Source organism: Talpa occidentalis, unplaced genomic scaffold (genome assembly GCF_014898055.3).
Source record: "Talpa occidentalis isolate TD23 unplaced genomic scaffold, MPIMG_talOcc4v2.1 talOcc4.15, whole genome shotgun sequence".
Classification (NCBI taxonomy): Eukaryota; Metazoa; Chordata; class Mammalia; order Eulipotyphla; family Talpidae; genus Talpa; species Talpa occidentalis.
In genome coordinates this window covers 9,170,288-9,242,376 of record NW_023601543.1, presented here as the reverse complement: position 1 = coordinate 9,242,376, position 72,089 = coordinate 9,170,288, and the positions used below count along the sequence as shown (strand labels likewise).

The 72,089-nt window shown below is 41.7% G+C and overlaps 3 protein-coding genes across 4 annotated transcripts in view; 1 reads left to right on the top strand and 2 right to left on the bottom strand.

The window, feature by feature from the left end:
* Positions 1 to 2,078, bottom strand: part of LOC129145853 (uncharacterized) — a 3,666-nt gene extending 1,588 nt beyond the window's left edge. The window contains exon 1 of the mRNA XM_054695539.1: positions 192 to 2,078. Coding sequence (XP_054551514.1) covers positions 412 to 1,278 — 867 coding nt within the window. The 5' untranslated portion in view covers positions 1,279 to 2,078 and the 3' untranslated portion in view covers positions 192 to 411. The remainder of the gene's footprint in view (positions 1 to 191) is intronic.
* Positions 2,079 to 43,193: 41,115 nt separating this feature from the next.
* On the bottom strand, positions 43,194 to 53,494 carry LOC119245860 (FK506-binding protein 5-like). The gene is made up of 5 exons (XM_054695954.1): positions 53,435 to 53,494; positions 48,421 to 48,526; positions 43,946 to 45,190; positions 43,596 to 43,831; positions 43,194 to 43,373 (listed from the first exon to the last, which is right to left on the bottom strand). The coding sequence occupies exons 3-5, from the start codon at positions 45,084 to 45,086 to the stop codon at positions 43,194 to 43,196; spliced, it is 1,557 nt and encodes a 518-aa protein (XP_054551929.1). The 5' UTR covers positions 45,087 to 45,190; positions 48,421 to 48,526; positions 53,435 to 53,494.
* A 179-nt stretch (positions 53,495 to 53,673) lies between these two features.
* On the top strand, positions 53,674 to 58,514 carry LOC119246439 (putative MAGE domain-containing protein MAGEA13P). Of its 2 annotated transcripts, none has more exons than XM_037512799.2 (2): positions 53,674 to 53,747; positions 56,903 to 58,514. In XM_037512799.2, exon 2 carries the CDS (start codon positions 56,964 to 56,966, stop codon positions 58,020 to 58,022), a length of 1,059 nt encoding a protein of 352 aa, XP_037368696.1. In that variant the 5' UTR covers positions 53,674 to 53,747; positions 56,903 to 56,963; the 3' UTR covers positions 58,023 to 58,514. The 2 variants fall into 2 exon arrangements, with proteins under 2 accessions (XP_037368696.1, XP_054551895.1); XM_054695920.1 differs by lacking the exon at positions 53,674 to 53,747 and adding an exon at positions 53,890 to 53,969.
* The last annotated feature ends 13,575 nt before the right edge of the window (positions 58,515 to 72,089 follow it).

Genomic DNA, 72,089 nt, shown 5'->3' with positions numbered 1-72,089 from the left:
TGACTCAGCAAAGGAAGTGCAGGTACACTGCCCTCCATGTGAGGGGCCACCTATAGCTGTCCGGAGGCATTTATAGCGGGACTTACGGCTGGAGCCTGCAACAGTGATCAAATATGTGATGTGGCCAGGGCAAGTAATGTAAGAGACATACCCATTAGGAGCGGTAGAGAAATAGCCCCACCTGTACTCACAAGGTTTACCATGAAGATGTTGAGTCAAAGGCACAATCTTGCCTGGATCCTTGAAGCCGGCAAAGGCCGAAGAGAAAAGTAACATCTCAGCATATTGGATGAGTCAGGAAGCGGTCACCATGCTGTAACAAATCTGTAACAAATCTGACAAGCCCTTCAGGCAACCATCGGGCCGCATCATGAGTCTGTGAAGAGAAACATACTGATCCCCTTCCCCAGATCAGAACTGGGTTAGGGCCGTACAGAGATCCTGAAATTTAGTCCTCCAAAGTAAATGATCTCCGCTGTCAAGGGCAGCCTTTACTAAAGTTTGCCAATCTAGGGGAGTGAGCCACCCTTCTGCAATAGAATCAAGAATTGTGAGAGTGAAAGGGGCACTAGCACCATATTGGGTAACAGCGGTTTTTAATTCCTTTAAATGTTGAAAATTATGTGGTTGGTGATAGCGGCGGAGGTGGCCTTGAACATCTGGAGCTTCAATAACAGGAAAGACAGAAGCCGCGGAAAAGGGTTTTTTGGGAGGCGGGAAAGCGGACAAAGCCGCGGGAGCCGGGGGAGGAGTTAAAGTGGTGTCTGCGTCAACTCCGCCCCGTAAAGGCGGCTTTAAGGTGGTCTCGGCGTCACCCCTCCCCCATAATGGCGGAGCGGGATCTGAGTTGGATGAGGAAGTTAATTGGATCTGTTGAAGTTGAAGGGAAAGTTTATGATAACGAGCCTGTAGGCGCATGCGCTCCTCAAGGTGGGCGATTTTGGTTTTAAGGTCGAGATTAGGGTCAGCGAGTTGTGAGGGCGCAGAGGCAACAGCGGCCGTGTAATAAGGAGGAGAGTGGGGATTGTAACTTGCAGCCTCCTCTTCCAGGTTGCTCCAATCTACTTCGCCTGCCTCAGGATCCTCCCCTTTTGCGATAGTGGGGGGAGGTTGCGAAGCAACTTTGATTTCGCTTTTGGAGTTAAGCAGTGGAAAAACTCCGCCCTCTTCTTCAGATGAGCAAGGAGGGTTTGTAGCTACAAAAGTAAACTTGCTCAAAGAGGGATAAATTCTGTTTTTCTTTTCTATTTTGGGCCGGGTCGGGAGAGGCCCTTTCATTTTTCTCTAAAGGTTCTTTTTGTTCTTCTTTGGATGGATCATCCTCCGCATCACTGTGAAACGGAATTAAGTCCAGCGATCATTGGGGGATGGGGCCCCTGCAGTGCTGGGAGAAGCACTTCTAAGCAGTTGTTTGGTTCCCCCCACCCTTTTCCATCTTTTTTGATTTATTGTGCCCTCTTGAGGGAACCAAGGACACAGGTCTTGAACAAAATCAAAAAAGTGGAGTAGATCCTTTTTTGTGACCCTGACTCCTCGCGTCCTAAGTGCCACTTTTAATTGCTTCACATATATCTCATGCTGGCTTATTTCCTGTCCCATGATTCAGACGCTGTACCTGAGCTTACCTTATCCATGACGCGGCAGGGTCCCACGTCCATAAGGCTTCCTCCTGAGCTAGCTAGCTTCCTTTTCGGGCGTCTTCTCCCTCTGTAAGTTCTTCCTCATACCCGGGCCCCACGCTGGGCGCCAAATGTCCGGGCCAGCCGGGCAGATCAACGGGGTACCCGGGGGAGGAAGCAGGGGCTTGGTATGGGACAGGGGTACGCAAGGAGTGGAGACAAAGCCAGGATCATCGCCAGTCTCATTTATTCAGGAATGTGTACAATGTTATATAGGGTTCAGAGGAGGAGGTCTCTCGTTATCTCTAGCAAGGAGAGACCACCAATGCAAACAAGCCACAGTAGCAAGCAGGGGGAAAGGATCAGTCGTCACAATAGGAAACTTGAAACCTTCACTGGAGCTAACATTCAGTACCTGCTTCAGGCAAGAACCCGGATGTTCAGGTCTGGGCCTCAGGTCTGGGCCCTGACAAATCCCTAACCTTTTTTTTTGTTTGTTTGTTTCCTTGCATTCATTCCCAATAATCTTTTCAATTAAATATATTCATTACATATTCACCGAGACAGTCCTACTCTCACTGTCCCCTAGCTCCTCATGGTCTAGTGCTAGCTCTTAGTCATGAAATCAGTCACAAGAATATTTCCATTGGCTGTATTTAGTGGTTAAGAATATAAGCCTTTAGTCCCTGGAGAACTATGGAGTTGTTGGTGTTTAAGCACCAATAGCAAGACTCATCACATATTTCACAAACATGGGGCGTAGATGGATGGTATAACTATAGATGAAGGCATAGATATCAGCTGGCTCTGCTTGTTTAAAGTTTTCTGCTTCAAATGATTGCTAGTCCACTCATAAGTTCAAGCTCTACTCCTAAATTACTGTGACAGTGTCATCTAGAAACTGGTTTTGATGTTCAGATATAGAGCCTTTCTCTATTTTGTTGAAAGAAAGAGAAGTAAGAAAACCAACAATGGATTCTTGTGCAAAGAATGTCTGCTAATGCAGAGAGCTGTTATTTTAAGTACTGACAGGGCCATGGACTCCCAACATAAATTAGCTTCTTGCTGACCACACACCTCCCCCCACCATTTAAAATGGGGACCCTTTGAGAATGGGTTGCTGTGTCATAGGTAAGCACCCACAGCTCAGGCAAAGAGTCTCTACAAAAATCAGAGAGCTATTAGGGACAATTATCTGTATATCAGAATAAAGCCTTTATATGTAGATGCCCACCAAGTAGCTCAAATGAGTGTGACCATTTGAAGAGTGAGATTCTGAAGAATTGTCTTTCTGAAGTCCTACCTCAGAATACTACAATTCTACACAGAGATAGTAGAAGCAAATCTGTCAACAACCAAAATGTTTGTTTGGTGTTAGAAAACTGCATCAGTTCTTTTTGATAGATTTGCTGATCTGCTCTGTGAAACAAACTCTCAGTTGATCCAAATAACTTATGTATCTTGCTGTTACTGTCCACTACATTGACACATTTGACCAAACTATTAGTTGCTGGGGTCTTCTGTAGCAGAGCGTAAGTTCTGACAATCTCTAGGAGAAGAAATAAAGCAGTGTAGTCAGATTTGTGATGAGCACAAGAGACAAAGTGTATAGTATGGAAGGGGAAGATGATTCCTGAGCCATCATTACAACCCAAATCCTTCAAAAGAGTACAATGCAAACATTTTGGTGATACCGTCTAAAACTGGATTTGAACTAGGGCAGCTTCCACACACAGAAATAGAGAGAATGTGTTGCCAGGGTGTTCCTAGTGTCTGCGGGTTTTGAAAATACATCCTGGTTTTACTGTCTATTTGGAATATCTCATTATCATCAAAAGGAATATTTGGTTCTGATATCTTACATATTTACTGTCTTTAAAATATAACCTGGGGATTGCAGTCCTTGACGTTTACATTTATCTAATTTATTGTCCACAGGCTTGGAATTGCTTATTTAATTTAAATTAATGGGCCATGTTCAAATCAAAGAGAGCTAAACTAATTAAGGCAGAATAGTCTAATCTGGCACTTTAAACTCCAAGATTTATTGCAGACATACAAGATTTGAATTTGATTGCATTTTTTGAACCAAGCCAGGAAATTATTGGACTCTAATCTCTGGGCTAGGTTTATCTATAATGAAGTCCAACCTAATATTAGAGGTGGGGGTTCAATTCAGCTCAATACTTGACCTCTGTGAGCCATATAGGAGTTGAGTACTGAGGAAAGAGAGATGACTAGCCTCATTCCCTACCTTCAAGGAGCCCACAGTCTCTTCAGAGGAATTGGAGGAAAGCAATACTATCACAAAGAATGAATCTTCCTATGGGTGGTGGTTCCTGTGGCACCCGTCGACTATGAAAAGCTGTGTGGAGGTTCCTCAGAAAACTAAAAATGAATCTACCATATGATCTAGTGATTCCACTCCTAGGAATCTACCCAAAGGACACAAAAACACTAATTGGAAAAGAAATCTGCACTTCTATGTTTATTGCAGCAGTATTTTCAATAGCCAAGATAGGGAAACAACCCAAATGCCCCAAAATAGATAAATGTATAAAAAAGTTGTGGTATGTTTATACAATGGAATATTACTCAGCGATCAAGAAAGATAAACTCATGCCATTTGCAGCAAAACAGATGGAGTTGGAATGGATTATGCTAGCTGAAATTAGAAGGAAAAAGAGAAATACTGGATGGTCTCACTTCTACGTGGAATATAGAGAAAACAAACAAAAGGTCAAGAAAAATTCTCAAACCTGGCAAGCTGACCATAGAACTGAGGCATACAGCAAAGTGGGGGGCAAGACAGGGTAGGGAAGAGCACAAAGGAATATGGTGATGGTTCATGGGTGATAAGGTGGCTGGAGAACTATGGGGACTACAACAATGCAGGAAAAAATTAATTCAAAAAAAGAATGAATTGTCCTATCTTTTCTCAGTCTAAAACACTTCTGAAGAGGATATAACTTCCAAAGATACATTTTGGTCAAAAAGTATTTACTAAAAAAAAAAAAAAAAAAAAAAAAAGCTATTACCTGCTATGCTATGTGTTGGAAACTGGTACTTTGTTTCTGTCACTGAAATGCACCTGTAGAAGACAGAGAAAAGAAACTAATGTTTACAATAGAATAGGCCTAGGAAGATATATGAGCGCTATGAAGAGAAGCACAAGTGGTTTCGGAAGTATTAGGAATTATGAGCTGCTGCCAACTAATAACGAATGCATTCAATAAGCATTTAATAAGTGCCCACTGTGTTCCAGGCCACAGGGTAAAAATAAGTGAGACATGATCACTTTCCTGATGGAGCTCATGATTCCGGGGAACTGTGCATTGCAAAGTGCTAAAAATTTTTACATTGGACAAGTTTATTACAACAAAAATAAAACACTAACCATTCAAACATTTGAAAGACTGACTTAAGGTGAAAAAACAAACAAGATTCTGAGGGCAGAATAATGAATAATGTAAATGTAAAGACTCAGAACTGTTAGATGAAGATTAATAAACAATTTATTTTCTAAGTGTATTGTGATTTAAAAATTATTTTAAAACTTGAGTTCAAAAATGACTCAGTGTAGTCATGACTTATATGAATTAAATTATCTTGCCTCAAATATTCTCCTTGGGTTAGATTCCAATTTATGCCATTAGGTTGTATACATAATAACATTAAATCACTGGTTGAGAAGTGTCAGATTTAGTCAACTAGTTTTTATCTAGTTTTTGTTAAATGGTTTAAATAAAACATTGTCTAGAAATATAACAATGTTTAAACAGTGATTCACAAAATTTTTGCCTTAGTACATTCCCATACAATAGTTGAATGGTTAGGCACAGGACCTCTTACAGTTACACAAAGCAGTGTGTTTGCATTTACAGAGGACATGTTCTTTTCCAGTTCCAAAGTTCACAGATATTGATATTGCAAATAATTTATTCCCTAGAACTCTTGTTTTATAGTTAAAATTGTGAAATTTTGGGGTCTCTAAAAATCATAAATTTTTATATGCATCACCAGAGTTGACCTTCATGTGGGGGCTATTTTTCCCAGCATAAGTTTTTATCACTTAGAATTATGTGAGCTTGACCAGAGAACAATCAAACCAGCTTGCAGAAGAAGTGGTTGCCGGCCCACTGGCTTAACTGCTATCTAAGGCAATCCTGATAGATGTGGGAGCGGTATAGAAGAGAGACAGCTAATTGCATCATCAACCTTATGGGTTGCTTGAAACTATTTTACTCTTCTAATATGAAATCTAAGAATACCATACTGTAATATTTAAAAAAACTTTCCATATGTTATACATACCCTAGTATCTCTCTCTCCAAGCAATATGGGATCTTGGAAATAACTCCAATCACCACTCCCAACTTCATGTTATTGTCATCTTTTATTATTTATCCCATCTTTTTTATCACATCATCCCCAAATTAGTCTTTAGGATGACTGCACCAAAACTAGTCATTGATATGACTATAGCAAGATTAGTCATTAATATGATTAGTCATTAAAATAAAGTTAGTAAACAACTTCTGTAAAGATGTTATGGCAAATATTTTTGGCTTTAGTTCCCAATACAACTACTTCATTGTGCTGATGTCATGTGAAAGTGGACTCAGTGGGAAGTGAATAACAGGGGCTCTGTTCTACCAAAACTATCTCCACAAACAGGCAGTAGACTGCATTTGGCCTGCAGGCCAGTTTGCCAAATCCTGGTTCATACAGTCAGAGTTTTATTTTCCCTGTCTTTACTTTTAAGCTGTTTGTGGTAGTTTGTTTGCAATGATAGATAATTGATAGAGAAAATTACATTAGGATAGCCCTCACCAAAGGCATAAGGGGTAAGGTTAAGGTGATTCTAGTTATAATATATTCAGTTTTTTCAAACAGCCTTTCATGGTCCTTTAATAGACTTTCATAGTCTCCCCCTTCCACTGAACTGTTTTTTAAACTTTTCATCTAAGCCTTTGTACAGTCAGTTTCCTTCTTTCTGAAATGCATCCTCTTGTAGGTCTTTCTCTGAGGGTCTCTAAAGTGTAACCACTCTTGCATGGAATTTCTAAAGCCCTCCAGTCTCATGCTCCTAATCTCATTTGATTGTAAGGATTTTAAGTTTATGTTAAAAAAAATTCCAAGTTCTGGAATTATTTTCTCTAAAATGTCTCTGATACAAAGTTGCATCTAGAATGTGTTTAGATACAGTGCATTTAAGACTATTTAATCATAATATAAATATGGACACCGAATGAAAAGGATTATCAGTAAAAATAGTTAATTTGTTAGAATGATAGGTTCATAGGTGATTTTTTTTCTAGTTTGTTGAATAAGTAAAAATTTGTTCTTGTTTCAACTGCTTCAACTTTCTTTTCCTTAGGAAAAAATATATTTCTAGATAAAAAGTAAAATTGGTATAATACCAATATCTAAATAGCGTGAAATTGGTTCCACTTTGTAAGTTCCCAGTTTCCCAGAGAATATCTAAGGGGCGAGCTATTTACAACCCATGGTTATGCTGTCTGGATGACACAAATGCTTTGAACACTGATTCCCAGGAGGGGACACTGGTTCCTCCCAAAAGGCCTGTGTGTCCACCTCACACACTAAGCAATGGGTGGCCTCTTGGCATTGGAGTTGCACTGCATCCGTGTTGCTGATTTAATCTCACATACGTGTTGATCTTAATGCCCTTGGCAGTGACTGTTTGAAAAGAGTGAATACATTACAACTAAAATCACCTCAATTACTTAACCCTTCTGCCTTTGGTGAGGAATATGATAGTGTAATTTTCTTTATCAGTTATCTATCATTGCATAACAAACTACCCCAAACAACTTGAGTGATCATACCTAGTATTGTAAGCCAATGTTACTTCAAAAAATTAAAAAAATATACCTGCTAAACCAGTCACCTATTTCTGATCTCTTTAGACTCTCAGAGTCTCTTAGGATAGTATTCTGATTTCTGTTGGCTTCACTGATGAGTCTGTGATTGGTTAGTTGGTTGGCGGGTGCTGGGTGATCTTGGCTAGCCTCACTTACAGACCTGGCACTTGGTAGCCTCCTGAATATGACACCTGGGTTCTCTGTAGTGACAATTGTGGCATGCAGCCTGGATCTCCTCTCCAGAACCAAGGCATTTTTTACACCATGTCTGCAAGAGTTTCCTGCTGATAACTTCCTGCTGAATATCTCCAGTCTCGTGCTCCTAATCTCATTTGATTGGTAAGGATTTGAAGTTTACAGTCATTGCTAGCTGCCTAGCCCACGATCATACCTCTTCCTTCAGGGCAGTCCTCAACCAATGCAGACATTAAGATGCCATGTTGCTTTCCGTCAACTTGAAATAACTTCAAAGGACCATTCTCAGCTCTAGAGGTCTCCAAGGAATCAGCTGAGACCTCTGTCTCTACTGTGTCACTGCCTACCATTACCTCCTGTGACCAATTGCACGTTCAGTGTTGCCTCAGAGTTATTGGAGCAGCATTCCTCAATAAACTTCCTGCTGCAAAATCTCCACCCCAGAATCTGTATTTTGGAGACCATGACCTAACACTTCCTCCATGTGGCTTCTTAGCCTGCAGCAGACTTTCTTGGGCTTGCTCATGTATAAGTAGTTTCAGGGATTCCAAGAACATAAAAAAAAAAACCCACAAAAACACAAAGTCTTTTGAAACTTCAGCTCAGAACTTGCACAGTTTCTCTTCTGTGACATTAAAGTGGTCAAACATATCCATTATTACAATAAATTTGAATAGGTTAAGTAATCTTAATAGTGGTAATGAAGATGCCTTTTCATTGCTTAATTTGTGCCAGGTACAGTTCTAAGCTCTTTATTCTTCTGGCTTCCAAATTGTTGCCTAGATTACTGTTTATTTTTAGAAATCCCTGTTAGTATTCTATTGTATGACTGTAATACAGTTTGCTTATCCATTCCCTCTGCTGGGTACTTTATGTTGTTTCTGATTTTAGACTCGTGTGCTCTATATGTATAATAACTTATTTAATACCATACATTTTTGAGGTAGATACTATTGTTATCCTTTTTGAAAGCCGTAGAATCAGACTTTGATCAAATATGTCCACAAATAAGCTAAATATGATGGTTATGAATTGCCTGATCCTAAAGTGCAGGTGGATGGCATAGCTTGGTGATGTTTACACCAGTCATCCTGATTGCACTTTGGAGATCTCCATCACTGAACAGTGCTGACACTATTGAGAAGTTACATTAATTTGAAAATTTCACCAAATGATTGAGATTTGGGTGAAGCAGTGACTAAGGGAGTCCTCGCTGATACTGGACTTCATTTGGACTCTACAAACGTGACCCTCAGCACACTTGTCCTCATGGGTCTTTACCATACTTGACTCATGAAGGGATTCCTATGCCAAAGAATGTCCACTGAAGGATTAGTCTGGTGCAGTCAAACTCTCTGGCAGACATCAAAGCAGACATTTTAAGCATCATGCCAGATCATATTTGTTTTTTTTTTTTCTTGTTAGCATTTTTTTTTATTTTTTTATTTTTTTTATAAATTTTATTGTTATATTCCCCATACAATTGCAGCCCCCCCCATTCTGACCCCAATCCCTCCCCTCCCGCCCCCGCCCCCCTAAAAGTGTCTCTGGTTCATAGTTTTTTGTTGATTTTGATTTTCACTTTCTTATAGTTATTCATTTTCCTGGTCCCTTATTTAAGTTTTCTAGATTCCTGCTATGAGTGAGACCATCCGGTATTTTTCTTTTTCTTTTGGCTTATTTCGCTGAGCATGATCCCTTCCAGCGCCATCCATGTTGCTGCAAATTGCATGTGTTTATCTTTTTTGAATGCTGAGTAATATTCCATGGTGTATATGTACCACATCTTCTTGATCCAGTCATCTATTTTTGGGCATTTGGGTTGTTTCCAAAGCTTAGCTATTGTAAACAGTGCTGCTATAAACATAGGGGTGCAGGTGTTCTTTGGAATGGATGTTTCTGTGTCCTTTGGGTAAATACCTAGGAGTGGAATTGCTGGATCCTATGGAAGCTCTATGTTTAGTTGGTCCAGAAATCTCCACACAGCTTTCCACAGTGGTTGGACCAGTTTGCACTCCCACCAACAGTGCAGAAGAGTTCCTTTTTCTCCACACCCTCGCCAACATTTGTTGTTGCTAGTTTTTTTAATATGTGTCATTCTCACTGGTGTAAGATGGTATCTCATGGTAGTTTTGATTTGCATTTCCCTGATGACAAGTGCTGTTGAACATTTTTTCATATGTCTGTTGGCCATTTGCATTTCCTCTTCAGAGAAGTTTCTTTTTAGCTCTTCTGCCCATTTTTTGACTATGCCAGATCATATTTGAATGGAAGTGGCTTTAGTTACTGACCCCATGTATTTATGCTGTCTGCCTTTTATTTTAATGATTGCTTCTCTCCAAACTCCCTTGATGATCAGAAACTTTTTATTGATGGCTACCCAAATAGCAGAGGCACCATTTATTTAGTATGAACTTTATACAGCTAAGAACTAACTGAGCATCCTCTCATTCCTCTAAAGCATCCATTTCCAAGGGAATGTGTGAGCAATGCTGCTGCACCATTATCACCCCCTGACTGCAGAACGGAAGGTTGGTCTGTCTGTCTGGTGCATATTCTCTTTTGTCCTCACTACCAATCCCACATTTGACAAACTGGCTGAGTCGGTCATGGGAAAGCAAGTTGCTATCCTTTCACACTATGATTTCCAAACAAGTTCTAGCATACTATATATATATATATATATATATATATATATAATTACAGCGTGTATTTTTTTCACCATTAGGATATTCTAAGTGGCCCAGAGCTGCAAATTCTCAACCTGTATTCTAGTTAAAATATTGTAGGTATGATTTGTGATATAAATACATGTACCTCTATTGTCAATAAAATAAAATTAAAAGTCTTCCAAAGTGGAACACTGTTCCACTATATTCTTTAAAAATTGGTCTACAATGTAGTTATCAGAAAATTATGGCTGAGAAGGGAAGATATGATCTAACTACTTCCTTTGAAATGTAGTCATTGACTTAAAGCAATCACAACCTTGCCCCTGGGACAGTTAGTAAAATCATTAATGAAAGGTGACTGAACACCAATAAAATTTGAAAGGTTCCCCAATGAACAGCAGCTAGCCAAATCAGAATATTAATTTTGATTTTACTGTATTTATCACTTGTTGAGCACATTAATTTAACAGAACTTACTATTAGGCTGCTTGACCTCTGTGTTATTATTGATATTACTCATGGAGTAAGATTTTCATCCTAGGAAATTATTTTGATTCATTTCTCAATGGACTAAGGAAAGATTGTATCTCATTTCTGACTCATAAAGTTTGTATTTCATTCATTTCAGTTGGCAATAGAAAAGACAACTCTGAAATTGCCAGGACACTCAGGCCCTCTTTCGTATGTATTTGATCTCTCTACTTCCATCAGTAGGATAGGATTGGAACCTCAGGGACGGACTTTCTGGGGTCCCAGACGCCTCCTCTCCATAAGCATTATGTGACCTGACTCAGGGAAAGTCCCACCTCTATAACAGAGCCAAACTTCTCAAACTGAGAGCATTTTCATTCATAGAGCAATTGCTAAAAATGCTGTCTGCAAATAATTTGTCACAAATTAAGCCCAAAATGTATCGAAATTCCTGTTTTATCAGCTGGATCTCTAGCTGTCTTACCTTATTTGACTGAGATGTCAAATAAAAGATGGGATGTCAAATAAAATAGAAATGTATTTTTAATTGCCCCAAATGAGACCAAATAGAGACTTGAATACAGTTTGTTTTCTCTTTCCAATTCCATAGATGATATCTTGTTCCAAGAGAATTTATTCTCACTATATACACAGATATTTTCTTCAGTATTCAAAACCCTTTGAAATTGTCTTCCTTTTAGTACTTACTTTTTAAGCCTGTCTTTGGCACAAGCCCGAAATCATTAATTTGCCACAGAGCTTCTGCCTTGATCGCATTTTTCCTGGGTGTTTCCCTTGATGTAGCTAACTTTCTGCTATGATTTGCCTGAGATTTTGAAAACTAAAATGCAAATGTAATTTATAACATCAAGCGGGCCAAAATTCTTTTCCTCTTCAGATTTCCTTGGAGGATCTTAGTTAATATAAGTTTAAGTTATATGGTTATTTCCAGCCATGTGGCATGTGAATTAGTACTCTGATATCTGTTTGCACTTATTTAATCTTCATGCTCAACTGAAAGTATTTGACAAAATTATTAAAATAAACTCAATTTTCATCCCTTTGTTTGTCTAGATATTCTATAAAGACATATTTTAGGATCAATATTTCAAGCTACTTTCCCTAGCTTTCCACTTTTCTTTGCCACTGTAAACTGAGTGCCAGTAGTCCCTAGTTATAGCCATATGCACTCACACACAAAAGGATTTGCAGATTCCAACGCTGTTATTTGTAACCTGTTTCCCCAAGTTCATGTGCAAAATTTTATTTGTTTTACATGCTGGATAGCTAGTGGAATTTCCTTCCAAATATCTGTAGACAAAGAGCTACCACTTGATTCAAGCTGTGAGCTCTTTAAGGATGGTGACCTCATTAACCTTGATTATGGACCTTCAAGAGCCAGCCTAGAGCTGTGGGCTCTGAGTACATTCTTGGTGAATTACAGGCTGATTACCTGAAAATCACAGACTGTGAAGAGACTGTTAATTAGGAATTAAATTATAGAATTGATTAAATAATATTTAATACATTCTATGAAATTAAATTTAATCTAAAATATATACCAGAGTCCTTTAAAATGATCAACACTAGAGAAGCCATAACTGGAGGTAAACATGAATGCAAACCAGAAGAAGGCAGCATCAGGTTGTAACCACTAAAAGACTTGGACCCCCTGCATGTAACATGTGCCCCTATTTCTTTTCCCTTTCTCATTATCTGGAGAAGAGTCAAGTTAAAGGAGGGAAATGAAACAGGATGTGATTCGTGCTTATATTTCCTGTCCCTTAATGTGCTTATTATTATTCTTGTTTATTTCCGGTTTACCTTATTGCTGAGAAGTACCTGTATTTTATATAAATGGGAAGAAAATAATAGTAACAACATTACAGACTCACTTTCTGTCTACTATGATGACCACCCCCCTACCCGCCAAAGTGGGTGATTCTGAATATCCAAATTATGACGTTAACTTGAATTACTTCATTTCTTTAGGAACCCACATGAAGCAAGAAATAGAGTCCAACAGCAATGCAGTGTTTGGGTTCCCTGTCTCCCTAAAGGTCGCCTCCAGATTAGGATGGGCAAAAACTGCCTTTGGTGGCTTCCCACAGTCTAGTGCTCCTTTATACCACTTTGCTAGAATGCTGGTGAAATATTTCATTGATTTTGTAGGCATATCATAAAATATTAGCACTAGACTGCTCCATTCTACAAAGGAGGAACCCAAATCTCAGGACAGTAAAATGATTTGTCTGATATTATTCAGCTACCTGGTTATGCTCAATGAAATTCAATTGTGCCATATGACCTAGGACTTGGAAAAACTTGTACATTAATTTTAAATGCAGCTGTATTCCTCTATGAGAACAATTTATGATTTAGAATGGATGAAATGGGGGTTTTATTAAGATGGAGGAAAGAGGTAAACCCTATGTGGAATTGATAACTTCTCTTGTATGCGTGCATGGGCTGGGGTGGAATGACATAGTAAGTATCAGGAGCATAAACAGTGCTTAGGTTATCATTTCATACCCGGAGACAGTAACAATAGTTACACCATTAATAATAACAATTTATTTCATTTATTTTTTGTCCTTTTTTTGTTATTGTAGAAGATACATCCTGTGATATGTATATATTTTATGTATACTATTGGATTAATTTTGACAATCCCATAGACCTGTTAATCAAGATTATAGAATATTCCCATCACCTCAGAAATTCCAACCCACCCCTAAGGCAACCATGGTTGGATTTCTATTACTACAGATTTATTTTGTCTGTTTTTGTACTTCATATTAAAGAAGTCTTAAAGTATTTACTGCTTTTATTTTTCTGGCTTCCTTAACATATTGTGAGAGCCATCCCAATTGTTGCTTAGATCCCTGTTCATTTTTTGAAATCTCTGACTGGTATTCCAGTGTATGACTGTAATACAGTTTGCTTATCTATTCTTTCTGATGGACACTTAGGTTGTTTCTGATTTTAGACTCTTGTGAATGAAGCTCTTTCTTACAAACATCCACGTATGAGTATTAGTATGAACATATATTCTCATTTGTCTTGTATACTTAAGAATAGAATCTAGGTGATAAGGAGGTGTATGTTGAATTTTAGAAGAAACTACCAGAATATATTCCAAAAACAGTTGTGGTATTTTCACATCTACATACAAAATACAAGCGTTCCAGTTGCTTCTCATCCTGACATTTGATGTCAGATACTTTAATTTTCGCCATTGGAGAGGGTTTGTAGTAACATCGCATTGTTGTTTGAATTTGCATTGTGTTGCTGCCTAACAATGCCAAACAAATACCCACGTGCTTACTGATTATGTGTAGATCGTTGTTGGTGAAATTTCTGCTCAAGTATTTCGTACATTTTTATTAGGTTTTTTTTCAGTGTTGATGTGAAAAGTCACTTGTATATTCTCAAGTCTTCTGTCAAGCTGTAGCTTGCCCTTCCTCCCTCTCACCTTTTCCTTCCCTCCCCTCCCCTATTTTTCCTTCCATCCAGCCTGCCTACTTTCTTCCTTCTCCTATGTTTATTGAGTTATTCTGCCAATGCAATGATAGAAACAGTTATTTTCCCATTCCATTCCTGATTGTGTTTCCCAAAGATTTCTTGTATATGTTTAAGTAATTGATATATTCTCATTGTTCACCATTGATCTATATGTCTATCGATACTATAATGTCTTTATTATCACACCTTTATAGTAAGTATTAAAATCAAATATAATGAGTTTTCCAACTTTGGTTGAAACAGATATTTTGAATTTTCATGATAATGTTATAATAATCTTATTAACTCTACACAAGAGCTTCTTGAAATGACATTTTGATTGGGATGAATCTGGAGAGAGTATCTTAACAATATTGGGTCTTCCAATGTATTAAGTTTGGCCTTTAATTTCTCTCAGCAATATTTTGTCAATTCCAATAAAAAGTTTTTTTTTTAATTTAGTCCTACGTATTTTGACACTGTTTTAAGTGGTATTATTTAAAATTTTTGTTTTTCAAATGTTTTCTGCTAGTATATAGGAGTACAGTTGATATTTATAGATTGAAACTTGTATTCGTTTTTTGGTGTAACAGATGGTATTTTATATTTTTTTATCATTTTGTAACTTTTGTTTTTTGAGGTGACATTGCTTTACAACACTATATACGATTTAGGGGAATAGGTTCTCATCTCTCCAGATGTGTATTACCATACCATACCCACCACCTGCCACCAAAGCACCCACAATCCTCCACCATAGACCACTGGGCCTCCTCACCTTTTTGTTCCCTCCCTCTTGCCCTCCCCCTCTAGAAGCCTCAGTTCTGCAGTCAGATTTCTGAGGTTGGTTCTGGTTTAGCTTTGTCTATTCCTTTGTTTTGTTTCTCTCTTTTCCACATATGAGTGAAATAATCCTGTATCTACTTTTCTAAATCTGACTTATTTCACTTAGCATAATCCACTCCAGTTCCAACCATGTTGTCATAGATGGCAAGATTTCATCTCTTTTTAGTTGAGTAGTATTCCACTGTGTATATATACCACATCTTAATCTACTCATTTTGAAGTCTCAGGATGCCATATGTGTTGTATATTTTGGCCTTAACATGTTGTTGCTTTAGGTTTCCTTAGTTTTTTAAGTATCTGTAGCTGTAACTTAGATTCTTGAGCTATTTCTACTTTTCTAGCATTTGTGACACTGGTTTTATTTGATTTGAAGATTTTGGCCCTTGCCAGCTTCTGTTGATACTGAAATCTGTTTTGCATTGCTGAGTCAGTAGGTGAGGGAAGGGCCTCCAGGGGTCCAGCTGCTGGTGCAGATGCACTAGGGAGTGGGGGAGGGAAAAACTGGCTTGTATGTGTGGCGCTGCCAATACTCCTCCTTTCTGGGGTCCCTGTCTGTGACTGCACCTGCTCGTTGGCCGGGTGCTTCATGACGTCAGTATTAGTCCCAAGGGATGGCAGAGGGGGACGCAATCCAGAGGACATCTCTGACCTTTCTAGGCATCTGGCCTGTGCGGAGCCCCCCAGACCCTGTGCCAGTGTTTCTCCTTGGTCAAGGGTGTGTGCCACTACATCATGTGTTGCCCCCAGGGTCCCTGACTGAGCTGGTCACTGCTGATATAGCCTCAGGCCCAGACCATTGTCACCAGGCGCTTCTTGCCACTTGCTGTTTAACAAAGTGTGACTCGTTTCTCTTCTGTCATGGTCTGTGTTGAACTCCAATGTCCTAGGGTACTCCAGTTTCACTCCAAATCATGGAACTGTCTGGGTATAGTGCCCTCTGGTGACCTTTTAGATGATCCTCTCACGAGCAAAACAAGGCACCTCCTCTGTTGTCATCTTGGTCCCATGTCCCAAATATCTTCAAATTTGTAATCCTGATATGCATCTCCCTGAGATGCTAGGGATGTCTGACTTGTTTTGGTTGATGTTGGACTTTTATCAGAGCAGCAAGTTTCCCATGGAGTCTCACAGCAAGTCCTGCCTAGTCAAGAGCACAGGTCCCTCTTCAGAGTTAATGTTCTACCTTGTTCTTGATCTTACGAGGAGAGAATTCTATATTTTACTATTAAGTGTGAAGTTATCTATGACTGTTTAATTAACACAATGCATAGTGACTAAAACCCTTACTGATTTATTATTTCTCACAAATCTGTGGATTAGCTAGTGGCTTCCTCTGCTCATCTCTCCTGGGCTAACTCACATAGATATGTTCTTTATGCTGTACATCTGGGGTCTCAAACTAACTGGGATGCTAGAGCAGCTAGGGCTCCACAAAATCTCAGGGCCTTTTGGTCTGTGTGGTCTCTCATCTTTCAGTTGTTTGTGAGGTCTCCTTACATGGCTGCAAGAGATTTTCAAGCAAACAAAAGTAGACGCTGTAGGTGTTAAAGCCTTGGTCCAGAAGTCACAGAAAGACACGTCTACAACATTCTATTTATTGGTGAACAGAAACCACTGTGCCTGCCTAAATTCAAGAAGAGAGAAAATAGATTCTACCACTCTTTGTCATGTATTTCAATGAATGAGGAGTTGTCGATGACCATATATGCAGAAAATGTACCACATCAACTATACAGTTTTTAGTAGATATCATTTATGTGATGGAAAATTCCCTTGGAGTGCTAATTTACTGCAAATTTTTTTTTGTCATAAGAGAGTGTTGAAATCAAATGATTTTACAGCATAACTGAAATGACCATTGTGAATGGCCTGAATTTTAGTGATTGATATTCAAATACTAAAGTACCCTTGGCAACTGCCATTTATTAAAGACCTACTATGTGCCAAGCACTCTATATGTATCATTAACTCTTATTTTTCCTGAAAAGTAGATATTAGTTTCCCCATCTTATAAATTAAAAAAAAAAGTCAATTTCGGCATTGAAGTTACTTGCCCAGGGTCGCTGAGCTAGTAGGTGGTAAATTCAGTACTCAAGTAAAGGCTAGCAGACTCTAAAATCAATATTTTTCTTCTACATCCTGGCAATAGAGTACTTAAAAAGGAGAAGAAAAACCTCTGGAGCTCAATTTCTCTAGTTTCATAATGTTCACTCCTCTTTATATATAATTTTAACCTTCAAACTCTGAAAATTCTTCATAGATTTGGCAGCTGCCCACTTTAGTATCTAACAGCTTATATTTTTTCATAAAAATTTTAAACTTAAAGTATTAAGAAAAATTGGAAATGGGGCCTCCCTGGTGGTGAAAGAGGTTAAGATGCAACCTATGAAGCTGTTCGCAGACACTGCAGCACAAGTTCGACCTCTCCTGTCTCGCCCGCTGCTCCCCTCAGCAGTGTATTTCAGTCAGTCTGCCTGTTCTGCTCCCCACTCTGTCTCTGGTGAATCCTCTCACCCCCCCCACACACACACCTCTGGCCTGTACCCCAGCACTTATATGCATAAATAAATAAATCTTTAGAAAAAATTGGAAATGACTGATTCTGAATGATTTTTGTTCCCCCCTCAGACTCAGTCACATCACGGTTACTTATAGAAATGTGTAAACAAAAATTACATTACAGAACATTCAACCCCAAATTCTATTGTTACTGTCTTCCAAATGTGATTAGATAGGTTAGGAACACTCAAAATAATATATTACATATTTCCACCAAACACAACAAATGTTCTTCGCTATGAGAAAAATGTCAAATTACAATAAACCCATGACTCAAAAATTGCAGTTCTTCCCGCACCCAGTTCTCCACTTAAAAATATATTCATGAAAATTGTCCTCTGCGATGGAGCACTAGAATATGCTCAGCTTTTAATCATATTGAGTGTATTTAGTCATATAGCGATGTTATCTGTATTCAATCAGAATTTCCCAAAGATACAGTTTAGTAAATCACAATACAGTAATATTTTCTGGTGTCATTATTATAAACCTGCATCATCGTGTTAACTTGTGTCTATAAACAATAGACCCATGAATCATACTTAAATACATTTCTCAGATACCTAAATCTAACCTTCGTGTTCAGTGGGTTTTCACTGTACCAAGCTATCTCTCAGTTAAAATATTTCCACATATTGGATCTGATAATGTTCTGAATTTTTATTTCCAAAGAAAGACACTGGACTGATACTTAAATGCAGCCTTATATAACACAGACATCACAGGTGGTATGTGAGGAAACCTAGGAATAGTCTTCTCCCCAGAATCATTCTGCTACACACCCATCACTTCTTATAATTCACCCATTTTGATTGACAATCTCTTTTAAAATGTAAGCAATCTCAGTGTCAATAAATTAACGCAATCAATGATCTCTAAGATAGGCATTTTGTTCTATATCTTGTAAAGTGTAATTGTGCTCCGGAGATTATAGTTGGGAACTGTTTTCACCTCTTTTAACTTATTTGACCTTCATCAGAACCACATGACTTAGGAGGCGGTGGCAGCAGCAGCAGCACTAGTAGTGACAGTAATGATAAAACCCTTAAATAGCAACATAATACATGCCAGACATTATTTTAAGCACTTTCTATACCTTAACTCCTTTGATCATCACATCAACATTCTATGGTTCCATCTACATTACCAATTTTAAAGATGATAAACTCAAGTCATAGAAAAGTAAAGCACCTTGTCCAAGGGTACAGTGGTGATAGCCGGTGAGTCAGGATTCAAATCCTGGCATTCTGACTCTAGAGCTCTCATTCCTATCCATTTGCCCATGATCATTTATTTGTTCATCTACCCAGGAAGCATTTGCTGAGGGCATGCTGTGTGTCAGACACTCTTCAAGGCCTTGGAGATACAACAGTGAAGAGATATAGTTTTTCTTCACAAGGAACTTTCATTCTAGAAAGGGGAGACACAGTAAACAAAAAAGTTTCACTTAGTAATGTTATATAAGAAAAATGAAGAAGGTTGTGTGAATACAGTGATGGGGTGGAGCTGCCTTTGAGTGGGATCTAGGAAGTACATTCTTAGGAGACTTTGGAGCTGATATATGCAGAGGAGGAAAGAAGCAGCCACGTAGAATATTTTAAGATAGAGTTCATCATGAAATAAGAAAAGCAGTATCTTGCATGAGTTTATCTTTTTGATTGCTGAGTAATATTCCATTGTGTATGTATACCACATCTTCTTGATCCAATCATCTATTTTTTGGCATTTGGGTTGCAGCAACATAGATGGAGCTGGAAGGGATCATGCTTAGCAAAATAAGCCAGAAAGAAAAAGAAAATTACCAGATGGTCTCACTCATAGCAGGAATTTAGAAAACCTAAATAAGGGACCAGGAAAAAGACTAATTATAATAAAGTAAAAATCAAAATCAACAAGCAACTATAAACCAGAAACACACTATGGCAGGGTGGGGGGGGGAGGGAGTAGGATCAAAACAAGGGGGGGTGGGAATTGTACAATGTATGAAAATGCATACATTGTGCAAAAATGAAAAATGATGTAAAAATATATAAAATTGAAAAAAAGAAAAGCAGTATCTCTGAGATGGCATGACTTTGAAAAGGGAGGAAATGAGTGTTGCTAGAATGCAGAGAGGGGGAGGGGGGATAGCGAACATGAGATTGGAGATGTCAATGGGACTTGATTATGTAGAAGGAGTTTGAATTTTGCTCTGAGTGAAATGGGAATTCAGGGAAGACTTTTAAACAGAGAGTGTCATGATCTGATTTAAATTTAAAATGGCTATTTTGACTGCTTTGTGGAGAAAGCGCTTCACAGGGTTAAAAGTGGAAGCAGAAAGAGCAGATAGGAGAATATTGCAGTGTTATGCTCACAGCACTGTTATAACAGCTCATGTATCTGTGTTGATGCTCGTAAACATGACTTCCCCTCTGTCCTCCCAACCAACACACCCCTGAAATTGACAGGCATTGTGGAGTTCAGTCAGCTGAACTTAAATTTTGTTTTCTTAATAGAGAGTGAGCTAGCAGACTTCTGCCATTTTCCTTTCCAAAGGTGCTGTGTATACGCACACCATGCATCTCCCATGCATCCTGGCCAGTCTGGTGCGCCCTGAATGTCTCAGTGTTCAATCACTCAAGGGACCTAAGACATCTTCCTGGATGTCTTTAGGTTTTCCTCCAGGTGTAAAGACTACAATATTCTGGGAAACAGGAACAGTAACGGTTTGGTCAATTAGTATAAGTATTCACTGTGACTAGGTCCAAATGACAAAATTATAGTTTTAAGCATTTTGGATGTAAGGCACAATATATCTAAAACCTCTTCTGTAGATTAAATCAAGTTATAGCCAATATTTCATCAAACTCCATTTAACAGAGCTTGCCAAGACTTAGAGGGGCTTGTGTGGTCTGTCTGTCTGTCTGTCTCTCTCGCTCTCTTTTTCTTTCTCTCTCTCTCTCTCTCCCCCCTCCTCTCTGTGTCTCCCTCCCTACCCCCTTTCTCTTTCACTCCTTTGTAAAAACCTCTCTGAAGGAACATTTCAAAGTCTTCAAGGAAGTATAAAATATGTAAATAAGGCTTCAGGTATTTGCTTACCTGGGGACATTCTCATTTTAACAAGAAATTGTGAATAAAACCCCAGTTACTAATTCGGCTATCAATAAAATCGGCCCAGCAAATAATTGAATGCCCCACTGTCAGTCAGTGTTCTCCAGAGAAACTGAACCAATAAGATACATGTATGTGTGTGTGTGTGTATGTGTATGCATGTGTACACACACACACACACACGCACACAGAGAGAGAGAGAAAGTTTTAAGAAATTGGAAGCTGAAAATTCTAAATCTATAGTCTGGGCCAGCTGGCCAGAAACCCAGGAGCGCTAATGGTGTGGTTTCAGTCCAAAGGCACTTTGCTAGAGAACTCCCTCTTGCTCAGGGAAGCCTGTCATTTTGTTTAGTCCAGACCTTTAAATGACTGGATAAGTCCACCCACATTGCGGAAGGCATCTGCTTTATCCAAAGTTCAGCAATTTATATGTTAATCTCATCCAAAAACATCCTCCAAGTTGACACATAAAATTAACCATCACACTGACCTAAGAAATGTTAAAAATAAGGTTTTGTTTGTTCACTTTTTATGTTTTGTGGCCTCCATTATATTTGATCCTTGATTGTTTGCAGTTCTGTTCAAAGTAAAGATAGTCACAGACTTATCCTCATATTTGAAGTATTTTTTATCTTCTGTCTGTATGCCGATTTGACTAAGAACTTACCAAGAATGATTGATCATGTCCAATTGGACAAATGTATCTGTTGAGCTCTTTTTATATGGTAAGTATTGCAGAAGAAAACAAGTCATACATGGCATATACTGTCAAATGTACAGCAGAATATTACTAGTCTAATAAAAGAAGTATAAGCACAACAAAGGGGGATTTAAGGAAGGGAGCTATCACATCCAATTGAGGGAATATATGCTTTCCTTCTTTCTTCAACAAATACTAGAATATAAAGTACAACCACAGGTCAATCGCTATTTTAGATTCTGGAGATACAGCAGTAAGAAAAATCCCTGGCCTGATGGAATTTATTTTCTAGTGGGGAGACAGATGCCAAACATGAAAACAAGTAAGGAGGTTAGTTTCAAGTCCTGATAATATTTAAGATAGTGATGAGTTGAATTTAAAAAATTCAGTGAGGTAATGGGAGAGATGATGACTCGGTTTGCTATTTACATTAAGGTAATCAGGCCTTAATATAGAGTATCATTTGAGTCGACACCTGAATGAATGGAGGAACTTATCCATGCTTAGATCTAAGGGAAGAGCATTCCAGTTAGAGGGAATAGCATATGTAAAGCCTCCGAGGAAGAAATGAGTTTGGGGTACTCAGGAAAATGTTCATAAGAGGTGGCCTTTGTGAAGAAATTTAAAGAGGTGAAATTTTTACAAGTAATGTTTGGGAAAAGATAAAGAAGTGCTGATTTAGAAGTACAAAACATGCTATGGAGAATTTTAGCTATATGTTAATATGACCTTACAATATTTAAGTAAGACAAGTCCAAATATAATGTATTATTTATGTCCAAAGTGCTTTTCTTTCCATTTTGTACAAGTAATGGGCAATTAAACACATTATGAATATCTGTCTGAGGATTAGCATCATTTTTCTGAAACCCTGAAGAAGGGTGAGTTGGTCAGAGGGACTAACCAGAGTATGTACAAAATAATGGGAAGTTCTCTTTCCTCAAAGACCTTTGCTCTCTAATTTCACAATGGAATTAATGTAAATGAAGTAAATAGATCTTTTTATACACTATAATAAAAGGTTAAGTCTGTCATTCACACCAAAGTAGAATAATTTTGATCAGGTAATTGAATACTGCCTGTATATACCAATATGATCTCAGGTCATTGGAAGGAGACTTAAAAGTTTTCTCATCTAAGCACCTCCTGATATTTTTGTCCCCACCAAGTGATTGTCTACCTTATAATTGAGCAAAACTAATGATCTTCTGGAAGCATCCTAGTCTCATTGGTCAGCACTGATGAAATCATTCCCTTGTAGAACCTCTCCAGTGGTCTGAGAAGTACACCTCTCCAGTCAGAATTCTTACAGATAATAGATCCACTCAAGCTAACTTAAGCAGAAAGACATAATTTTACAGGTTGCTAGATAACTGACAGGATGCCTGGGATGTTACACAGCCAGGAACAGGGTAGCCATGTGGAACTCCCACCTACCTCACAGGGCTGCTCTAGCAGGACGGCCATTAACACCATGTCCTATCAATCAGTACCAATGATTTTAGACAATAAAGAGTAGAACTTCTACCACAGCTTCCCTAAAAGATTCAGTCTCTCTTATTCATAATCATCACCTCCTTCTCAAATTTAATAAGGCAAGTGCATCTGCCTGGTGAAGCCTTGATCATGTGCCTCAGCTTAGAAGCAAAGGAATCCGGGAAGTGTAATTTTATGATGGCAAGGTTCTAAGTAGAGTTATGCAGGAGGATTGGAAGGGATATTGAGTAGTCAATTTACAGTATTTTTCATATGTTGTCTCTAAGCTTTCTCAAGTTTAAACATCTCTAGTTCCTTTAACTTTGAGGCTGGATTAGGGTGGTGAAAGTAGAAAATGGAGACATAAGATTTCCTGAGCACTATAATGAAGAACAATCAATTCATCCCAGTATTAGTCCTTCAAAATACCAAACCAAGAATAGGGTAAAATGTTCAAATGTTTTTGGACCTGTGCAAAATGAAGCAAGCCCATCACCACTTCTAGACACTGAACGTCTATTAATATAGCTTCAAAACATTGTTGACTAAGGGAACTTGCTGAGAAAGACAGCAAATCATTTTTATGTCTCTTATTTTTTTAAGGCAAGTCATTATATAGCTCTACTAGTGTAGTTACAAAGCTTGTTTTATACACAAAATGGGACATTCAAATGGGTCATTATTAAATTTCATCTTGTTAAAATGAGAACCCAAGCCTGCTATTGCGAAGCTAAAGAGATTGGGGGTGGGAGAGCTATTTTCTAATATAAGTCAATATCCCTACTGATTTTGTACTGACTAATAGTTGGATAAGACTATCAACTATATTCTCATAAAACTCATTGATATAAATGACTAACAAGTGTAAGATAGAGACCCATTGGAGATGGGTTAATGTTGATTTATTGAGTAGGAAAAAGATAATATTGTATGTATAAGATGAATGCATTAGGACCAGACAATTGTGTATCTAAATCCAGCTATACCATTTGTTTTACAGAATAACCTTTATTGGTATGATGAAATTCAATATATCCATCTCATCGCCTCATTCCCATAACTGATCTGTCTCTTGATTTCCCTAATTTCTGACAGACACTTTCTCCTTCAGGTCACCCAGGATTGAAAGTCAATCATCTCTGATACCTTCAAGGCCATCTCCCCATAATCAGTTCATCACTAAGTCAGTTGTTCTTCATTATAATGTTCTGGAACTCTTATGTCTCCTCTTCTACTTTCACAATCCTAATCCAGGCCCTTATCACTTCAGACATGGACCATTGCAAAAGATTAACTGATTTACCTCATCCTTTTATGTGGTGACAGGGTGAAGAATAATTCCCTCTGTTGCTGTTACAGCCATCTAAATTCACTCGCCCATTTCCTGTGTACATGTTTATTGGACATTTTTGTGAAGGGAGCTGTTTCTTCTCTCTTCTAAGTTTCTTGTGAGCAACTAGAAGGCAAAGATGATAGTATAACCCCCAATCATTGTTCATACAAATATTTGTTACACAAATATTGTTTAATTGCGGTCCAGTAACACAAATACAGCAAATAGCTAGTAGCTAGAGATAGGATCCATTGAGTCAATTAACATATTAAGATAGGTATTGGATATTTTTGTAGTACTAAAGTTATGTGAAGATAATTATATGTAACTTTTTAGAACCAAGAACGCTCCTGAATTCATCCAAGTGGTCTGTGGTACAGTATTAGGAATTTGTCATTTGAGAATCTTCCAAATGTATCGGATGCTACTCCAAGCAGAAATCTATTGGCAGACAAAATGCTCTGGGTTCAGTGTTTCACTTTGCAGTATTTGGCTGAATCATATTTGGCAGCAAAATCCATCCAGAGACCTCCAGAGACTCATTAAAAGCAGATAATGCTGAAGCATAGCAAAATGGTTTCCATTTGGACCATGGTGCCAGCTTAATAGATGTATGAAAAGTAAAATGATTAAGTAGCTTCTTGTAAGGACATTCATCTAACTAGGCAGCTCCTAAAAACTGTCAATTTGTGTACAATTATTAGGTCAATGTCATTGACTTAACTTCTTTAAACTATGTAACCTAAACTCAAGTGACAGGAGACACGACCTGATGCCATACCATGTGTGTGCTAGAACAATACAATAAGTCACATAACGTTAAAGTAGATGTGTTAGCACATAAATATATCTCAGCTGTAGGACATAAAAAAGGAGAATAGTAAGTATTGGAGAACCATTTACTGAGGTGAATGGTTCCCAATCCTGTAAATGACATAGATTTATTTCAAGCAATTAGAAATGTCTGTTGAGTAGAGTCATCTATTGTCCTTGCCGAGCATATGGAAAATATGTAAGCACAAAAGGAAAAGGAAATTCATCTGGAATCCCACTACTCAGATATTACGCTCATTATCATTTGGTGAACCTAAACAATTTTAATATATTTTATATGTAGGGTTCTTATTGCATCATGCAAAATGAAATATTCTATAATCAAAACATTGTTCTTCATTTTCTTAAATCATCGATGCTGCCAAATTAACATGCATAAATCTATTCTGATCAATTTTAGTCTCTTTTGGTTGACTTTTCTTTTAGTGGTCTCACAGGAAATGTGCAGAGCATATGCCTTGTCAAGATAAATGTATAATTTTGCTTTAGCAATTTTGCAAGCTATTGTATTGTGAATCTTCTTTTTAAAAGGCCTCGCTGAAGACACAGTAACCCCCAATAAAATATGAAGGCATTTGGAGCTGTCAACAGGTGATATGCAGGCTCCTCATAGGGGAAGTCTGAGTGTGCATCTTACTTCTTGGAGCCCCTAAGTAAGGAACATTGAACACTGGGAAGACATTGGGAATCAGGACACCTGAGCTCTAACTTTGACTCTGCCACTGAGGCACCACTAACTTCATTGTCTTATCTACATGGAATTAGAGGGTGTTAGAAGAAGATGACTATTTGAAATGATCTGAAAAATCATTGAAAACCTATTCTGATTATACAGATGAAACAGATCATTAATGTATCACATATTGGATAGTGAATGATTTTTCTACAATGTTACATTATGCTTATTTTTAAATTGATGTGACATTGCAATATAGCATTATGTAAGTTTGAGGTGTGCACTATTAAAAAGCAACATGTATATACCATGCTCTGTTCATGACTAAATGTCCACGCCTACTCTTCACCACGCAGTTGACCCCTCTGACCCAACTTGTCCATTCCCCTTCACCCTTCCTTTCGAGCAACCATGAATTGATCTTATAGTCTGAAAGTGTGTTTTTGGTTTATTAAGTACATTTGTTTGGTTGATTTCTCCGTATGCCACATGAGTGAGATCCTATAGCGTTGGTCTTTCTCCTTCTAGCATTTCACTAAGCATAATACCGTCTAGGTCCATCCATGTTGTGTGAATAATGGAGCAGCATATCCAGCTCAAAGAGATTAGGATGCTAAGCAGTTATAGCTCTAGCATTGAATTAACTGCAGAATGGGAAAGGGTAAAGGAAAAAAAAAAACTGTCGGCCCCCTCTAAAAATGCTTTTCAGTGAAAAACATTTATTTGTAAATAGCCATTAGATGACACTGTGTCACGGATTTGCTGAGGTTGCCATCTTGACCCCCTATGGGTTCCTTCTCATCAAAACATCCCTTTGGACTTTGCCTACTCATTATACATCCCTAGTGATGGACCAATACAGGTGCGTGGTGAATACCGAGGAAAGACTCAAGCTGGGAAGTTCATTATATTAAGGTTTGAAAGATAACATCGGGCACCCTATTTATTTTCCTATTGAAGTAGATAGAGTTGATCTTTTCTGAAGTGCATCTACTGTTAACTCCTTTTAAAATGGACAAGGAGAAAAAATGCATGCGGGTGTTAATAAGGTTTATGATGAGACAGCCTCTTTTTGGCTTTATGGGTTGAATTTCAGTGTCTCAGGGTTGGAGAATGACATTAACTGTGTGGCTCCTCATGATTCCACAGCTGACAGAGCAGATTAGGGGCGATGCAAAGGAGCAGAGCTGACAAGGTCTCACGGTGAGAAAGTCCTGAGGCCAGAGACAGGCAAAAAGCTAGGACTCCCATCCTGACAGGGACACCTCTAGTTTCCAATATCCGTGAGAGCCGCGCTCGCAGACCGGGAAGCCCCGCATTCCTGGCGCTGTCCTTTCGCCTGGCCTGCGCTGGCTGCCTTGGCCTGCTTTCTCTCGCCTGCATTCAAATTGTTCCCTGATTCCCTTTGACCAGGAAGAGGACAAAATTGGCATGAAGTCTTTGAGGGGGCAGGGAAAGAAAAGAAAACAGGGGTGTCCAGGATTTCACCCGTGTCATCCATTGCCCTGCTGTTTGCTGTTACTCCTCTGAAGTGGGAGGAAAGAGAATGAAGAGTCAGATGGAGGGCGGAGCGAAGGACCGGAAGCACCAGGTGTCCTCTCAGGCATCTATGGGGGCTCTGTCCAGAAGGCACCAGAAGACACGAGGGGAACTGACAAAGAACTGCCACATGTAATTTGAAGCTTGGCAGCAGGAGAACAGAGTGAATGACACATAAACCATCTTCGGGGACTTGATCAACATGCCGCTAACGCCCGGCAGCACAGCCATAAGCACTGGCTGAAGACTTTCTAGAAACCACCAGGAGACCAAGAACTTTGCCTGGAATCCATGGCCAGTTTACAGAATCTCAAGAGAGGAAGAGACATGAGGGGGCAGGGCGCTGAGCGGAGCGACCCAAAGTTCCACCGTCTTTTGTTAAGACTTCTGCTCACACCTGTGAGTGTTTCTCCAAGACAGCTCTTGGCAGAGCCTTGGGAGAACTGAAAATTCAAGGTTCTGCCTAATAGTGGAGATCAAAGGGCTGACCAGGGACCACTAATGTGTGCCTCCAGTCTTTCTTGCTCACATACGCTTACCAGTAGGACAGCGAGCGCGCCCAGCGTGGCTGATGTCCCTGTGAAGCCTACCTGTTGTTTGTGTCTGTTCTACCTGACCAGTGTCCAGTTAAGCTACTGCACTACTTCCGGGGATTTTGGAGACAACCCGCGCTGGTGATTTTGCCCGAGATGCACTGTTGTGGGTTTAAGGGCTGCTTCCAGAGAGTCACTAGGGAGGAAGGACTTTACATGAAGTAAACATTCCTATTTTACTCTTGGCAACTCAATGCTGTCAGCTATTTAAGGGCTGACGAAGTTAATAAGCCAGGAAAGAGCTGCGAAAAGGGGTGCATATAAGTTGAAATAACTAATAGATACCAGATGGCCTGGGAGCCCTGGAAGGGGCCTGCCGAGCTTCCCTTCAGCAGCGTTGACTCCCCTGTTGCTGGTGGAGGGGCGTTCTCATGGCGGCTCATCCCCACCAAAGCCAGGAGCCCTGAGGACTTTGAGTCAACAGTCAAAAGCTGTGTAGGAAACTTTGACTTGGAGCAGAGGCCTTCTGGGTGGGTTCCCCTCAACAGCACCTACAATAGGTGGAACACTGAAGCGACAGCTGCACACAATAGTTAGCAGCGCGTCGCTAAGTTTTGCAAACCCTATAGTCAGACCTACCTCCTCCATGAGTCCTTGAGATTTGGAGGCATTTGGTCTGGTCAGAAGGCCATAGTTCTTTTCCTGCTGCCTTTTTATTTCAGCTTGTGGTTACTGGGTGAGAAGCAGCACCCCACAACAACACTAACACCACTCCTTCACCTGTCCAATCTGAAGAGGAAGTGTGAGGGAACCCGAGTGAGAGAAAAGTAACATTAAAATGCAAACATTCTGATTATCAGTGAGCAAGTATGGGAGGGTCTGAGAGGTCCATGACTCCTGCATGCCACTGTACAGTGTCGCTGCAGCCTATAGGAGGCAGGGAGAGGCCCTTTAATAGCAAATCCTCTTTGAGTGTGATTTAATTTGTCGGGAGTGTTGTCCAACTGTGAAGGCCTGATTCAAAATGTGCTGGCAACTTCGAGAGGTGGGTGCCTTATGAAACGGCAGTGTCATGGCGTGATGAAAACTGCCTGGATTTTAGAGTCAGGTAACTCTAGGGCGGATCTCAGTAGTTACAGACTATTATTAAACCTATCACATTCTGATTCTTGGGACCCAGGATATCCACGTGCATCTGCAATCGCTCTTTTGGTGATAGAGAAGAAATTATAATTTAGAAAGGCAAGAAGGAAATAAAATTAGTTTCTATTAAAATTAAAGGAAAGCATTAGCTGACTTCATTAACAGAAGTCAGAGCCATTAGGAAATCAAATTACATGTCTAAAATGAAGCCTACAGATGGAGCAATAAGTATTTCTTTTCTAAATTTGTCTGATATTACCTCAAAATCCTGCCGGAAACATAATTCATTTCCTCATGCCCCTTTCCTAGTTAGAGTTATAGAACTTTACGTAAGAGGCTAAAATTATCCTGTATTTTAAAGAGACAGATCGTTAGTCTGTATTTATGCCTGGAATTGTTTGCTGACCAAAAACAATGTATATAATCAAGAGTAATTTCAAAATGTGACAAGTCTTCATTTGTATTTTTTAAACATTGGTGCATCAGGCAGAGTCCCAGCGGACAAGCATCCATGCTCCAAGGGTACAGGTGAGGGAGCTTTAATATAGGGGTCATTTTCACAAAGTGGTAGGCAGGGTAAGAGAAACCAACAAAAATGGCAAAGGAACAACAGAAGGAAGGTGCTACTGTGTTTAGGAATGAAGGAGCCAGGGGCAAAGTGGTGTTGCTAGAACCCTCTGACCTGTAGCCGAGGGAAGTGGTACCTTAACAGCATCGTGGCTCTTAGTGAAGGATCGCGGCCATTGCCAAAGACAGGCAGGGTGTGTGTGGGATGGAGCACCCAGGGGCACAGGCAAAGCAGGGAAATGGAGAATGACTCTGCAGGGGGAATGGAGGCTAACCAGCACACCTGTGTCGGACTGATGAACCTTCTGGTCCCCTTTCTCTTTCATGCAGTCACAAGTTTTCCTCTTCATAAAACCTAGAAAACCCTTCCAGGTCTATATTCTATGTGCCCCTCATTAAGGTCTTCTGCTGCTGCACCCTCTTTGCTCTTGATTCATTCTGTCACAAAGCTCCAAGATTGAGAATAAGGCAGAGCCCTCTTTCCAGGATACAGGGCAAGACTGACACATACCAAGCAACAGGAAAGAAAAAACTAGTAGATTTCACCTGCTAATCATTTTTACATATCTGCAATGAGATTTTCTAAATCTCTAGCCTTGCTACCTAGTCTTTCCCACCATTTCACTGGCACTCTGCTAGAGCCATACCTGCTAACACTCATGGTCTTCAGACTGGTGTCTTGACTCCTGAGAACCAATGCTACCTTTCTCCAGGAGATAGTGTATTCTTCAAGGAGGTAATGTGGAATATATTTTTATTGTAATGGATGCACCTGTGTCCTTAATGGAGTGACCCTGCCCTTAATGGAGTTTAGTGTCATCTGCATGTGGTCAGGAGGATGGAGGGAGTAGGGACAGATTACAGTAGCTTTCAGTTATCAAAAAAGAGGAACAGAATTTCAGAGAGGGAGAGAATTTCAGAGAAGATAATATTTGTGGTGGGCCTTAATAAACAGAAAGAAATACACTCAGTTATAAAACCGAGAACAAGGAGAGGAAAACTTTCAACATAGAGGAAAACAGAGAAGCTGCACTGCAGAAAACAATCCTATCTAATCAATGACTTGAGAAAATTAGTCTCTAAGATACAAGACTCTTTTTATCCTTTTGGAAAGAAGAGCAAGGAAAAATTAGACCACTCAACATTCTCTGATGTAACTACAGAAACAGAGAGCTGTTTTCTCTATGAAGGTTATTTCCATTAGGTTAGCAAGAGTTGGAACTAATTCAGTAGCTTTTGTTGAAGTGGATTAATGGACATGTTGGGAGTTAGATGTAGTCACTACCCACTGGTAGAAACAAAGGTTTTGTCCAATGTGCTAGTTTACAGGTGGGGAAAACGAGCCTGAAGGATAGAATGTGACTTTGCCACAAATATGTTGAGGAGCTAGAATTTGACCTAAGTCTTAAGAAATCGTTTGCATTCTAGCTTTTGTTATTATTTTAACCAAGTGACTTTTTTTTTTTTTTGGCAAAAAGTGAAACATGATACTGAAATACTTCATCAATGTCTCCTTTTAGATGCACCAAAGATAAAAGATACAGATATCATTAGTTGATCTCTTTTTGTTCATGGATCTATATAAATATCAGTACCCTCTGGCGATACAGCATTTTTAATGAAGTAGTGTCTTCTTTGCAGTGGTTTAGGCTTGACAGCATCGTTATGCAGTTAATTTAATACACACAACAACCTTATGTGGTAGGTATTATTATCCTAAATTTTATGAATGTTAAAAACAAATGCAAAGATCATTTAAATAAATCCCCTACTGGCCAAAATCATAGCACTAAAAAGCAACTGTGATTCAGAACCAAAATTTCTGGGAATTAAAGAAATTCCTTTCCTTCATGGCATCTTCCTGCCAATCAAACCCTGAGCACATCCTATTAATCAAATCTGACATATTTTGCCTCCTAATCAGACCTCAAATCTGTCCCTTATTCTCCACGCCAACTACTACAACTACTGCTGGCCTAACTGATCCAGGGTCTAGTGTTCTCTCTCTCTCTCTCTCTCTCTCTCTCTCTCTCTCTCTCTCTCTCTCTCTCTCTCTCTTCTCTCTCTCTCTCTCTCTCTCTCACACACACACACACACACACACCCACCTGTGTGGGTCTGTGCGTGCCTTTCATCTTTCATGGTTTTACAACCTTTCCAGGAAAACAGCATTAATATTCTTAACACCAACACCCAAAAAGTAAAGGGAGTATATAATGAAGTGCTAAAATCATGTAACTAAGAGACAAAATGTACAATAAAAGTATCACGAACCAAGTATTCTCTTGGTTTGAAAAGCTACTTTGAAAAATTCCTTTTCTTTAAATAATTAGTGGACCTTATTCTTCTTTCCATCCTTAAAATACATGCATACACGCAAACACCCTTGTACACGCAATGTTGTACAATTTCATTAAGATCTCAGGCTCCTTAATGAGAATGATACCTCTGATGGGAACCGTGATTGTTTTCCACTAACACTTTCACAGTGAGTGGTGTACCATCTCTAGCCTCAGCCCAAATGTCTTTTCAGGTTGCTGAAGGGAGTTTTTCCTCATCATCGAAGTGAAATGCCAGGCTTATAATAACCACTGCCTGGAGACAGGAGCTAACAATCTATTACACCAAACCCTGGGACTCAATTAAACTACTTTATTGAATCAGTGAGTCAAACTTTCATCAAGTTTCCTCTCTAAGGCTCTCGAACACAGCCATCCATCCCTTAGACACCCATTTATCTTAGTTCTTCCCTCTTTTTTATTTCTATATATCTGTCCATTTTCTATTTCAGCAAAAGATGCAGAGTGTAATTATTTGGTAGGCCAGGGAAGTGACTGTGAGGATATGATCACTACACACAATTTTTAGTGAAGAAGAAAACTGTATGGTGAGGGTGGGAGGAAGAAGAAATAAAATACCTAAGAACTTTATTATTCTAAGAATAACTTATTAAGACATGCTTGAAATTCAACGAAATTGCCAATCCTTATTTAAGGAAACAAAACTGCACTGCCCAGGAATAAATGAAGTCTCCCACTATGTTACTGAATATGAAGACTTGATATCATTTTATCTAAATTATTCTATATAATGATCACAGTAACAAAGCCAGTGAAATATTCTCTGGGACTTAAAATTAGTATATTTCTCATCAGGAAGCACAAACATTTGAGCCATCAAAAATTAGGTACAAGAAAAAATTAGTGGGCACTTGTGTTTCAAGATCATTTTAAAACATGTTGCTATAGAAAGAACAGAACAGAAACTTTTGAGAGATATTGAAGAAAATATCAGATATAAATATATGACTAAAATATCATGCGCATCTAATAAGAAAAGGAAAGTCGCTGTACATAATGTAACAAAAAGCAGCAAACTGACAGAACCTTGTAAGGAAAAAAAAATACGATGAAGAAAATTGAAGCCAAAGGACAAATCAGGAGGGAAAAAAAAAAAAAAAAAACCTCTACTATGTAAACCGCTATTAAACACACACACAAAGATTTCCCCAAACAGGCAACTATATGAATTCAAAACAGAAACAAACAGCAAGTACACATGAAGATAAGATAAAACATAACAAAGTTCAATCTCACAAATAATAAGGTGATAAAGAGACACAATTTTCTATGCTTCGAGGAAAGGTTCTGTGATAATCAAAATTATTCTACTTTTTTGATCATCTCTTGTCCTAAATTCCTTCAATTAACAGTTAACATTTGTAGTAAGAGAAAAAATAATTGTCAGTTTACAAACAGAACTAAATAAATAATAAGGGAGCCATATTCATTTAGTGGAAAGAACATTGGCTAGTTACCGGAGTTTGTGGATCCCCAAACTAGATGTCCCTTACAGTTGTCAAAGTGACTCTTTTTTAAAAATCACCTTTAGTGGACAATGTGTCAATTCTGGATTAGCCTCTACTGCTCCTTTACCCATCACTCCCATCATTGTTAACAAGCCAAGCTCCGTGATCCTGTCTTCTACCATCATCCCTGGCCTGTAGGAGAGACATACCAGTTGACTTTGTAGCACATTACTGAGGACCTTGGTAAATACAGAGTTCTTTGGATTCCCTATGGAACATGTCTCTCTGGTGGTTTTTATGACCCTTTGTAATATATCCCTTACAGCATGCCCACTTTTCCCGCATGCCCACTTTCCTGAGCCTTTTTATACTTTTACCATCTGCCAGGGCAACTCTGGCATTTCTACTTCCCATAGCACAAACTACAGCTTTCTCCAGGTTTCTAAGAGTCACACTAATAGTGAATTTGTACCATCCAAGGGGGTTCTTTCTAGGTTGTTAAATCCTGTGCCTGAAGAAAGTATCTTGAGTCAATTCTTGATAATCTAGTCTTACATTCTGATTCCCTAATAGAAGCATCCTCAAAATCTAATTCCAGGAACTTCCACAGGACATGCTAGAAAATTTGTGCAGCCCCTTCAGGGTGTAATCTCTTTCCTCCGCAGACCTATCACAGCATGAAATAAGTTAACCTGGGATTTAACCCCAACTGTTGGCCTGGCAACCAGTATAGGTGTTGATGCATCACAGAGGGATGAGAGTACCTGTTGCCTTGCACTGGAGAGGTCTCTACATTTTCTTCCCTCATGGGAGAAGTACTAGGCTTATTCCAGGATGATGGGTCATCTTTACAAGCTCTGAGAAGTTTAGGGGAAATCTATGGAGTCAAAACCCTTGAGAACATTTTCTCAAATATCCCTATTTCCTGTGTCAGGGATCCTTCAAAATAATACATTTGACTTTGGCTGACAATTTAAACATCTCTGGAGCTCCATGATCCTAATTAGCAGATTTTGCATTTATTCCTCACCTGTCCCTGTTCTTCCACTGGAGGAGATACAGGCCTCTTTCAGCTACCAAGACTACTCCAGCTTTCGGACTCTCACACTTGGCCTTTAATAGTTTGCTATTCTTCCTTAGTTTCTCATCTCTCTGCAAGGCATTTATGTAACATAGTATAGCCAGCAATCCCTACTAAACTGCATCAAAATTTCAAATTTTATTTCTTCAAAAGGTATTGTTAAGTGCACTAGTGACAGTCACAAAGATAGAATATATTCTGGACCATGTAACAGAGCTTAACAAATTTAAAATAGTTCAAACTATACAAGACATATCGTCTGACTATAAAATAATTAAACTAGAAATCTTATCTGTTTATCTTTTTTTAATCTCATGCTATGGTCTTCTGTTCTCTTTATGGCTATAGTTTCTTTGTGTCTTAATTCTTTGCTGTTTTAATGGAATTTGGTGTGGCAGCACAGATAAGCACATATTTTCACATACCACCTTTTATGACTTTATTGTGCTACAATTTATATATAAATTACTCACCCTAAGTATAGATTTTAGTGACCTTTAGTAAGCTCAGAGTTGTTCAATTGCCCCTACAGTCCAGTTTTAGAACATTTATAGCAGTTCCATCACCCCAACAAGTTTCCTCATCCTATGTATACACAATTACCCACCCAGCCCCAGGCAACCAGTAAAATACTTTGTCTCTCTAAATTTCTCTCTTCTGGAAATTGCATATAAAAACAGTCATCCACTATAGTCTTTTTGTATGTTTTCACTTTGCTTTATGTTTCTGAGGTTCATTCATGTTGTACAACGGATCAGTAGTCTGTTTCTGTTCATGAATACTATTGCATCACATGGATAAACCACATTCTGTTTATCCTGTCACCAGTTGATAGATATTTGGATTGATTCCAGTTTGTAGATATTATGAAAAAATGCTTCTATAAACATCCCCTTGCAAGTTTGTGTGGGAACATGTTTTCTTATCTCTACTATAGATACCTGGGATACTCTACTATAGATACCTGTTATGATGTGTGGTATATTTAATAACATTAAAATTTTCTAAAATTGATTATGACACTTTACATTCCCCACCAGCAGATCTACATTCTATGTTGCATCTCCAGTAGCAAGGGACATAAAGATGAAAATAAACAACTAGGACACTATCAAACTAAAAGCCTTCTTTACAAGAAAAGAGACAATGACGAAAACAAAGAGACACCCTACTGAACGGGAGGAAATACTTGGATACCATACATCTGATACAGGATTGATAGCAAACACAGCTTCTTTTTGTAATATATTAGTGTTCGCTTAAAATCCAAGCCTTTCTTTTTAAGCTGTCCTCAAGGATGAACATGGTTTTATTGCAAGGAGCGAATCCAACATAAATACTTTGGGCACAGAAAGTTTGCACTCACCAGAGTATAATGTATCCCCGGATTTACATGCATAAGGACAGATTCCCCTTTCAGAGCCCATTGTTTACTACATTCTCATAAAGCTGAAGGGAAGGAGGATTAAATCATAAATAAAGCCCATGATTTTCATGCTCAGCAACAGAAATAACATGAACATTCATTCATTCATTCACACATTTACATAAACTTTGACTACCTCCTGACTGCCACATTCATGGGGTGAGTTCCCTGGGAAGCCAGTTCTAGGATGGACTTCATAGTGTGGGATATTTTCTAAAGAGTGCCCTTGAGAGAGACATCTGCGGCAGGGAGACAAAAGGAGTCGAGAGTAGGCAGTGGAAGGAGAAGTTGAGTAATGATGAAGCCCAATGATAGCCTTGTCCACCCCCTCAGGGATCTCAGAAGCTGGCGTTGTCCTTCAGTGTCCCCTCCCCATGGTGAGGGGCTGTTGCCAAGCCTGTAGACTTCTGAATCTATTGCTCATTGTATTGGAGCCACCTTAGAAGTCGTGAGCTTGATCAAGGTAGCTGCATGTAGCTGAGATTCTCCCTGAAGAGGCTGGCAGCTGCAGACCGCCTGCTGATAGAGTGCCCAGAAGCTGGTGCCACAAATCCTTTACTAAAGGTGCAGCATTTTGTCTGTTTCACCATGCAGGGCACGAGGGCTTAGAAACACAAAAATAGGCACAATTCTTGCCCTTAGAAAGGTTGGGGTCTGCTAGGGTAGCATATTTTTGTAGTTTCATTTTTGTAGTATTATGTTCAGGTTACTTAAGGCGCTGTTATCAACATTTTACGTGCATTATCTCTTAATCCCCACCAAGACCTAGTGCACGTGGTACTATTAGCATTCCCATTTCACAAAAAGGAAAAATGGTGCTAAGGTCCAATGGTAAGTGGCTGAGGGATCCAGGATTCAACCATAGGTACTATTGAAACACATTATTAAAAGTATGATCAGGGCCTCCCTGGTGGCACAGCAGTTGAGCGCTGGGCTGTGAAGCTGCCCATAGCCTCTGCAGTGCCAGTTCGATCCCCAGCTGCCAGCGAGGGTCCCACATTGTGCGGCAGACTTCTCCTGCCGCGTCCATTGCTCCCCTCAGCAGTGTACTTTGGTCCTTCTGCCTGTTCTGCTCCCTGCTCTGGCTCTGGTGAATCCTCTCACCCTCCCGCGCTTCTGACTGTACCCAGTGCTTGTATAAATAAATAAACAAATCTTTAAAAAATAAAATAAAAGTATGATCAATTTTGTTTGCAGAACTCTGTTTCAAAGAACAGGCTGTTTTCTAAAATACAGTGCAGACCATGTCACTTCTCTGTTTTAAAGCCTTCAATGATTACTCACTGCCTTTTAGGACAAGGCTAAACTTACCAGCATGGTACTTTCCAAAAGCACATTACGAGCTAACCATTTTAGCTCTTCGTCCTTATGTTTTATTAATTGCTTATGTCCTCTTTCATCCCTCACCCCCTCATTCACCCACACTGTCAGGTTGAGCAACTTGAAGTTTCATTACTCCAAAAAGGTTATGTTCTTTTAAAATGATGAGACTTTGCAATGTAGCTCCCTCCTCCAGAAATTTTACCAGAGTGATCCATGAAGTCACAGCTCCAGGTTTACCTCCACTTTGAAGCCTCTCTCAGATTTCTCAGTAGAGGAAATCACTTCCTTTCTCTATTCCCCACCAGAGCTTGTACATAATTTTACTATAGTCCCACCTGACTGTAGTCCTGCCTAATAATTATTTATATGATTTTTCTACTTCTTTTACCTGGGGACGGATTGTGTCTTACCTTTGGATATCTAGGCTCTACCACTTTCTGGTACGAAGCAGGTGATTTATATATAAATATATATATATATATATATATATAAATTTATTTATGCATACAAGAGCTAGGTGAGGTACAGGTCAGAGGTATGGGGGGAGTGAGAGGATTCACCAGAGACAGAGCTGGGAACAGAACAGGAAGATTGACTGAAATACACTGCTGAGCAGAGCAGCAGATGAGAGACAGGAGCGGTCTGCTTTGCCATGTGGGCAGCTCCCTGGCCGGCTAGGGATCGAACTCCTGCTGCAGAGGCTGCGGATAGCTTCACAGTGCTGTGTTTAACCCCTTCCACCACCAGGGAGGCCCTTAATATGTTTTTTGAAGTAGGTGAATAAGTCTTTCTGGACTCATACCTCTATGACATCCCCCTCATACAGTCAGTCATCAGACTTGTGGCATATGCCTCTCGAAAAGGATTCTGGATTTCTGATGTCCTCTTCATTCCTTCAATCACCGATTTGTTCAGTTCATTTCATACCTACACAGCGCCAGCAGCCTTCTAAGTGGTTGTCTTGACTTTAACCATTCTCCCTCCTCTCCTGCTTGGGTGATTTCTGCATGGCTAGCAAAATGATTTGTCTGAAATGTGAATGGGGTTGCACCAACCTCTTAGCTAAGTCCTTTCTGTGAATCCCAATAACATGCAAGATAAAATTCACATTTATGCTGCTTCTGTGGTCTGCTAGACTTTTGTCCCCTGCTGATCTCTGTGGCCTCATCTCATCACTTCCTTATATTCAGAGCCAAAATGATAAAAATAAAAGTTGGTATTCCCCAGGGTGACTAATAATTTGGTACCAAATCAAGTCAATATTCTTTAGATACTTCTTCAGTTACTTTTTAAAGTGAGACTGGAAAGAAATGAACTGTCTGATAATTTCATTTTCTTTATATTTACAGTATAAAGGATTTATAATGTTAATTTGTTACATATAATTTCCAGATCCTGACAACTTCCCAGGCATAGTGAACCATTTCAAATGTAGTTAAGGGATGAAATGTCTTACTCCTGTTGTAGAAGTAAATTCTGGACTTTTCCCCAGGCAGGGGAAGAACAAGCGGTACTTCAGGAATGGTGAGGTCAGGAGAAGATTTATTACTCATGCATGAGGTCCCAGACCTGGGGAGCCCCATATGGTCTGAGCACCCATTTAAAGACCAAGGGTTCCTTTTATACACAACTGTGTCCGTATCTGTTACGTTGATAAAGTTGTTTTTCAGCAGACACAACCATTTGCGGCAAAGTCCCCAGACAGGGGGGGCATCCCAAGGGGGGGAAAGATGCAGGCATTCGGGGATGGCCTTGGAGAGAGAGACCAGCTTGGCCGGCTGCCCAACCTTGTAGATAAGAGTGCTGAGGGAATCTAGAAAGGGAAGGAGCTGTAAGTAAGCAAACTTGTGGATGATGCCTGCACTGGAGTGTTCATTGCACCTGGGCTGGAAGTTCTGCTGGAATCTTTATTATATTCATTTGCTCAATAATATATTTTCGCTTCACTCCAAATAAGCAATCCCACATGTTGCTGCTGAATTCAGGGGACCTTCTCTGACAGGTCTTGGATTTAGTTGTCACCTGATTGGAGCCTGCAACTTTGCATGTGTGTTGCTGCCAAAACCTGGCAGCAATGAAGGTCAGCGCCACAAGGAACATTTTTTTTTCTACTAATAGTTCTAAATATTTCAGTCAAAGGGAGTCTGATTTCTGTTTTGCCAGTTACAGAATGAATTGTACATAGGAACAAGCACTGATTGGTCCCATTTACTAACCCTTTGTTTTAGCACCTGTAATAGATTAACACCCCGCACAACTGCCTGCCTGCCCTCCCCCAACACAACTCTATCTGCTCGCCTTGCGTAGCCATACCGCGTATCTGCAAGTTGCAACACGCCATACTTTCCTAAATATGCATTTTTTTGGCTGCACTATATTTTCTCTTCCACACCCTTCACTTTCTTTTTGTCCACCAGGTTTCTTTTCCATGTGATATCCTCTGTCAGGCTTTCCCTAATGCCTACCTCAAGTTACCACAGACCAAAAAGTTAGGGTGTTTCATTCCTAGGATTGTCTTTAGTCATTGGGTAAGAAGTGCCCGTTGCCAGAATAGATTATGCAGCTGTTTGGGAGAAAAATAGTTCAATTTTGAATATGCTTAAGGTTTCTATTCTATATATATATATATTTTTTTTTTACATTATTCTTCCTTTTTGTACAGTGTATGCTTTCTCCTCTCAGGTGTAGTCCCTGTAAAATTCCCACAACCAGGTCACCCGTGCACCATCACCACAGACCCTTGTGCTCTTCCCTCCTGTTTTGATCCTTCTCCTTTCCTCTCCCCCCGCAGAGTGTCTCTGATTTATAGTTGCCTGTAAATTTTGTTTTTTAATTTATTATATATTTTTCCTGATCCTTTGTTTGTTTCCCCTATATTACTCCTATAAGTGAAATTTTTTCTTTTTCTTTCTGGCTTATTTCACCGAGCATAATCCCTTCCAGCTCCATTTATGTTGCTGTGAATGGCATGAGTTTATCATTTTTGATTGCTGAGTAATATTCCATGGTGTATATGCACCACATCTTCTTGATCCAGTCATCTATTTTTGGGCATTTGGGTTGTTTCCAAAGCTTACTTACTGTAAATAGTGCTGCAGTAAACAGGGAGCAGGTAGCCTTTTGAATTAATGTTTTTGTGTCCTTTGGGTAGATTCCTCAGAGTGGAATTGCTGGGTGATATGGAAGCTCCATCTTTAGCAGGTTGAGGAACCTCCACACAGCTTTCCATAGTGGTTGGACTAGTTTGCACTCCCAGCAGCAGTGCAGGAGGTGGATTGACTGAAACACACTGCTGAGGGGAGCAGCGGCAAGACAGGAGAGGTCTGCTGCGCCATTTGTTCAATAGATCTGCCTGTTCTTCTCCCCATTCTGTCTCTGGTGAATCCTCTCTCTCTCTGTCTCTCTCTGTCTCTCTCTCTCTCTCACACACACACACACACACACACACACACCACCTCTGGCCTACATCCCAGCTCTTGTCTGCATAAATAAGTAAAATAAATCTTTTTTTTTTTTTTTTTTTAAGTCCCATGTGGAGCACTGCATCTCCAGAGGCATGATGAGGCCAAGTCCCCTGGGAGGTGCCTGCAGGCTAGGTGGGATGTATTTCTCTGTTGAGCTGCTAGGTCCCTCAAGGCGTGTGTCGGAAGATTACCAGGATCGAAAGAGAATAAGGAGCGGAAGAAGGGACGCGATGAGAGGGGGGGTTGTACGGAAAGGTAAAAGGAGTGAAGGCGAGAGAAAAAGAAAGGGATAGATGGCGGAGAGGACAGAGGAGCAGGAAGAGGAGGGGTGTGACAGGAAGAGGAGAGAGAGAAGAGAAGGCAGGGATGGCAATGTGAAAGGGGAGAAGGAAGAACAACAGCAGAGTCAGAAACCAGGACCAGGAAGGCTGGAAAGGCGCACCAAGCCACCGCCCGAGCAGCAGAGACACACACAGACAGCTGCGGGAATTGCTTCTCAGGATGCTGACAGCTCCCTGTGAGCTGGTCGTTGCTGCTTCCGTCTGGTCTGCTGGGCACTCTGGTCTGCTGGGGAGTGCCCGAGGGCTGAGCAGGGTCGTCTTCCCAGGGAAGATAAAACAAGCACGAAAGGGCCCAGAATGAGCTGCAGCTGTGAGCGAGGGGGCTCGGCACACTTTCTGGGCCCGTGAGGTAGTAGGGCGGCTGATGGGGCTCCTGCAGCCCCCGTCACCTGAGGTCTGGGGTACCAAGAGGCCCTGATATAGGTGCCAGCCCCGTGATGTCCTTCCGCTGGTGTGACTGGTGAAATGGTTCCGCCGTTCTCCAGGAGGGGGAAGGGTAAGGAAGCGCCACATCAAAAGGGCTCGCACCGGTGCTGTGTGCCCGTGCCAAGGCCCATTTGCCCACCTGTCATTGCCCAGACTTCTGTGATGTCTCAGGATTCTCCGGGCATCATTGTCTCCAAGCTTTTCCTCCCTCCCTTCTTGGTGAAGTGAGCCAATTCCTACCGTGGTCTCTCTTCCCCGACCATCTTTCCAAATTTCCTGTGTCTGGGCAAATCACTAGTGTTGCCAGGTTTGTCTGATGTGGCTGGGTCCTCCCAGGAAGTCGCCGTTGTTTCTCCAGTTCTGGGCGCCAGGAATTCTGGTGAGGACTGTCTTCCTCGTTTGCAGAGGGCTGCCTGCTCCCTGCATCTGCAGTGTGAGGCTGCTGTTCTTACAGCAAGGGGTGGAATTTATTTCCCCTCCTCTTGAATTTGGGTGGGTCCTGCTGGTCCTCTAAGGAGAAACTGGAACAATACTCACTCTGTCTGCAGTGGTCAGCCTCTGTCTTCAGTCTCCCCTCTCCCCTTACCCTCAGAGTCGTGAGGAGGGCGGTGGGGGAGGACCAGTGTGTGACCCAGCAGCCTGGAAGAGCAAGTTGTCCTTAACTGGAAATCCGGTCTGCCTGAGGATTCTCTGAGGACATCCACGTAGCGCTATCTGGTGTTCAGCCACGTGTGTGTGACAAGGGCTGGGAGACAGCGGTGCATGGTTTCTCCTATTTCTGCATGTCTTATGAGCAAAACATTCTATGTAGAAGTCCTGCATACGTCTGACTGTACACCCGTTTGTTGGTGTAACTGCGTGTGCAGTTTTGAGGCCATTTTTAATTCACGTAAGTTGTATTTCCAAGGCACTGTTTTCATCAGCTGCCTTAACAGTTCATAGTATACACTGAACACCTCGTCTTTCGCCCAAAGTTGGGCACGCAGACTGCCTCCAACTCTGCTACCACCGAGGATAGAATATTGGAATTTTTCATAATGTATCCACTAGTGGCTGCGAGTAATAACTCACTGGGATAGATCCAAGGCGAACAATTGCTGGGTCACAGAACATGCATGTATTTCTTTTGACAAATTAGTGTCAGCACGCTCTCTGGGTTCTAATGTCCCTATTAGTGAAAAACATGTTACAACTCCAGCATCATCTAGCCCGTAAAGAAAATATTTTCTCAGCTATGAAGTCTGCTCCTACAGGTTTCTTAGTCTTAGTTTGGCTCACACTGCTGATCCGTCTTTTCACCAGAGTTTATGTTCATTCCTCTGTCTTTTTGTTCTGAATGGCTCCTGAAGAAAACAGACTGTGTATTTTTAAAAATTATTTTTATTGATGTAACAGTGCATGTAACATTCTAGGCATCAGAGGTTCTCTGAGAATCAGTCAGTGGAGATATTACATTAAGCTCACTCTCAAGTCTGGACATTGCTTTGCCATCTTTACCATGAAATGAATATTCTTTTTTTTTAATTTAAAACAGAATTCACAACTTTATTTAAAATATAAAAACATGCCCTAGAATAGCAGGTCGACAACTTTGTCACTGGATCCACTGCTCTTGACAGTGAGCTCTGCAGAATTTGTATCTGGCTGACAAACACTTTGGAAAACGGTGAGAAACCACTCTAGAAAGTGGGGGCTAAAACAGCACCGTCCTCGGTGGCTAAAACAGCACCCCCATCGGTGGCTAAGACAGCACCCCTGTCACTGGCTAAGACAGCACCTGCGTCGGCGGCGACAACGGCACCGCCGTCGGTGAAGACCCAGGCCATGTTACCTGCGGCCGGGTCACAGGGCAGCCAAGGCTGAAAATACAAAGGCTGAGGTGGAGGCGGTGGAGGTGGAGGAGGAGGTGGTGGAGGAGGCGGAGGCGGCGGCGGCGGCGGCGGCGGAGGAGGAGGCGGCGGAGGAGGTGGAGGTGGAGAGAAAAAAGGAGCCGGGAAGGGCGCCCACGCGGGCTGCACAGGCGGCTGGGGTCTCAGCCACGCCGGCTCTGGGGGCGCCCACATCCAGTTGGGGTCCTGTACAATGATGGTGCTGTTCGGCCCGCCCAAGGTGATGATGGTGGGCTGGTTCAGGATCACCGGGGGCAGGGCTCGGAACATGAGCGCCCGCTGGTGTCTCCTCCACTTGGCCCGCCTGTGCTTGAACCAAACCTGCACTCTGCTCTCCGGCACGCTCATGCGCCGCGCCAGCTGCCGCCGCAGCCGCAGGCTGGGGTACGGCGAGCACAGGAAAATGCCCTCGAGCTCCTGCACCTGCACTGGGGTGAAGGTGGGGCGGGGCGGCGGCCGCCGGGGCGGACCCTCGCCCCCAGCCTCGGGTTGCTCCTCCTCCTCCTCCTCGTCGTCCTCCTCCTCCTCCTCCTGCTGCTCACCTGCTTCTAGGGAATGGGCCCCGAGGTTTCTGTAGTGGTCGGCGGGGCCGGGCGCTCTCGTGCCTCCCTCCTCCCCCTCGCCCCCCTCCTCCCACTCCTCAACCCACTCCTCGTCCTCCACCCACTCCTCTTGCGCCACCTCCTCCACTTCCTCCTCCTCCTCCTCCTCCTCCTGGACTTCCACCGCCTCTGCCTCCACGCCCACCACCTCCAAGGCCTCTTCCACCGCCTCCACCTCCTCGCCAACCACCTCCACTGCCACTGCCTCTTCCACCGCCTCTGCTGCCACTGCCTCTGGCTCCACCGCCTCCGCCTCCACTTTCACTGCCTCCACCTCCACCTCCACTTTCACCACCTCCGCCTCCACTTTCACCACCTCCTCCTCTGCCACCACGGTCTCCACTGCGGCCTCCACTTTCACCACCTCCGCAGCCACCGTCTCCACCGCAGCCTCCACTTTCACCACCTCTGCCTCCACCGCCACGGTCTCCACCGTGGCCTCCACTTTCACCACCTCCGCAGCCACGGTCTCCACTGCGGCCTCCACTTTCACCATCTCTGCCTCCGCAGCCACAGTCTCCACTGTGGCCTCCACTTTCACCACCTCCGCAGCCACGGTCTCCACTGCGGCCTCCACTTTCACCACCTCCTCCTCTGCAGCCACAGTCTCCACTGCGGCCTCCACTTTCACCACCTCCGCCTCTGCAGCCACAGTCTCCACTGTGGCCTCCACTTTTACTGCCTCCACCTCCACTTTCACCACCTCCACCTCCGCAGCCACGGTCTCCACTGCAGCCTCCACTTTCACCACATCCGCCTCCACTTTCACCACCTCCACCTCCGCAGCCACAGTCTCCACTGCGGCCTCCACTTCTACTGCCTCCACCTCCACTTTCACCACCTCCACCTCCGCTGCCACCACCTCCACCTCCACTTCCACTGCCTCCACCACCTGCTCCACTTTTTCCTCTACCTCCTCCTCCTCCTCTTCCTCTGCTACTTTTTCCTGCTCTGCTTTCCACTGGATTCCCTCTGCAAGCAACGTCTCCACACGCTTCTTAGGTGGTTCTTCCTGCTGCTCATCGACTCCTTGGCTGGGGGTGCCAGCGACATCCCTGCTGCTGGGGTGCAGAGGCTCCATGGTCTGACTGCTGCTGAGAGGACTGTGTGACTCCACAGGTTCTGTGCTGGGGTCCTCTGTGATCCTGGGCTCAGGGGTAGAGCATGGAATGAAGATCCTTAAAGCTACAGTGGAACAGGTCAAAAAAGCAGTCAGTAGTGGAAAGAGGATTTAATGCTGAGGTTTAAGTAATGACAGGAACTATACCCTTGACTTTAAAAAGACTCTACACTTAAGGACTCTTGTCTGCCTCGAAAATTCCTATTCATCCATTCTTAGCGTAAGTACTACCATGATGGCCATTGTCACCTATGTAAAAATCTTATTTGTGTTGACAAAGGAAATGTAATCAAAACAAAAGTTATGTGACTTCTACCCACTCATTGTCACCCATAAGTTAAAAATAAGAGGATCATATAGCTCAGAGCACTAAGAGCCACTTTACATTGGCAGTTGTCAACCTGTTCTTCCATTACAGAGGAAGCAAAGCGGAAGTACTCACTCTTGGGGGCACTGACATTGTTGTTCTGCTTCAATCTGGGTAGGAAAATGCTCACCTCTCCCTTAGCTAAACCCCCAAGTATAATTTATAGATACAAGTATCTGCCAGTGAGCTCATACCAATTTTGGAAACACCAGTGTGAGCTTAAACTAACCAGACTTTGTATATAAAAGTCCTGATTATAAACTCTAGGAAAAAGGACACTATTCGCTATCACACACAGCTAAGCATCTACTTTACATGGCCATCTGGTATTTAATTGCTCATCTTGTTGGAGACCTCAGTCTGCATTATCTGCATGTGATTACATAATCAAAGGAAGATAGAGACATGAACTAGCTAGCGAAGGCCTCTTTTAATATTTATATCTAGGTATAATTGAAGATGGTTTGCATTTCTTATAACAACTGCAAAATAAATGTGATCTATACTAACTTATAAGCAAGTAACATTATAGCTCCATCACTAGTCAAAGGGAATACATTAGAATAAAATTTTAATTCAGTTTGTCATAGTAGTTAAAAGGATGAATTCTGAAACCACACTATGTGGACACTGTTCCTTATTAGACATGGGATATCGAACAAATAACCCGTTCTCCTCTGTTACAGAATAAAGATATTCCTGGTCCCTGTCTCACAAAATTATGGGTGGATTTAATATATTTAAAGCACTTAGAATACTACCAGAGAAATAGAAATGCTATGAAACTGCTATAACTTTCTTAGCCACAGAGCTTCACCATACCTTTCATATGCTTATGTTCACTGTGACTCTGTAAGGGACTAGCTGATAAGAACTGGACTAGTATCCTATCTATTCAACACTGTACTATAGTTTCTAGCACTGTAAGATAAGAAAACTCTAAGATATTTCTATAGCCATATTGGCAAAGATTAAAATGAGTTGGCAAGAATATAAGAGAAACATTTTTGAATGCTGTGAGTATAAATTGGCATGATTTTGTAGGAAAATATGACAGTATCTAACTGCATACATTTGATCAATCATGTAAGTACACTAATTTTTTTGCCATATTGTTTGTAATATCAGAAACAGGAAGAATCTTAGATTCCTATTATTCAGTCAATGGAAATAAAGAGGTAGACAGATAGACATCATCATGGAAACATGTCCAAGACCTAGTGCTATGTGAAAGAGCAAGATGCAAAAACAGTAATAGATAATGGCAACATAATCTAAAAGTTTTCATATGTTATATCAATCATACCCCCCACCCCAGAAGACTATACAGAAACACAGTGATAAACTCTGAGGGGTGTCAGAGAGAAGGAAATGCCTGCTACTTTTATTGTCCATTTTAAGCATGTCTCAACTGTCTAACGATACTATAAGTTAAGTGGATTCTTTTCATGGTAAAACAGACTTTTGCTAAACTTTAATTAAAATGGGTTCCCACTGTTAAGCATTTTTTCTTAGCTTGACATGTGTTAAATTATCTTAAATAAATTTAAAAAATGACAGACTTCTCTCCAGCCAAGTTGCTGACCCACATGGCACTGCAGACCTCTGCCGTCTCGCCCGCTGCTCCCCTCAGCAGTGGATTTCAGTCAGTCTGCCTGTTCTCTTCCCTACTCAGTCTCTGGTGAAGCCTCTCACCCCCTGCATTCTGGCCAGCTCTTGTGTGCATAAATGAATGTTAAAAAAAAAATGACAGGGTAGTATGTCTGTTTAGTTCTTAATCATCATACTAAAGTTTTCATGTTTATCTTATAGTCCTACTGATTATATATTTCACCAGAGACAAATAACAGGTTTCAGTCTTCTGAATATTTGAATAAGTTGTGTTCTCTTCCTATATCCCCCTCCCAGGACAATGAAGAACCACACTCGAGGCTTTTTGCAGTCACCAAGGAATTTCCCCAGCAATGGAGCTCTGGGCGTGATTTGGACTTTAAGAAGCCCCATTTCTGATACCTTTAGTGTTGTAAGAAAAATATAACCTTAATTGAAAAAATAAACTTGCCCTACTAGGTATCCAAGTCTTGTTTTAAATCCCGGGGGTTATGTGTTCATTTCAGAAAATGCATTACTCAGCCTTAGGTTTTTTTCAGTGTAGATGTAGAGAAGGCAAGCATTTGCTTGCTGAAAGTTGTTCTGGGTGTATCCAGAAACTACAGTCTAAAACTGGAGGGCAGGAGGGAGAGTACTCAACTTCGTACTAAAAGTTCTCTCCAGTGCAACATGAGGAAAAACAAAGGTCTCCAGATTAGAAAGGGAGTGATGTGAAACTAACTACACTCAGACTCCAAGACAGTGTATGTAGAATACTCTATCAAGCTAAGAAAAAATGGGGCTTTAAGAACTAACAAAGCTTAGCAAGGTTGCAGTACACACAATGTACATATAGATGTCAACTGCGTTTTTACATAGTAGCAATGAACAGCTGGAAACTTAAAAGGAGCACAATTTTAAAATACATCTGATAAGTCAGAAAATATAAAATACATATGGATATCTCTGATGAAAGATGTAGAAAACTGTACACTGAAAATCAAAAATCATTGCAGATTAAACTATTCAAGAATAACTTGAGGGAAAAACACCTTATCTATAGACAAAGATGCTTTAGTGGAATGAACTATGATTCCCCCCCAAGATATGTGTAAGTTCTAACCCCCTAGAACTTGTACATGTGACTTTATGGGAGGGGGGATTCTTTGCAAATGTAATTAAAGAATCTTGAGATGAGATCATCCTGGGTTAGCTCCCAATTCAATTACAATTATCCTTATAAGAACAAGAAAAGATACAGAATACATAAAGGAGAGACACAGGGGAGAAAGTCTGGAGAGATGGAGGCAGAGATTAGAGTAACAAACCAAACAATACCTGGAGCCACCAGATGCTGGAAAATGCAGGAAGGATTCTCTTTTAGGGCCTTGGGCTACTGCGTGTTCCTGTTGACACGGTGATTTCAGACTTCAGGTCTCTAGAGCTGTGAAAGAATAAATTTCTGTTTAAAGGCACCCAGTCTGTGCTAATTTGCTATGTTAGTCCTAGGAAACAAACACACAGACAATTTACTATGGACCTCTCATCATAAATCATGCAGAAAAAACATGAAATAGTTAAAGTGTTGAGAGGAAAAAAAAAAAAAAAACCTGCCCAGATGTATAAAATTGTTCTTCAAAAGTAAAGAGAAAATAGTCTTCTTCAGACAAATGTTTTAAAACTGAGGGAACTCATTGCATCTTTAAAGAAACCTTAAAAAGAAGTGCTTTAAGGAGAAGGGAAAATACATAGGTCAAAATCTTGGATCTACATGAAGACAAGAAGAGCATTAAAAAGGGGGAAAATGAAGGTGAAACACATTTATTTGTCCTATTCTTAAGTGACCTGGTAACTGCCCAGTGACATTGGGCGCCTACAGCCATGAAGGACAGCCATGTCAGAGGGGGTCGGGGGGAGGGTCTGGGACTGCTCCCTAATAAAACACACACACCTGTGAAGCAGTGTCATGTTATTTGAAGGGGGGCTTACATTAATTTAAAATGTATGTTGTAAACTACTTAACCATTAAATAAAAATTATATTTCTAAAGTCAGACAAAGGATACAAATGTCCGCTTATAAGATGAATACATTCTGGGCAAGTAATGCACAGCAAGGTGACTCCAGTTAACAACACTGTACTATATAACTGAAAGTTGATGAGAGTAGGTTTTAAAAGTTCTCACCACAACAAGAAAAGGTTGTCCTCTCTAACCACTGCTCTTCAGTATAATACTGGAGGGCCTAGCCAGGGCAATAAAACAAGAGAAAGACATACAAGGAATCCAAATAGGAAGTAGTAAAACTATCACTATTTGCAGACAATATCATAATATACATAGAGAACCCTAAAAACTCCACAGAAAAACTACTCAAAATAATCAACCAGTTCAGTAAAGTAGCAGGATACAAAATCAACACACAAAAATCAGTAGCCTTCCCATACACAATCAAGTGGAAGAAGACAAAATAAAAAAAAATCCCTTTTATAATTGAAAACAAAATAATCAAATACTTGGGAATAAACCTAACAAAAGAGGTGAAAGGCCTATACAAAGAAAATTATAAAACAGTGTTAAAAGAAATTAAAGAAGACACAAAGAAATGGAAAGACATCCCCTGCTCATGGATTGGAAGAATCAACATTATTAAAATGGCCATCCTTCCAAAAGCAATATACAGATTCAATGCTATTCCAATAACAATCCAATGACATTCTTCAAAGAAATAGAACAAATACTGATGAAATTCATATGGAACCACAAAAAAACATGAAAAAGAAGTATATTTTATATTCTAAGACAGGAGATGAAATGGAATCACATTAAATACTAAATCAGAGAAGGGGCCTCCCTGGTGGCGCAGGAGTTAAGACGCAGCACTATGAGGCTATCCGCAGCCACTGCAGCACGATTTCCATTCCCGGACAGGAAGGTGACCCACACGGCACAACAGATCTCTCCTGCCTTGCTCACTGCTCCCCTCAGCAGTGTATTTCAGTACATCTGCCTGTTCTGCTCCCCACTCTGTCTCTGGTGAATACTCTCACCCCCCACATCTCTGGCATATACCCCAGCTCTTGTATGCATAAATAAATAAATCTTTAAAAGAAATAAAATCATAGAAAGCAGAAAAAAAGAATAAATGAAACAGAACACTTACAAATCTGGCATATATTAATCTAACCACATCAATAGCTACTTTAAATGTGAATGATCTCTATATACAAGTTAAAAGACACACAGTGATAAAAACAATATCCAATAATGGTTAGTATTTCCTCTACATTTTAAATGTAAGACTTGGGTTAAAAGTAAAGGGATGGGAAAAAGTATACCATAATAACAATAACCAAAATAAAGCTATTATATTAAGTTCACAGAAGCAGACTTTAGAACAAAGGAAGCCATCAGGGATACAGAGGAACCTTATATAATGGAAAAGGAGTCAATTCTCCAAGAAGATATAGGAATAGTAAATGCACACGCAACTAAAAACAAAGTGTCAGAATATGTGAAGCAAAATCTGATATAGATGAAAGGAGAAGCAGATAAATATACTATTATATTTTGATACCACTCGGTCAGAACTGCTAGATCAAATGGAGGAAATCAGTAGGGATGCAGGTGACTCGAACGGCCCTATCAATCGACTTGATTTACTTGACAATTAGAAAATACTCCATCCAACAACAAGGGAATGTATATTATTTTTAAGTCACATAAAACATCAATATAGAACAAATTCAGGGTCATTTAACACACCTTAAAAAACTTAAAAGAATAGGAATCAAACAAGGTATGCTCACAAATCACAATGAAATTAAACTGGAAATGATTATGTAATGATTAAGAAAGTAGAATGTCCCCAAATATATGGAAATTAAACAACATGCTTCTAAAATGCTCATGGATCAAAGAAGACTCCCAAAGTGAGATTGAAAATATATTTTGAGGGCCTCCCTGGTGGCACAAGGGGTTGAGTACAGCACCGTGAAGCTATCCACAGCCTCTGCAGCAAGAGTTCGATCCCCAGCCGGTGAGGGAGATACCCACATGGCCCAGCAGACCTCTCCTGTCTTGCCCACTGCTCCCCTCAGCAGTGTGTTTCAGTCATTCTGCCTGTCTGTTCCCCACTCTCTCTTGTGAATCCTCTCACCCCCACCACACCTCCCCCCCACCTCTGGCCTGTATCCCAGTCCTTCTATGTATATATTAATAAATAAATCTTTTTTAAAAAGTATATTTTGACCTAATTGAAAATGAAAGTACAAGAAAATGAAACCTAAACATTTAAAGAAAGGGGGGAGGGGGAATTAGAATTAAAATCAATGAAATTGAAAACAATAAAGAAAATCATGAAACCCAAACCTGGTTCTTTTGTGAGATCAATAAAATTAATAAACTTCTAGTCAGGCTGACCAGGAAGACAGAAGACAGAATTACCAATATCATAAATGAAATAGGGATTATCATTACGGCCCCCGTGGATATAAAAAGGATAATGAACGACATGTACAACTTTATGGTCAAATTTGATAACTCTGATATAACAGATCAATTACTTGAAAGACACAAACTTTGGCCTCTGCTCTGAAATTAAGGCAGGATGTCTCCAGTCTGTGCTAATAACCTGAAGCCACTGTATTGGGAAGACTGATCTTTTTTTAATTTGTTATTTTCACAGAACGAATGTAAAATAATGGAGTAGAAACAATAGCAAGTATCAGTGAATTACACAGGGTTAGGGTAAATAGTCTTTCATTAAAATAGAAAAATTTTAAAGATATACATATGTTCAATATAAACGCTTGGTAGTGTTGTATATTTCACACCACAAATGAGAGCTTAAAAGCTGAAAATCGGGCCTCCCCGGTGGCGCAGCGGTTGAGCACTGGGTTGCGAAGCTGCCCGCAGCCTCTGTGGCGCCGGTTCGATCCCCGGCTGCTCCCCGGCCACTGGAGGAGGGTCCCACATGGCGCGCAGACCTCTCCTGCCGCCCGCTGCTCCCCTCAGCAGTGTACTTCGGTCCTTCTGCCTGCTCTGCTCCCCGCTCTGGCTCTGGTGAATTCTCTCACCCTCCCGCGCTTCTGACTGTACCCAGTGCATGTATAAACAAAACAAACAAACAAATAAATAAATAAATAAAGCATGCCTCTATAAAAAAAAAAAAATAAAAAAAAAATAAAAGCTGAAAATCACTGCAATAACTTCAAAAGAGCAGGGACTCTCAAAATCACACGACTCAGCCTCTTCCAGGTAGAAAATAAATCTTTCCAAAGGTCTAAGCCTACCTGGTGATGAGACCCCAAAACATTCTCTGTAAGAGTCGTAGCTCAGCAAATGCTTAGAGCTGACACAGAGGGAGCAACGGCCCAGGAAGCACTGAATCATGGAACCAGGACCCAACATGAGGACCCTCAGGAGCAAAGGCCCAGCCTCCACTCCAGCCCTGATGAAAGACCAGGGGGACCCCCAAATCAAGCTGTTAGGCTAGGAATACCCCTTATTTCCAATTCTAGGGTTTCCACAAAGTAAGGGCCTTTGTTTGAGGTGGATGGTCAACTCAATGCCAGGAGTCAAAATAACCATCCTGAGGGACGACTTCAAAAACTTCTAACACACACAGATGCGCAGAAAACAAACAAACAAAAAAAAAGCTTTCCAGGCCCATCCAGGGGTCAAAATAACTATCCTGAGGGACAACTTCAAAAACTTCTTACACACACACAGAGAAAAAAATGAAAAAACCGCTTTCTGGGCCCATCTAGGAGTCAAAATAACCATCCTGAGGGACAACTTCAAAAACTTTTTACACACACACACACACACACACACACGCACACGGAAAAAACCGCTTTCCCGGCCCATCCAGGAGTCAAAATATTCATCCTGAGGGACGACTTCAAAAACTTCTTACACACACACAGAAAAAAACAAACAAACAACAAAAACGCTTTCCCGGCCCATCCAACCCCGACTGAGCCTTAGGAGACCTCAAGCCAGGCCAGCCAGATGCGCCAGGAGAGAGGGTACATTTTTAGAGAGGGGATCTAAGGGTGCAGGCCGGCAGTGGAGAAGTACCAGGCCCCACTGTCTGAGGAAGCACTTAATGGATGGCGGGATTCACCACTCACTTGAAGGAGCCCACAGAAACAGACTCCAGCTTTCCACTTGAGGTGCCACTCCCTTACCTCTGCTTCTCTGGGATGGGTGTCTCAGGAAAACAGGGGCCTTCTGAAGGCCGGAAGAGCTTGGAGGTGGGGGGGCTGGACCTCTGAACATTTCGTGGGCAGAAGCAGGCAACCCCTCTCCCAGAACACAAAGAGGTCAGGGGGCAGAAAAGAAACCTACCCGCCCTTGTGTGGCCCGGTGGTCTTTGTGCAGGCCCCTCGGCTGAGAGGGGGCCGGGGAGGGGGCCCGGCCCGGCACGGCCCCACGTCGATGTGAGGACCGTGCGGTGTTCGGCCACAGCGGGCCTGTCCCCTCAGCCCGGGCTAGTCACCCGGCGAAACCGCTTTGTGGAGTGCCCGGATGTGCAAGTACCCGGATGTGCGTGTGCGACGTCTGCCTGACGACACTAAGGGCGACGTCTTTGCCTCAGAAGGGGACCCTGGGTGCAGGTTTAGCCGACACAGAAGGGTCTCTGGCTCTGTCGGGCTCTAAGGTGAGACTGCAGAGGGAGAAAGGAGGGCGAGAGCTCTCGGCCCCCACAGAACAGGCCCTGAGGCCTGTTTGGCCCCTGCAGCTGTCCCACAAAGCCCCTGGTAGAGTGCCCGGATGAGGCCTGTTCCGCCCACCATCTTGGATGTTGGAGGCACTTGAGTCTGTGGGTGGGGTGTGTACTGAGGGCCGAGGCTAACGGAGTCCTGCGCTCCGCAGACTAAAGGTCAGGGGCCTGAGGGAGAAGGGGGAGGCAGCCCACTTAAGTTCTTTGCCCTCTGTACAGAGGGAGCTCCAGCAGAGATGGTGGGTTGGAGTGGCGCCGAACTTCCCTTTTGGGAATCTGAGGGAGGTGAAGCTTGTGTGAGGGGCGGCAGTAGGCGTCCTAGAGGTTGCCTGGAGAAGTGTGAGGAAAGAGATCTCCCATGGCTGGGGGCGGGTGGGGGGGTGCAGCCCTACGTTGTGTTTGTTCTTAAGTCAGGAGAGCCCCAGGCAAGCTTCCCTAAAACACTGTACCTGACTTATGTCATGGGCATCTGAGGGCCCCTCGCCCCCTCCCCTGCCTCTTTCCTTGGCCTCCTGCCATGCCTCCTCTTCACCAACGGCGCCCCTCCCACCCCTCACCAAACCTTGCCACCTCCTTTTCCCTCCTGTCAGAAGTAAATATGAATTCCTTGGGAAGGACCGAGGGTATGGCTCACCATAGAACCCAGAGGAATCTGCACATAAGTTCACCTTGCCCCTTCTGCTGTGCCCCAGTTTTTTCCCCCAATTCCAGGTTCGGGGGTCTCAGGAAAGCACGCATGGGCACTCCGCAAAGCGGTTTCACCGGGTGACTGGCCCGGGGCTGAGGGGGCAGGCCCACTGCGGCCGCACAGTCCTCATATGGACTTGGGGCGGGGTCGGGCCCCCTCAGCAGAGGGACCTGCGCAAACACCACCGAGCCATACAAGGGCGGGTAGGTTTCTTGATCTGAAGTGCCCAACCTCTGTGATCAGAAGGAAGAATCCCCCTCCCTGCCATGACATCAGGGCTGAGAGGACAGAGAAACCTGTCCTCTGAGAGGCCCCAGGCAGGGCTGTCAGACATGCCCCTCCACCCTCCTCTCTTGCTTATCTACTGTCTCTGGGAGATGGGGGACTTTGCTGGAGGAAGACATTTCCAAGTCAGCAAAATGGAGGCCTTTCAGGCTCTGTATCAAAAATAAAGAGGAATATCATGAGGACTGAAAGTTACCTTCAAGATGGAAAACAGAGCTATCATGTAGCTCTCCCTCTGCCCCTGCTGACAGCCCTAGCAGACCCTGTGCAGGCCTGTCAGGCTGAGGCTTAGCCTCATTCTCTTCTTGGGGCTCTTAGTGAGGTGGCAGTCTTAGTCTAAGGGGTTCAACCTTAGGTCAGCAGAGGGAGACAGCCCCAGCCCTGCCTGGAGTTAAGGTGAGGACTCTGAGGTAGGACCTTCAGCTGTAGATAGGGGGGACTGCAGCTGTCTCCTGCTGGGAGCCCTGAAAGACTGCATCCTCTTCCACTGCCCTGCTCTGCCCTTTTTCCTTGCCTGGCATCTCTGGGAGGCAGAGCACTGGCCTGAGGGGCAACAGAAGGCAAAGAACACAGACTCTGTCAAGAGTAAAAATGAATAAGCTTCCAGATAGATCAGGGTACCTCCCACTCCAGACAAAGAGATTTCCCACAAAAACCTGCACCACCCTGTCGTCAGGCCTGGTAGGCTCACAAGGCTGTCTGATTTGTCCCTCATATCCAACTGGCATGGGGTGGGAGCGGGGTCTCAGGGAACTGAACAACTTTGAGAAAGCCAGATTCAGGTCACGAGACAGACGAGTCCCTGCTGGGCATTGGGGCGAGTACTATGACGGATGCCTAAGTGTATCCACCACCCCAGAACATACTGGGCCCAGTCCCTGCTCGTTTCTGGGTGGCTTGAGCAGAGGTGGCTGAATAGGGCACCTCACTCTTGTCTCACTGATATCAGGGATACAAAGGCCTTGGTCTGATGGGGCAGCTTCACATCAGCAGAGTTGGGGGGTAGTCAGGCCAGGAAAGAGCCCGAGGCTCTGCCAAGAGTTAAAGGATGGACAGTGGTTATAATTGAGGGCACCCCCTCCACCCTACTCCTGCCCCCGGGAAGCCCTCGTACATGGTGTGTGGATGTGGTTCACCTTCATTCCCACCTGGTTTTCTTCGAGGACTGTACTTAGGACAAAGGAAGGGTGAGTCTGAGGCTCTGCCGAAGGTTAACTGGAGGATAGAGGATTGAGCAGACCCCCGCATCCCACCACACACACACACACATACACTCAAGAACAAATGCAACCCAGCATCTCCTTGTCCCTGCCGTCAGCCACGATAGGACTGAGGGCGTGTTGTTTGAGTGTTGCATCTTCTCACTTCTTCCTCTACTGTCTGGGGGAAGTAAGGGCTTGGTGTAAGGAGGGGTGTCAACAGAGAGGGGCTTCTTGGGTCCTGCCAGACATCAGGGTAAGGACTGAGATGATCCCCTCGACCCACAGAGTTCATTCAGCTCTCACTGTCAGAGGGGGCCTGAGCAGGTGTAGCCAAATGTGGTACCCCCCTCACTTCCTCCTCTTGATCTCAGGAACATGAGCTCTTGTCCAGAGAGTTCTGTCCCAGGTCAGCTCAGGGGTGATATGCTAGTAGAAAGGTGAGGATGCTGTGCATTGAGAGGACCATCCTCCCCAGAAAAATGGGGACATGTGAAAGTCTAGCTCTTCCCCTCATGTCAGCACTGGGACCCCCAGGATTGTGACTGCAGTCTGCAGCCTGTGGTGTCCCCTCAACTTCTCTTCTAGGGGATCAAGTAACTGGGGCTGAAGGCCTTTGGTCTGAAGCATGTGTTCTCAGATCAACAGAGCAGAGGAAGCCAAGGCAATGCCAAGAGTCAAGCTAGGGGCCCCAAATATCTACCTAGGGCCCCCACCAACTTCACACCCTACTGTCTTAACCTGAAATCTGCAGGCTATGCTGGTTGGCTACATACTGAGGAGCTTTTCTCGGGCTCTTAGAGACAGGCCAATCAGAAAGACAGGAGATTCTAGAACCCTAGCGAAGGGAACACCTATTAAAATGAGCTTTGTCAGAGCTGACAAGGTTGAGCTTCTCACACTCTTCCTCTCTCCCTCAGGCCAATTTCATCACCCATCTCCTGCCCACTCTTCTGCCGGCTGCCCCAAACACCAGTTGCCATGCATCATAGTCAGAGTCAGTGCCCCAAGCCTGAAGGAGGCTTTCAGGCCCAAAGAGAGCAACAGGGCCTAGTGGGTACACAGGTTCCTGTAGCTGAGAAGGAGGCAGCTGCCTCCTCTGCCTCTCCTGTAGTCCAAGGCACCCCTGAGGTGGTTCCTGCTGCTGGGATACCAAGTGCTCCCCAGAGTTCTCAGAGCGCCCACTCCTCTTCCTTGGCTGTCAAAGCCACTCTGCCTAGCAAACCAAAAAGCTCCAGCAGCCTAGAGGGTCCAGGTGCCTTACAGGTCCCTCCACAACCTGAGTTCGTGCTCAGTGATGTGCTAGACAAGAAGGTGGCTGAATTGGTGCAGTTCCTGAGCATCAAGTATGTAACCAAGGAGCCCATCACACAGACGGAAATGCTGAAGCTTATCACCAAGGAGCACGAGATCCACTTCCCTCTGATCTTCCAGAAAGTCTGCGAGTGCATGGAGGTGGTCTTTGGCATTGAAGTGAAGGAAGTGGATGCCACCAGCCACTCCTACGTGCTTGTCAAGATCCTAGAGCTCACCTACGATGGGGTGCTGTGTGGTGGCTCGAGCATGCCCAAGACGGGCCTCCTGAGTCTCATCCTGGGTGTGATCTTCATGGAAGGCAACCGTGCCCCTGAGGAGAAGATCTGGAAAGCGCTGAATACGATCGGGGTATATTCTGGGAAGAAAGATTTCATCTATGGGGAGCCCAGGAAGCTCATCACCAAAGATCTGGTGCAGGAAAAGTACCTGGAGTACCAGCAGGTGCCTCACAGCGATCCTCCACGCTACGAATTCCTGTGGGGTCCCCGGGCCCACGCTGAAACCAGCAAGATGAAAGTCCTGCAGTTTTTTGCCAAGATCACTGGGACTGACCCCACAGCCTTCCCATCGCGGTACAAGGAGGCGCTGAGAGATGAGGAAGAGCGAGCCCAGGCCCGGATCGCCACTGCGGGGGAGACCGCTACCGCGGCCGGCGGCGTGTCCAGCACCTTCTCCTGCCCTGATGACCCGGAGCCTGAGGAAGAGTCTTCACTCTCTGCTTGAAGAGGGCAGGCGGGGTTCTGGGTGGTGGAGGCCTGCCTTGTAGTCTTTATCTCTTGTTCTTCCTTTGGTGTTTTCAAATGTTCTTCCTCCAGAAAGGTTGGCCGGCTTCAGCATGTAGCTTCTGTGCGGCGTGGGTCAGGGAGGAAAAGCAAGAGCAGGAATTCTGCTCTTCTGTAGCAAGTCGGGAAACCTTCCCTCTTTGGGGATGCGGAGCAGGATAACTTAGCCATGGAATAAGAATTTTTTAGAAATGTTAAGGAGCCTGAGAGATGGGACCCAGAAACAGGGAAAAATGTCAGAGATGGTCCATCCTGGGATTCCTGTATCCCATTTAGTCTGCTGTTTTGTAAAGTTAAAAATACACGCCTGAGGGGCAAGCGCCGTGGGGAGCTGGTCCAGTGGACTGTGCCGGAGGGTGATGGGCACCATGTGGTAACCTACATGGGAAAAGGTGTGACCCGCACCCCTAAGTCATACGGTGTTATAAACAAATGTTACCTCAATAAAAATAGTTTCAAAAACTGTGTGCCTGAGTTCGCATGGCTAATTAAAGCGTGTGTGAGAAACGCTCAGTGAATGAGATCTTGGGCTCACTGGCTCATGTATTCCCCAAACATCCTTTGAGGGTCTGCTCGTCCAAAGGTTCTAAGTGAATAATGGGGATTCTAGGATAAGCGAGACACAACCCCCCAAACCAAAGAAGGCCGGCCGGGGGCGTGGGGTGCAGCCGGCCTGCTGGGAAGGCGGCAAGAACAAGAGACAGCAGCGGTGCGGAGGCGGGGCTCCAGGGAAGGGGCCTCTCCAGAAGCCGGGTCTCGGCAGTTCGGGCTTTGGGGACCCGCAATTCCTTCTGGGGCAGTGGGTTACAGCGAGCGGGCGGGGCTGACGCTCGGTCAGTGTGTTTTGGAGGACAGAGAAGGCCTGGTGCGGAAAAGTGCTCAGTGGCTCCCTCTGGATGGTGGCTAAGCCCGAGAGAAGGCCCACCCGGGGCGGGGAAGCAGGGCGTCCTGACAGCGGAGCGCGGTGCGCGGACTAGGTGTTCTGTCCACCTCTGCAAGGGTGTCCTGAGAATGGGGCGATCGTTCCTTGAGGTGGTACCCAGAAACTGACACTTTTCCCCTGGCCTGGGGGAGACAGAGCTGGCTGTATTGAAAGGACACTTTAATTAAGCTTAATTTTGAGTGTAATTTAACCAACTGTAAGCAAGGGCTAGACTTTCGGTGGGGATAAAATAGTGGTTCAGATGGAAGAGCACCTGGCAGGGAGGGAAATTAATCTTTGATCCCAAGTTCTAGGAGTTTTGAATTGCATCCAGCTAGGGCAGTACCCATACACCCAAATTAAATAATACAATTCATAAATAATAATAAATTTACTGAGTTTTAATTGCAAACCAGTTAGGGTTCACTTGGAGTGCTGCGTGTTTTCTGAGATGACATGGAACACACACACATGTGCACACACACAGGAAAAAGTGACAGAATCTGGCATCAAGACGTTCTTTGTTAAAGATCCGATAAATGCCAGGTACTCTACCAGGTACTTACATTTCATATATTCCAGAAATTCTACAAGTCAGGGATTATCAAACCCACCTCACAGATGAAGAACCTGAGACTTAGCACTTGGCAGTGTGCCCAAGACCAGGTGTCAAATAAGTGACAGGACGAGGACGAGCTCCTGGGTCTGCATGTCTGAACTGATCAAGGCCCAGGCTGCTCCTGCGATTCTCAGCCTGAGACATTTCTCTGCCCAGTACCCTATAATGTCTTCCTGGCAGCATAAAGATCTCTGTGGCTCTGCTACTAAAATCAGGCCTTATAAGAGAGGGTGACAATGTGAAGCAAACACGAGTTGGGAATTTCTGAGGGCTTCATCACCTAGGATCCTGGTCCCCAGGTCTCAGGGTCCTTGAGCACTGACTGCCCCGGTACTGGCCTTTTTGTCAGGCCACAGCACTTTCCTGCATGACAGCATCTTCCCCTGGGTTTGGCTCTGGAACCTGGCCTGACCTGCTCACCATGTCTCTTCCTCTGAAGTCTGTGCCCTGTTCCTGGTGAAACAGCCCCAATCACCTGCCTCCCCCTAACTTAGAGCATCCCTATCCACAGCAGAAGCCCCCAGGCAATCCGACTCCTCATTCTGGAACCCTGAAAGTAACAGTGCACTTTGGAGGATGTTTACACACCTATGTGTCTTCAACCCATGCTCAGATTGTTTTTCATATAAGCTGGTGAGTAAAGTCTGACTGGTACATAATCTACTGCTTCTCAGGATAGACCCTGAAGTTAGGGTTTTTGAAACCACCCTGGTTCTAGAAGGTGCATTATTTGAAACAGGCCACTGACCACAGAATAAGCTTACCTAGTGGTCAAAAATTAAAGCCACCTTTGTAAGCAATGGATGAGGAAGCACCATAGAAATTACCATGCAATCAAACACCTATAGGCGTTTGTCCCTAAAACTCTGGTGTCCTGGAGGGTGAACAAATGGTTCTGTGGTAGAGCTTTGCTCTGATCAGAAAAGACAAGAACAGTCAACCGTCCTTCCACTGCCTGCGTACATTTGCCCCTCCAGGGAAATCCTGATGTGAAGGGGGCCTAATGACACCTATACAGCATCTTGTGGACGGTAGCAGAGACTCACCAACTGAGATTTTCAACATATATCCTGAGACAGGAGAAAATTCTCAGGCTACTGAGATTGAGGTTATCGCAAAGGGCAGTGCAGAATCCCCTGCTAACATTTATAGGATTCTTTGAGAACTAGACGTGACCCTCTATTTGAAAGCCCCCACCACATAGAGGGCTCTGGAAAAGTTGGTGAATTTCCAGGCCAATCTGTCTCCTCAGAAACTCCTCCAAGAAAATGTAACAAATCATAATGGTTGCTTTTATTGAACTGGGGGACTTAGGGGGAGACTACAAGTGCCTGTCTTGTCTTCCTCTCCTTGCTGGGTGGCTCAGTAGTAATTGGACAGGAGCCAGCACATCATTTCCATGCATCCCTGCTTTTAGCAGCAAATGTTCGGATCCCCTATAGGGATGGTGGAGCTACAAGATGGAAGCAGCTTGGATCCTGGGGTCACTTGAGAAAGGAGAATCCCTATAACCCACCTTGAAATTTATACACACACACACACACACACACACAAATAAACAACAGTTGTGTTAAGCCATTCAAATTTCAAGATTTGTTGCATAAACTAGCAGTTACTCTAATGAACTCAGCTCTGATTTCTGTTGGAAGGCTTATTTAAATATTTGGTGGTGAGTGTGGTGTGAGACATACATTTGCAGAGATGTAGCCCTATACCCCTAAACATACACAATGTGGTACATCAACATAACCTCAAAAGACATCATTAAAAATAAATATTCTAATTACAGAGATAATTGTGTCTATAGCCTCATTGCAAAATATTCTGAAAATATAGGACAATCACAATTCTCCCCTTTACAAAGTACCCCCCCAAATTCATCCAGCTCCTTAGAGGTGGATGATAATATATATTATGTTGAATAATGTATATTATGTTGATAATGTATATTATGTTGATAATGTGTGTTATGTTGAAGCTGTTGCTGGGGTTTATGTTCATAGATTTGCTCTGAAAATATGTTTTTTCAACATACGTAGGTCGTGAAGTACATACCCATTTGACACTTGCCTTTGGCACTTAATAAAGTGGATGGAGATCTTTCTGTGACAGCATCTATAGATCTGTCTTGCTTTAGTAATTACTCTCTAGAGTTCTCAAGTATGTCTGTGTTCATAATTAATTAAACACTTCTGATAAACACATAAGTTGTTTTCCCTTTTTGTGTGATTAATGAAACTTAAATCAACATCTCTGAACATGAACTCTCAGCAAACGTGTGGTTTTCTCATAAGAAAGACATTTGAATGTGGAAACTGGATTTAAGAAGAAAGGGTATGACTATTTTGTATTTGTAAATATTGCTGAAACCTTATTCCAAAGATGCTGTAGCAATTTATTTTTCCATAATGTATTTTAATACCCTATATGCTCAGAGCTATTATATATTATCAGTCTTTCAAATTTGGGGGGAATATGGGTGGGAAAATATCATCTCACAATTGTTTCATTTGTGTCTCCCATTTTCAGCAGAAAATAATCCCTCATCCATGTAAAGCTGGGTTGATGCACTGATGTTCTGAGTAAAGGGATCCTCTGGGCATGATTTAAAATTCTGAGATGTCCACAGGACATCTCTCGTTACTTTGAAAATCAAGGATTTGGTGAGAATGACCAGGATCCAGGGCAGGAGACCAGACCAGACATCCTCAGCCCGGGCCTCTGAGAGCATCCTGAGGAGAGCAGCTGCCAGGGTCCAGGAGCAGGGCCACACCCAAGAACCATCCCAGAGAATCGCAGCCAGTCAGAGCTCTAAGTCTAGATTTCAATATAGTGAGAAGGGTTCAGAAGGAGCTTGGGGTGGAGGTGACCAGAAAAACAGTCTCAGAGTTTCCCCTGGGATTTCTGAACCTGCCTGAGTAGCTGTGGCACTTTGAGTTTTGTTAATTTTTTTCATTGAGGCAAAAGGCCCAGACATGATGTAGACATCACGTTGTTTTTTTTTTGTTTGTTTTTGTTTTTTCAAATAATAAATTGTATTTTTATATTCCCCATACAATTGCAACCCCCCCATTCTGACCCCAATCCCTCCCCTCCCGCCCCTCACCCCCAAAAAGTGTCTCTGGTTCATAGTTTTTTGTTGATGTTGATTTTCACTTTCTTATAGTTATTCATTTTCCTGGTCCCTTATTTAAGTTTTCTAGATTCCTGCTATGAGTGAGACCATCCGGTATTTTTCTTTTTCTTTCTGGATTATTTCGCTGAGCATGATCCCTTCCAGCGTCATCCATGTTGCTGCAAATTGCATGTGTTTATCTTTTTTGAATGCTGAGTAATATTCCATGGTATATATGTACCGCATCTTCTTGATCCAGTCATCTATTTTTGGGCATTTGGGCTGTTTCCAAAGCTTAGCTATTGTAAATAGTGCTGCACGTTTTAAAACAGCAAATATGACCCTCTGGTACTTAGATCCATTCATTCTTTCCTTCGTCTGCCCAGCAACACCTACTGCACACATACTCAAGAAAAACAAACATAAATGAAAAAGCACTGAATTCAGGCTGGAGATGAGGTTAGGCTGCATACAAGGCCATTTAAGGCCATACGTTTAGATAAAATTGAGGTCTCTATAGATAGCAACCATCACCTCCCTGCAAACATAGTCAGCAACCAAAATTACACAAAAAATTAAAGGGAGAAGGTACTCATCCAGAAAAGTCCATCAGCGAAAAATCTTCTGTGTGAATTATATACATATATATATATAGATAGATAGATATAGAGATATAAATAGACATAGATATATTTATATCTATACAGGCCCATGCCTGCGTGTGTGCATTCATATTATAAATACAGTGATATATTATAAATAAAGCTATATATTATAAGTACAGCTATATATTGTGTATATATTATATATTATAAATTATAAATATATATTATAAATACAGCTATATATTCAGCTCACTTTTAAGAATCTACTCTTGGCTTCCTCTGTCCCAGTCTGAGCTTATTCCCACCAAACATAGAACCTTGTGTCCTCTAACCTAGTCTGGCTGTTTCAGGAAGCTGGCAGCTCTGCAGTGAATAAAGTTTCTCACAACAAACAGAACCAGGGGCTGGATGGCCCAGGTAACTGGACGCAGAGATTCCAAGATGTGTCCTATATCTAACTGGTGGACAGCAATAGTCAGATGTTAGATGTGGAACCCAGTGCTCCACCTGAAGCCTTTACAAGAAATCCAATGCATAAACTTGAAGGCAGAGCAACCTGGTTGAAGTGAGGACTGTAATCCCAGCATCCTGCCCACTCAGTGCTTTCTTCTGCCTTGGGGCAGCGGCCCTGACACTCAGCCGCAGAACTCTAAGCTTCCACCGAACACTCTGGGAAACGTGTGATGGGAGTCCCTTCAGCAGATGTGGGACCTGCACCAGCACCTGTCTATGCAGACTCTATTCTGTCCAATGCACTGAATCCCAAAGTTGCTGCCTGGCTTTGCAGCGCTAACAACTTGCGACCCCCAGCCACTGTATCCCCCGCATACCTTACCATCTGCCCCATCCCTGACCTAGACACACACAAACACACACTGTCCTCCTACCTACCCCTCATGGGTACACGGTCTCCTGCTCACACACGTTGTATCTTTTCTCTGCATGAGCCTGTCTGCCTTCCCTGCAACCCACCATCCTCATTGGAATTTTGTTAGGATTTTTCACATGCATTTGCTTCCTGTTGACCTCAATACCTTCCTTCCTTGTCTTGCTTCTAATCTATTCTACAAAGAGGCCGCTGTTAATGCCATTACCTGGCAGCGTCTCAGCACCAGCTAACTTGGAGCACTTCTGACGTTTCACCCATGTTTTCTTTTTCAAAAGTATTCTCCTGCCCCAGGCCCCTCCACAGGGCAGGAAACTCAGCTCGCTTTTATCTGTTGTCTCTTCTCCCCCAACATGGCCCCTGATTTTAGTTGATATTCAAACTACCTAATCTATAATCAAATCTATGAAAGATGTATAGCTTAATTCCTCTTAAGAACACAATGTGAAGTGATTGCCATAAGAGTCCCCTGGATGGAACAGGGAAGAATCCTACATCTGCTGTTCACAGCACCCATTCCAATAACCACATGTTCACATATTAAAAGAAAGTGTTTTCTAAATACCAAATATGTGTGAGCTCACCTGGGCACTAGGACCTTGAGTACAAAGAGGAAAACTACCACCACTTACCCATTAGCAATCAGAATAGTCAGAAATGCAAGAACCAGCTATGTTCATTTCTCCTTTCTGGATTTTCAGTGCATTATTGGAACACATTGTACTTCTAAACATATTAAAAAACCCTCCATACATTCTGTTCTTCTTACTGCAAAGTTCCAATTATCACCTGAACACATTTACATAATAAGGAAAACATATTTTATATTTACTATAGTAGTTGAAAATCCCAGCGCTCATCATTCCTTTGTGTCGATCTAGATTTCTATCTGACATCACTTTAAATCTGACTGGAGGACTCCTTTGAATGTTAATTGTAGTGCACAATAGCTGTCAGTGAGATCTTTCAGGCTCTGTAGTATTTTCAAAGCCTGTATTTCATCTTTGTTTTTAAAATACTTTTTCATTGGGTATAGAGAACTAAGTTGGCATTTTCTTCTCTTTTAATGTTTTAAAGATAGTGTCCCACTCAACTCTGGAATTTGTGAATATAAAAAATAAATACAATAAACCTTCTGTCATTCTTATCTGTGTTCCTCTGTAGGCAAAGTGACTTTTTTCCTCTTTAAGATACTCTTTTAGATTCTTGGATCTGTGTATTTATAGTACTATCAAACTTGAGGATTTTTCATTCATTATTTCTTCAGACATTTTTCTTTATCCAAAATGCAAGCAGATTGGGCCATGTGAAATTATCTCATAGCGTACTGATGCTCAATTTATTTGTTTCAGGTTTTTTTTCTTTCTCCTTATATTTCACGATCACTAATCTTTTCTTCCATATCGAAATGCCATGATTCCAAAACAGTGTGATTTTCAACTTAGTCATTGTCATTTTCATCTCTTGAAATTCATTTGAGGTTTTTATTACATCTTCAATGTCTGTATTTAACATGCATAAGCTTTCCTCTTAGTTCTTGTACTTAGGGAATACACATACAATACCTTTCAATATACTTGATTGTTGTCAGTTCTTGGTCAGTTTTATTGATCTTCCTCTTCAGCATCAACCCTAACTCTCCGCTTCTTTGCCTGTTTGGTAATTTTTAGATATTGAACATCGTGAATTTTATCTTGTTGCACATTGGATATTTTTTAAAATTCTATAAATAATTATCCTCAAGTTTTGTTCTGAGACACAGCTAAGTTACTTGGAAAGAGTATGATCCTTCCAGGCATTGCTTTTAAATTTTGTTAGGCAAGATCAGGGAAATGTTTAATCTGTGGCAATACTGCTTCTCTACTAAGGTGAAAATCTTCAAAATTCTCCAATTTATGCAACATGAACTATGAGGATTTCTACTTTCACCAATGGTAATAGAAACGATTCTTAACCCATATGAATTCTAGAGTTTTCTGTACAGCTTTCTCCTCTCTAGTATTGTACCCTTCAAAACCTGGCCACTTTGGCCTCCCTGGACACACAACTACATCTTCTCAACTCAAAGAGACTTTCCAGATTCTCCCTCTGTGCACTATCTTCCTAGGCAGTGAACTAGAATATTGTAGGATTTATCTCATTTGCTGTCCAGTTCTTAGAGATCACTGTTATTCATGGCCTAATACCTAATAAGTTGAAAATTATTGTTTCATATATTTCATCTGGATTTTTAGGCATATCAGGTAGGAGTTCATTTCCTGTTATTCTATCATAGCCAGAAGCAAAGGTCCTAGAATATAAATTTAACTCCTCAATTAGGCATTAAAAATGTCCCCAAATTCAATATTCTTCAAATTAAAATCAACATTCAAAAGCTGTGGGACACACTTAGTTTAATATAGACAAACTTACATACAACTGGAGAATATATAGCAAAATAACAATAATATTCTTTCTCTGCTAGAGGAAATATAAGTAATTTCTTATTTATGGTTTTAATATGTTTCAACATTTCTGAAACACATATGAATTACCCTTATAATTACAGGATATAAATATTTTAAAATGTGATTTTGACTACCAAAAATAAATATATATTCACTAGATGGTTTGTCTATAATACTGATCAGCTTCTAGCTTCTAGCATGTCTGCTGCTCCTTTCACTAAATAGAAAAAAAACCTACAATCCAATTAGTAAATTTTGGTTAGTCTTCCAGCTTCCCTTTTTTTTCCTTTTTCTCTTTTTTTATTTTACATCATTGTTCATTTTTAAATATTTGCTTCCCCCCACCCCCTCAGGTGTAGTCCCCATAGATCTTCCTTCACCAATGCACCCGTGCACCATCACCACAGTCCCCTGTGCTCCTCCCTCCCTCCCTCTGATCCCTCTCCCGCCTCCTCCCCTGCAGGATGTCTCTGACTTATAATTATCTGGTTTTGCTTTGTTGTGTTTTGTACTTATTATTTTTTTTACACTGATCTCTTATTTGGTTCCCCTATATTCCTGCTCTAAGTGAAACCATCCAATATTTTTCTTTTTCCTTCTGGCTTATTTCACTGAGCATAATTCCTTCTAGCTCCATCCACATTGCTGTGAATGGCATGAGTTTATCTTTTTTGATTGCTGAGTAATATTCCATTGTGTACATGAACTACATCTCTTGATCCAGTCATGTATTTTTGGGCATTTGGTTGTTTCTAGGTTTTACCTATTGTAAATAGTGCTGCAATAAACATAGGTATACAGGTGTTCTTTTGAATGTTTTTTTTTTAAAGATTTATTTATTTATTTATTTATACAAGAACTGGGGTACAGGCCAGAGGCGTAGGAGGGTGAGAGAATTCACCAGAGACAGAGCACGGAACAGAACAGGCAGACTGACGAAATACACTGCTGAGTGGAGCAGCAGGCAAGACAGGAGAGGTCTGTTGTGCCATGTGGGACCCTCGCCGGCCGGCCGGGATCGAACTGGCACTACAGAGGCTGCAGACAGCTTCACAGGGCAGTGCTCAACTGCCTGCGCCACCAGGGGAGGCCCGAATCAATGCTTTTGTGTCCTTTAGGTAGATCCCTAATAGTGGAACTGCTGGGTCATATAGTAACTCCATTTTTAGTAGACTGAGGAAACTCCAGATTGATCAGTATAATCCAACACATCAACAAAAAGAAAAATAAAGACCATATGATCATATCAAGAGATGCTGAGAAAGCATTCGACAAACTCCAACATCCATTTATGATGAAGGTCCTTAAAATTCTCGGGATAGAAGGAACATATCATGATAAAAGCCATATACGACAAACCCACTGCCAATATTATTTTTAATGGTGAAAAGCTGAAGGTCTTTCCTTTGAGATCAGGAACAAGACAAGGATGTCCTCTCTCACCACTGCTCTTCAATAAGAAGTAAAACTACCACTATTTGCAGACGATATGATAGTCTACATGCAGCTTCCCTTTTAAAGATAATGCTGCACAATAATAATCTATCTTCTTTTTGACTCCCTCTCCCCAGTAAAAGTATTAGCAAAATTTGAAAAGGGAAGATTATATTTACCTCCAAATTATATCTTCATGATATGATTAGATCCAAATTTTACATGAAGGACAGTACACAGAAAATACTGGAAGCAGGAATTATAATTATCTCATTCATTATTGTGAGCATTGTTTAGATGTCTCTTGTCAAAGCTCATGATAAATAAATCATGTTATTTTAAAAATATGATCCTCAGTCATTAATGCATTAATTCTGAGCTGTGCCTGAAAATGCACTTCTATTTTCCTATGATGGATACAGCATTTTCATAAAGATGTTTATCATTTTCTTTCATAGGCTATTACCAACACAGTTTCTTAACCAACAATTATTTTTCACAAAGCAAATACCCTGTGAAAAGTACTGTGATTCATAACCCTGATGATGCTTCTCTACTGTAAATGGCATATGCTTTGTTATTAGCAACAACTCACATACTCATGCTCTATACAGCAATTTCACCTTTTTAATGGCTTAATCTACACATGGCACTAACAAAGTCATTAACGGTCACAGATAATATTCTATACTATTTGTGTGCCTGAGGATTTTCTCATCACTGTATTATTTGTTACACATTATCTTCTTTTTCTTTTTAGAAGAACCAACCAGACTCATTCCTCATATGAGCATTTTCTCTTTTATTTTTTTAAGAATTATTTTTATTTATTTATAAATACAAGAACTGGGGTATAGGCCAGAGAAGATTCACCAGAGAGAGAGTGGGGAGCAGAACAGATGGATTGACTAAAATACACTGCTGAGGGGAGCAGCGGGGAGACAGTAGAGGTCTGCTGTGCCATGTGGGTCAATAGATCTGCCTGTTCTGCTCCCGACTCTGTCTCTGGTGAATCCTTTCACCCTCCACCACTGGCCTACACCCCAGTTCTTGTATGCATAAATAAATCTTTTTTAAAAAGTAAGCATAAAATGAGTTGGGCTGAGCTCATAAAATAATGTAATATTGTATTCAGCAAAGATTCTACAAGACTTGGTATTAAAAACTTGTTTTTTTGTTAATGCAGTTAACTATCACAACATCCATATTGTATAGGCAGGAAGTTGTGATATTTCCTTAAATTTGTTTAAAGAAATAGGAATAGGAATAATAACTTGCTGTAAATGGAAGAAAGACAAAGCATCTGAAGCCACACCCTGCAGTTAAAAGAGTCTGTAGGGCCTTCGTGTTCCCTTACTTGGCTCTTCACAGAAAGTCAGCATAGGAGAGGTCCTCGTATCATGACCTAGATGTACAGCACTCATTCAAAGTCCCTAGCACTTTCAAAGACCCTCCAGAACTTTATTAATAACAACCTTTTTGCCATTCTTGTCACTATCATTTTCACTGAAGCTGTGGATCTTAATGTTCTTGGGTAAGGATCCCTTTCAGAATCTGATGAAAGTAGGACTGATGGCATTTGGGCCAGGAAAACTCTCTTATGCTTATAGGTACATAAAACTCATAATTTAGTCTATGATTTCAGAGGGTTGATAGATTCCTCCCTTGCTGGGTTTAGTTTTGTCCTCCCAAAAGATACATTGAAGTCCGACTTTCTGTACCCATAAATGTGACCTTATTTGGAAAACCTTTCCAGATATAATCAAAACACTGGCGTGGGTGCTAACCTAATATGACTGGCATCCTTACAACAAAAGGAAGACAACGTGGAGACACAGACACACAGGGAGCACGCCATATGAAGAGAGAGACAGAGATCAGAGTGATGCACTTCTAACCCACGGAACACCAAAGATTGCAAGCTGTCACCAGAAACTAGAACATACACTTGAGATAAATTCTCCCTCAGAATACTGCAAAGAAACTAACAATGTTAACACCTATATTTTATTATTCTTTCCTATTGAGACAACATCTGTTTACAATGCTGTATATGATTTACAGATATAGGATCACGTCCTTCAGAACACTGTTTTAGACTCTCACCTCCCAAACTGTAAAACAGTAAGTTTCAATTGCTTGAAGCTACCTAGCTGGTAGTACTTTGTTTTGGCAGTCTTTGGAAACTAATACAGATTTTGGTACCACAAGTAGGTTGCCACTATAACAACTAAAATATCGAAACAAATTTGGATTGGGTAACAGATAGAAGTTGGACGAATTCTAAGATATTTATAGAAAAAATCTGGATGGCCTTTGCGGAAGGTAGTGGAAATATAAACATTAATGGTGCTTCTGATGAGGACTTAAGAGGAAACAATGAACTTGTTATTAAAGACTGAAGGAAAAGCAATCCTTGCTATAAAATGACAGAAAATTTGTTTGAATTATGCTCTGCTGTTGTTGGGTAGAATGTAAAACTTGCCTGTTATAAACTTGAATATTTAGCTGAGAAAATTTTTAAGCACTGTGGAAAATGCAATCTGATTTCTCCTTATTTCTTATCTTAAAATGCAAAAGCAAAGATGTAAATTTAGGAATAAATTATTATGCAACCAGCATAAATGATTTGGAAAATTCTCACAATATCATAATTTGGAAAGAGGGTCAAGGATGTGGCTGAATGGCTATTTGCAAAGCAGATTAACGTGCGCCTTATGGATCCAATCAACCATCTAAGCAAAATTCAGGAACAAACGTGGTTAGGGGAAGCTCTGGGAGAAAGAACATCCTTCTCGAATGATGTGTATTTCCTCCATAGTTATATAATGTTGAGAAAGGTTTTGAGAATTATGCCAACATAGTATTGCCAGTTTGAATGAAAGGGCCAAAGAGCGGGACCAAATGAAAGAATGGCTCCAAAGGCAAAGTCCAGACAGAGCACAGGCCTGGGGGCAGGGCTGGCATGTGCTGGTTTCCAGAGAGTGGGGTTGCTGATCAAACTTAAGAGCCTAGAGCCATGGGGGGTGGGGGGCAGAGGACAGAGCATCAAGTTACAATGATTCTTAGGCCTTGGACCCTTACAGAATTTGCTTTACTGTGTTGTGAATTTACTTCAGACCAACGGCCCCTTTGAATTCCTTGCTATTTCTCCCTTTTGGAGTAAGGTTTTTACCTTATGCCCATCCTCTAATTACATATTGGAAGCAGGTAATTTCTTTTCTAGATTTCAGAGATGTAAAATGAAAAGGAGTTTTGCCCCAAGATGGACCATACTCAGAAGTCTCACCTATAACTTATTTAAATGGTGTAGCTGGTAATATTGGGGACTTTTTGAGTTTATTATATGTAGATGATATTTTGTATTTAAAGTTGCTGCTGGAATGGGTTAAGACTTTTGGAGATGTTGGGATGAGGTTACTGTATTTTATACATGAAAAGGACATGCAATTGGGGGACTGCAGAGGGAAGATTGTTATGGGATGAATTGTGTTCCCCCCTAAGATTATGTTGGATTTCTAGCCCCTAGTACTTGTGAAAGTAACCTCATTTGGAAATTTGGAAGTAAATTCTTTGCAGATATAATCAAGTTATTATTGCGTGGTCTAACCCAATATGGCTGACGTCCTTCTAAAAACACGAGAATGACATGAAGGCACAGACACAAGAGCCCTGTGTCTGATGGAATCAGGGATTGGAGTGATGCATCTACAGGCCAAGGAATGCCAAGGATTGTCAGCTGTCAGCAGAAGTGAGGAGAGAGGCCTGGAGCAGATCCTTCCTCATAAGGAATTCTCATAAGGAACCAACCCTACTGATATCATCATGTCATACTTCCAGCCTTCATAAATGAGAATAAATTTCTGTTTTAAAACATCTAGTTGATAGTGCTTTGTCTCAGCATCCTTAGAAAACTGATATACATACCCTGCAGTCCCATCCATGATTCTTTTTTAGCAATCTATGAAACCCAGAATCTT

Coding starts and splice junctions, on each gene's coding strand:
- LOC119245860 (XM_054695954.1), bottom strand. CDS start 45,086: ATGGAGCCTCTGCACCCCAGCAGCAGGGATGTCGCTGGCACCCCCAGC. Junction 43,832..43,945: donor GGCCCATTCCCTAGAAGCAG/GTGAGCAGCAGG, acceptor CCTTCACCCCAG/TGCAGGTGCAGGAGCTCGAG. Junction 43,374..43,595: donor GGCCGAACAGCACCATCATT/GTACAGGACCCC, acceptor TTGTATTTTCAG/CCTTGGCTGCCCTGTGACCC.
- LOC119246439 (XM_037512799.2), top strand. CDS start 56,964: ATGCATCATAGTCAGAGTCAGTGCCCCAAGCCTGAAGGAGGCTTTCAG.